Source organism: Daucus carota, chromosome 6 (genome assembly GCF_001625215.2).
Source record: "Daucus carota subsp. sativus chromosome 6, DH1 v3.0, whole genome shotgun sequence".
Classification (NCBI taxonomy): domain Eukaryota; kingdom Viridiplantae; phylum Streptophyta; class Magnoliopsida; order Apiales; family Apiaceae; genus Daucus; species Daucus carota.
In genome coordinates, this window is record NC_030386.2 from 5269781 (window position 1) to 5340753 (window position 70973).

Genomic DNA, 70973 nt, shown 5'->3' on the forward strand with positions numbered 1-70973 from the left:
AAAAAGTTATCACAAGGGATGCATATATATAGGGCTGCATATAATTATAGAAAAATTCATTGCAAATAGTATGTGAGACTTATATAAAATAATTATTTTATATTAAATAAATAGATAAATGTATATATTGAAGCGAATATAAATAGTATATACCAATGTAGCATATGCCGTAAAATTATATTCTTAGTCAAAATTATCACTTTTTTATGATATAAGAGAAATGCATTTTATGTTTATTGTTCTTTAAAATTAATGAAAATTTTGACATAGATATAATATAAGTAAAATCACAAATACGAATTAAAAATTATTTAGATAAGAATACACGGTGTCAAAGATATTTTAACAAGTTAAAATAAGGCCCAAAATTTATTTTATATATTTTGCTTATTGTGGAAGAGGCCACGGACAAAATTTGACAATGGTAATAATCAATAGGACGGGAGGGGGAGGCCCAGTTGAAACAATAAGGCCCAAACGAGGAAAAGAAATTGGGCAAACTCGACATGTGTAAGTTGTTGTACGTATATGTGTAAGTTTGTGGTTCACTGACAGCAGTGGATTGAATCTGCAATCAGTGAGAAGATCGAAATTTAGATGGCGGATAATGGCGGGTGCTGTCCTCCGATGGATCTCTTCCGATCAGAGCCGATGCATCTCGTTCAACTCATTCTTCCTGTCGACTCCGCTCACTTGGCCGTTGCTTATCTCGGCGATCTCGCTCTCATTCAATTCAAAGATGTCTCTCTCCCTCTCTCTCTCTCTCTCTCTCTCTCCCTCTGTTTATATGTTCTGTATTCCAAAGTTTGTTGGACTAGAAAATTGGTTTACTTAGTTTGGAACACTTTTAGCTGAAGCAATTAAGTTAGGGTTTTATATCACGTATCTGTCTATCCGTCCGTGTTTATGTTTTTCTGCCAATTCGTCTAGCGGTGAACAAGTGCTATTGCTTAGAATTTTGTGTATTAGTATTTTTTTGATTTTGTAGTTGTATACTCATGATTTGTTAGTTCGGAGGTTTATACTTTACTACCTGCCTTTTAGTCTTGTATAATTCAATCATTTCTAAGATGCTTTCAAATTGGACTATATCACTAAGCTGCCTTGCTTCATGCTTTTTCTTTTTTATGGACTTGAGATAATATCGTATTGGTCCCATGCAATCCTGTTTTGGTTTACCCTTACAAAATACGATTTTGTAAGGGCTCTTATCGAAGTTTCAGATTGTAGAAGCTACCTAGTAGTTTTAGCTATGAACAGGATTTCCTTTTGTTTTGCACTACGAAGTGAGTATTATCAAGTTGGAGACTTTGATTTTAGCTCAGATTTGACCAGTTGTGTAGTCGCTCTTATAATAGTTAATTGATGATAGCTGTTTAGTGAAATTGGATTCTAGTGCACAATAACTACATGCAAGTGCTAATTATGGTGATCTGCTGTCAAGATCTGGATGCATGCTGTTTTCTATCTCCAACCAAAAGATGCTTAGATTTTAACTTCTTGATTTCTATTTCTACAGCTAAATTCTGATAAGAGCCCGTTCCAGCGGACATATGCTACTCAGGTAAACATCTGGTCCCTGTCAGTCTTTATCTTAATATACGTGAAGATTTCCTTGTGTTTTGTCTGACGATCTATCGATGGTAAATCTTATCCGAAGTATACACTGTAGCAGTTTTCTTTCCTATTATTTTCAGAAATTTGTTCATCGTGTGGTTCTTGTGTAGCATGTGTTATGTGGTACAGAAATAAATTCTGTAATGTCAACTTTAGCAGTTGATTAAACTTAAACTCTTATTTCGAATGCCTGTTTGGCTACAGAGCTTACAAATTATAAACGTGAATCGACTCTAAACTTGCATAAGCTTTTTGGTCTGCTGTATAAAAAGTACGTATGACTTAATATTAACTTACAAGTTAAAGCCTAAAAAGTAGATTTTATGTACTTTTATTCAAAAAGAATATCCCTAAATACTCATCTTTTTCTTCTTCCAAGACAATTTTCTGAAAATTGCATCTATACTATTATATCCAATATTTGACTAATTTACATATACAAACAATTTAACTTAATCTAATATATTTGTTGGGGTAAAACGGTAAAGAAATCTTTCAACTTATTTTTCTTGAGGTGCTTAATTTTTCGAAAATAACATGTAACGGGGGATTGAGTATTAATATAACTATCTAGTATTCAATCAGTTAATAACTTACGTTATATTTACCTTGATTCATATAGTAGAAATTAAATTTGAGTAACACGTGGCCAAGCTATGGCTTGTAAGAAGAAAGCACAGCACTTGTAACCAGTGTTCATTTCATACAATGTTCATATAACTAATCACTGGATTACATTTATATTTTAAAAAGGAATTATCGAAAAAGACACCTCAAGGTCTGTAGTTGTGCTTAAAGCAAGCCAAATTATGTGCAGGTTGTTGTGCCCTTTCCATACTAGGAGCCAGCTCTCAATTTCTTTTTATTTTTATTTTTTATAATTCATAATAGATAGTTACGTACTTGAATTCTATAAACCTAGCCACTATGTGCAAAGCGCGTGAAATTTAAATGCTTAAAAAATAATTGATATCTTTTATTTTAAAGATCAAGAGATGTGGAGAAATGGCACGCAAGTTACGGTTCTTTAGGGATCAAATGTTGAAGGCTGGGATGACACCTATAACAAGGTCTGCATCAGAAGGCGATCTTGATGTTGATTCCCTTGAGGTATTAATGTTCAATTGTATATTCTCAAAAGTAATAAACTTCTGTATCACATGTACTGAACTTGTTATTTTTGGCCCACATGTCAGGCAAAACTAGGTGAACTTGAAGCTGAGCTAATTGAACTTAATGCAAACAGTAATAAATTGCAGCGTGGTTATAGTGAACTTGTAGAATTTAAGCTTGTGTTGCAGAAGGTACACTTCTTTAATCTTCTGTTCATTTTTTTTCCTTGTTCCAGCATTTCTTGATTCTTCCGTGGTGTTACTTAATGCAAACAGTAATAAACGGAAGATTTGTTCTCACCTGACTAGGTTACAATCTTATCTTGATATGATGGACAGCGTCTGTGTGTGGCCTTAGATAATGATGGCCCTGCATTAATTGTATAGATTTTGTTAGTCAAAGAATTTTCTATTTAGCGCTGTCTTCCATTACCTCCAGACAACCTTGTTATATCAGCCTTTGCTTTTGTAATATAATGAACTTCTCTTTTAGGCTGGTGAGTTTTTTCAATCTGCACTAAGCAGTGCTGAAGCTCGGCAGAGGGAGATTGGATCGGCTCAGGCTCGTGAAGAGTCCTTGGAAACCCCTCTCTTAGAGGAACAGGTGTATATTATTATTAATTTTTTTTTTCTTATCTGTTACTTGCTGTCTTTTTCTCCAAGTATTTCAATGCCCTGAATCACTCATGCAGGAGATGGGTACTGATCAGTCAAAGCAAGTTAAGTTGGGGTTTATAAGTGGCCTTGTTCCTAAAGCGAAATCTTTGTCATTTGAAAGGATTTTATTTCGTGCTACCAGGGGTAATGTGTATTTGAAGCAGGCTGTCGTCGAGCACCCCGTCACTGATCCTGTTTCTGGTGAAAAGGTTGATACCTCTTCCAAATTAGGTTGATTATATGATGTAGTGGAAAATGTCTGTTTCATATAACAAACATCATTGTATTCCTAATGTATATGCAGTGCTGTCATTACTTTTCGATTATTCCACATAATTCTTGTTATTGCATGCGTCATGGTTTATATGCGTGCAAGTACTAGTGGAAATTACTGACTTCTGATGTTAAATTTTCTTAAAGGTTGAGAAAAACGTATTTGCTGTCTTCTTCTCTGGGGAAAAAGCAAAGAATAAAATTTTGAAAATATGTGAAGCTTTTGGAGCAAATCGTTATTCTTTTAGCGAGGATATATCGAAGCAAGCTCAAATGATAACGGAGGTATTCATCATGTTCTGTTTCATTCTTATGCATCATTCTTGGTCAATGTATAAACCTTATTTTGGGATTTAGATTTTCATTAATGGGACTATGATGTCAAGTTAAATTGATTTCTTGTTCACTTAGGCAGCTCTTCCCCTATTTCTGACTATCAATGCTAAAATTTTTCATTCTTTTCTTTTCATCGTTTTGCTTTAACACGAGTCTGGCTACAATATTAGGCTATAATATGTTTTGGTTTTGGTAGAAAAGCATGATATAGCTTCCTCTGACACAGTAGTGATATTGATTGTGTTTTGATCCGTCTTCTGTGCATTAAAAAAAGTTTTCTTATGTTGCTCTCCAAAGTATGCCTCAATGCCTATATATACCTTTTGTAGGTCTCTGGAAGAATTACAGAACTAAAGACTACAATTGATATCGGGTCATTACAACGTGATAATCTCTTAAAGACTATTGGTGAAGACTATGAGCGATGGAACATTTTGGTAAGATAATAATCAGTATCACAATTTACAATCTTCACAGATTGCTTAACATGGAAGATTTCTCGAGCAATCTACCATGACTTTGAACATTCAAAAGTACCATATTCTCTAATGTTTATGTTGCTCACTTCTCTAAATTTATCCCAAGGGTCATAGTCCAGGACCCTGACACTGTCCACGTATGAGTCTTACTTTCTGATTTTAGTTGTGTTCAACTTCTTCTCATTTACTGTAATTAATTATTTATATACATAAAGGTAAGGAGGGAAAAGTCCATCTACCACACTCTTAATATGCTCAGCATAGATGTTACGAAGAAATGTCTTGTGGCAGAAGGGTGGAGTCCTATTTTTGCTACAAAACAGGTAATCCCTTATAATACATAATAGTATTTTTTAAAAAAATTGTTTATAAGAAATACCATCTTTAGTATGCCTCCTTTGTTTGTTTTGGTCGCATGTTATGAAACCAATGTTCTAATCAAGTACACTCATATTTGCAGATCCAAGATGCACTACAGCGAGCAACACTCGACTCTAACTCACAAGTTGGTGGAATTTTTCGGGTTTTACATACAAAAGAGTCTCCGCCAACTTATTTTAAGACGAACAAATTTACTTCATCTTTTCAAGAGATTGTTGATGCATATGGGTAAGAATCATGCCTATATTTGATCTTATATTTGATTGTTTATAATAATATGACTAGTGCAATTATTTCTTGCTGACTTGGTGTTTCTCTTCCTTTACCACCCTGATTGATTATTGCATTGAAGAGAACTTTTAATATCACTGTTTTGTTTTGGCTAGTGGACAGATATAATCTGTAGTCAGAATGTGGCTTATTGGCCGTTATTATAGTGTATCGCTTGACCTTCAACTGGTTTTTTAAAAGTATACTTATTCTGTGATCCCAATAATGTGCAGTATTGCCAAGTATCAAGAAGCGAACCCTGGTGTATATACAATTGTTACGTTCCCGTTTCTTTTTGCTGTCATGTTTGGTGATTGGGGACATGGAATATGCCTGCTATTGGCCACATTGTATTTCCTAGTCATGGAAAAGAAATTCTCCAGTAAGGTACTTGATGCTATCTGGTCGAACATGCTATCTTAGACTCATTCCGTTTTGTGTTAATAGTGTTTGGTGCTCCAACCCTATGATCCAAAGTAAGCCAGGTTAATTGTTTATGAATATTTCCTTGACATTGCATGTTATGTATGTTTAGATTGCTGACTTGGTTAATTGTTGAAGACCTTGATCTTCTGTCATCTCCTCCAGTTATCAATGTTTAATTTTAAGCCTGATTGTTTTATTCTGGCTTAACCAGAAACTTGGGGACATTATGGAAATGACATTTGGCGGGCGTTATGTCATTCTGATGATGTCACTTTTCTCAATCTACACGGGGTTGATATATAATGAGTTCTTCTCGGTCCCTTTTGAACTATTCAGCCCTTCAGCATATGGGTGCCGTGATCCATCCTGCGGGTATGTATCGGAAATCCTGGACATTTTATTACTTTTGTGTTTTTATTGCTAATTTTGCCAAGTTAAATTAGTTGCTAAGATAAATCAAATTAAATGGTGAATCACTATTTGAGGTAGTATTTTTGTGAATGTGAGTAGCAAGCAGGCATAAATATCAAGGAGTAAAAATCGAAGTTCTGATGAAGTTGCTCTAGTGCAGAGCATAAAAGTAGGATGATTATTTGTTTAGTATAGTTCAGTATATCTGGCAATTTAGGATCAATAAGTATTGAAATTGTTTGGAAGATTTATGAAAAGATGATAAAGATAGTTTCCTACCACACAGATAGAGAACTTACAAATAGAGAATGGCTCAACTCATTGTCATTGTGTTAATACCTCCACTACTTTTTTTGAACTAATAATTGTCTTTGCATAAAGTTTTCAGTTTTAACTAGGCACCATGTAGTATTATAACATTATGCAGTACTACTAATGGTTAGTCCTACAGCTTTATATATGCTCTGTGTCAAATTACATTTCTGCAGGGATTCTACTACTATGGGATTGATCAAGGTTCGTGACACTTATCCGTTTGGGGTGGATCCTGCATGGCATGGTACCCGCAGTGAGTTGCCATACCTCAATTCATTAAAGATGAAAATGTCCATCCTCCTCGGAGTAGCTCAAATGAATCTTGGAATAATACTGAGCTTTTTCAATGCCAAATTCTTTGGAAGTGCTGTAAATATATGGTGAGTATAATGCCGATTGTATTATTCCACACACACTGACTATTGTCTTTGCCAGCTTTTTAAGGTTGCTGTCAGCGTAATAGACTCACCTTCATATACATCTCACAATATTATTTTCAGTAGCTTTTGTTCGATTTCTCTGTACTAGACTTGAAGAAATTAATCTTGTGTTTCTCAGGTTTCAGTTTATCCCTCAGATAATATTTCTGAACAGTCTGTTTGGCTACCTTTCCGTATTGATCATTATAAAGTGGATTACCGGTTCAAAGGCTGATTTGTACCATGTCATGATATACATGTTCCTTGGTCCCACAGATGATCTTGGTGAAAACCAGCTATTTTCTGGGCAGAAAACAACACAGGTATGTTTTTTTATTTCTGCATTTTTCATACTTTGTTTTAAAAACAGTTCTTTTTGCTTTAGCGTATATTGTGTACCATCTAGCTGACTACTTCTATTATGGATTTTACCAGCTTGTGCTACTATTGTTGGCTTTTGTTTCGGTCCCATGGATGCTGCTTCCCAAGCCTTTTATATTAAAGGCCCAACACAATGTTGTATGTCTTGAAATCATTATCCTCTGGACCCTACTATTTTGGCATATATTTAGGAATATTTTGTTTAACTTCATTCTGAATGGCATCATTTTCTAGAGGCAAAATGGGCAGTCGTACATACCCCTCCAGGACACCGACGAATCTTTGCAAGTGGAGACAGCTCATGATCCCCATGCTCATGCTGAGTTTGAGTTCAGTGAAGTTTTTGTACATCAACTCATACACACAATTGAGTTTGTACTTGGAGCGGTTTCGAACACAGCATCTTACCTTCGTCTGTGGGCTCTCAGGTCTGATACAATAAATCTGATTTAGCCTTCCTATTTATTTTTTTTGACATATTAATGGTTGTTTGCCAAAGATGAACATTTCAAAAAATTTAATATTGATAATGCTGTTCTACTAGATTCATGCTCTAGTATAAATTTGAGATTTGTGTTCTGTCTCAAGTTTCAAGCTTATTGCATTTATTTTTTTTTGACAAAACTTATTGTATATTTGGTTTAACCAACCTTTGTGTCTTCTCAAATGCTATTATGACTTCATTATATTATCTGCGATTGCTAGACTACAAGCCCTGCAGTTGCAAATGTAATATGAAATATGATCAGAAGTGTGTAAATAAATTTGCTAAGGGCAAAGTCCAATGGAGGTGCTAGAAGTGATACTATATGTATAATATAGCACCCATCAGAAAATGCACACTCCAAGGGATGCTAAACTTGGTCTCAAATAGCAAAATGCTATACTTGGTGCTAAGTATAGAACCAGGGATAGATGTTGCTATGATTGCCCCATAGGCATGCAAGTGGAAAAATGGAGAGAAATAGCAAGTTTGATGATTTTTATTTCATTTTATTTACAAGGTGGTTGAAAAGTTAGCTAAATATAGATCATTTAGTGCTATTTTAAATCTACATACTGGAATAGAAGTTCTATTTTAACATCACACATCACTTTTTGGTGTTAAAATATAGCAATAGCTATACGTATTTTAGCACAACCATTGGCCATGCTCTAAGTGTGTATCTTTTGTTTTCCCCTGCAGCCTTGCCCATTCAGAGCTGTCTAGTGTATTTTATGAGAAGGTTCTTCTTCTTGCTTGGGGGTAAGTTGAATGTTTATATCTTTTTTGGTCTGTCTGTCAACATATAATGCACTTGTTTAATTGGATCAGGTCATTATCTAATCTGTAATAAACTACCATTCTATTGTTGAGTTCACTGATTGTACAATAAAAGCCTTGTATCCACACTTAAGACTTCTAAAATGGGAAGCTTTTGTTTTTAAATGCAATTAATTAAACCCTCCAATTTAATACATTAGGTTAGCCTCGTAGTCCTCTGTTTAATATTCCTCTCTTCCTTTTCCACATGAATTAAGTACTTTGATACAGGAAATATAAGGGAATCAAGCCTTGCATAAGCATGTATGATGTACTTGTTCATTTGGGTTTTTGGATTTTATAAGATAGTGGTTTCAGAAAGAGCATATATTAACAAATACTGATGCCTATTATACATCCCCGCAGGTACAATAATATCTTTATCCTTATCATTGGTGCCATTGTGTTCATATGCGCGACTGTCGGTGTGTTGCTAGTAATGGAAACACTAAGTGCCTTTTTGCATGCCTTGCGTCTGCACTGGGTAGAGTTTCAAAACAAGTTCTATGAGGGGGATGGTTACAAGTTTTATCCTTTCTCATTTGCATTAGTAAGCGAGGAGGAGGAATAAAAAATGTTGGAGCAGTTTTGCAGACTCTGCTCAAGTACAAATTTGTATTGATTCTTTCTTTCATTCAGATCACCTTGCTTAGAGAAAGGCATGCGTGCTCTACTTTATAAGATGCAGCTTTCTGAAGTGTGCCTGGTTACCCCTTCATTTTAAACCCATATTTATAAGTCAAATAAGCAGCTACCGCTGTACCTGCAATGGGGTATGTAGACTGTATTTATAAAATTGTATGTTATGGCTGGGGAGTATCAGCTTTCTTAGTGAAAGTAATATGAGTTCACTTGCGTTGTATGTAATAGACTGAATCAACAAGCTCCCCAATAGTTAATTATTAATTAAGGAATTTGCTTCTTGTTAGAATGTCACTTTCAGTTATTAGCTGACTTACTCTGGTTTTGTGACCCAAAATTAAATGGCAACATGGAAGCTCAGTTTAGTTAGATATATTCCTTTTCAAATGAGTTCATTCTTTAGACAATTATAAATTTTGTCTAACGCCCATGTTCATAATCAATATCAATTTTGATTATTTTCTTATTATTTCAATTGCAGACAAGTATTCTGGATTGGAGCGGTGTATTTAGCAAAAATTAGTAAATTTAGGTGGTCGGATGTCGAAGACTCTAAGTATAGCCAAAAGGCCTCTGTATATACCAGGATATCATATACCCGTAACTCTGTGTTTTTATATAGCTTCGCTTTTCAAGTATGCCCTGATGTGTGTTTATATAACTTCGCTTTTTAATTTATATTTGCAATACATATTTGAACTTCTTTGCGATGGAGACATGGGGCACCCTCTTTTCTACTGAGAGGCCTAGCTCTAACTCTGTACAACGATGGCTATAGAACATGGAAGCAGGACCATTCAATGATTCTTCAAATAAACCTTTTAAGAAATGTATCTAGATCAGTTTGAGCTGTTGGTCAGCACTGCACAACAGCTCACAACATCATCTCTCTAATAGAGAGTATCAAGCAATTTTATCATCCTATTAAGATGATTTTGAGCAAATAAGAGAGAATATTTCTGAGGAGAATCCTCAAGACAATGTGGACTCCTGGTTATCTTCTCATTTTTTTTTATAATCATGGATGAAGCATTGGCCAAATTTAGATAGGAGTATCTAACTGTGCTTGGAAGCAATGTCGAATCTCTCACCCCCTCATAAATCTATGAAGCCATCAATGATGTCTATAAAGTTCAATTTAAAGCCTTTAACTACATGGGAAGAGCTACAGATCATGATCTTGGTCAAACACAGAAAGAGTTTGTTCTGGAACAAAAGAACCTTTATGATGCTAGAGAGGTTGAGCTATTTAACTTGAAGTTTCGACTTGATAACATTGCCACTGAAAAGAAATATGTTGCGGCTGCTCTAACAACTCCTCTTCCATCTTCATCAATGCCCACATCTTCTCCTCTCCCAAAAGATCAAGAAGTTCTAGCTCTGGCAATTGATATCTCTGATATCAAGAAATCTAGTCTCTTCTAGAAGATTCTATAAATAAGTTGGAGAACAATGTTGCTATGACTCAACATGATGTCAAGGAGCTGATTGGCTCCCAAAATGCATTCCAAATGAAGACCAATTTGGGAAGTTAAGTGTTAAGTGATATAATGAGCTGATTGGCTCCCAAAATGAAGATCAAATGAGCTTAGCACTGATATAATATTAAGTGTCCATTTTTTTTTAAAGGTGTTGGGAAGAAGAATTTCCCGTTGGATCATACCGTAATCTCTGATTGATTGCTGCAAATAACATCATCAACTCCGGCAAATAATTTTGAAGTATTTATAAGCTATCAACTCTTTAAACTAATCGTAGTCTATGTTATTTTTGTAGAAACGTACGTAGTTGTGCATGCATCATTGTCATCTAAATATATGTGATAAATTCTCTCGCGCTTCCTTAATTCAGTGGCCAACTTGAGCCATTAGGAGTTTTATTTCTGCAAACTTTTGAATAGAGATGTTTTTTCTGCAACTTGAACTCAAAGGGCTGTCATATATGCAAGAGAGCCCATCATCAATATGGTTGAAGCTTAAATTGACTTCATGGCGATGAATGAAACAAACAAAAATAACTGGCCTAGTAAAACAAAGTTTGTATTATGGTCAATATATGAAATTGACTTCACTGAAGCAGATAAGAAATCCTATACGAGTTATGACAATTCCCAGCAGACCAGCAAATTAACTGCGTGTATTCGTATAAGCTACTGCAGATCTGAACTCCTAATGAGCTGCATATGTTGTTTGCAAATATAAAATAATTTTCAATGTGAAAAAGCAGATTGCAACTACAGGAGGATCATATATGGCCATGGTCATTATAAGTACAATCCTTTAGTGCGGCGTAGTATGAGCTGCAACAACAGTCGAAACCATGGAATCCACTCCACAAACATTAGGACCCTTGCAAATCTTGTAGTATCCTTGTTCTCCCCAAGTTTCACCCCAGGAGTTCTTTATGATCCAGTAAGGCTTTTGCTTCATTCGGATGGGAGAAAATCCTGACTCACCATAGCCAACCAATAGTACACCATGGTCCAAATTCTTTGAGCATACAAATGGGCATGAAACTCCCCCAATATACGTCTGCATGTAGACGGCATTTATAGCCACTGCAAACCCAAGCATGTTAATTAATGTATTATACAGAGTACAATCAGTCAAATGAAAGATGCGAAGAAAGGAAAAGGAAAGTATAGATGATCACAAGACAATATCAGGTGACCTAAGAGTTTGTATACCAGCAAGAGGACCATTTTGGACAAGATTTGCAGCAATCTGGTCTTCGTCAAGGGAGACAACACTGAAGTTGTGAACAGATGCCACAATCTTGCTTTTGTCGAGTTTGCAGGCTCCCTTGTCAGTGCCAGTGTAAGGATAGTCCTCTTCTCGCATAAGTCCACCTGTTTTCAGTGTGTACTCAAAAGCGGTATTCATCAGGCCTCCATTGCACCCTGCGTCACATGATGAGGGTTCTTCTGGATCACACTGCATAATACGCAAGCTCAAAATTACATAAATAACATAAATATGAAAAACAAATAGATAGATAATCTAACAACATATATAAACCAGAAGAAGAACACAGAAACAGAAGAAAGGTATTGAAACCTCATGATCACAATCAATAAGCTGCTGCTCACTCAAGGTCTCAAGTTTGCCAGTTGCAAGGAAATTGGCACCTTCCAAGGCTCCTGTTGTACTGAACGACCAGCATGATCCGCATGAACCCTAGAAGAATTACAAACAATTCCCATATATAATTAAGTATGTATATTAATTTGAGTAGTAGTATATTGTCGAAATATAGCATAAGATCCTTTTGAGGTATTTTTCTGACATATTAAGATTTTAGATGGACCGGTTCTCAACATGATATTATAATAGAACACTGGTTTGGCTGAGGTCTCAAGTTCGAGCCCAAGTAGAACGAAATAATTACCTGATTTTTGACAGGGGTAACGGCCCCATGGTCTCTCCAATCAAAACTAGCAGGAAGATCCTGAGTAGGAAGTATAGGAGCCTTGGTAGCATCTTTGGGAAACTGAAGAGGCCTCAACCCTAAATGCTTCTCTGCAAACTCATCCGGAGTCATATCCGAGAACTGTGTCACCCCATGCACAGCAGTGGGATCAGCTTCCTGGTGAAGCTCCGCACGCCTCAAATTCGCCTTAAACACCGAAAATCTATAGCCATGCTCCTCCTTGGATCCATATGACTTGCCGAACTTGTTTTTGAAGTGGGAAAAGTGATGATGCACGTCGTCGTCGCTGTCCACCACAACTTGACGGATCAGAGTGTGGGCTGGAACCAGCGTTGCGATGAGGAGAGAGATGAGAAAGAAGAGAGAGAGTTTGTGAGACATGATTAAGTGATAATGTGGTAAGTGCTTATAGCCAGAGATGCATGGTGGGTATAAATAGGGAGATAGATAAATGGTATGGTGTATATTGGTGTGGTATGATGTGCTGCAGAAGCTAATTACATGTATTATTGTTAGTGTTGAGTATGGGGAAGAAGGAGTGAGCAACAAGGCAGGCAATAAGAGAGATTACCACGTCACTCAACCATTTTTGTTTGTTAATCTCATCATCTTATATAGATTATTAAATTTTTATCATGCAATTTATAGAGTAATGCCACTGTTTCACATGGGTTGTCCCGGATGGTTAGACAGTGACGTTTAAGACTCGTTGACGTTCCACTAATTGCATCCAGAAATATTTGAATTTTAATGCTTGATAAATCTTGGTATTTACAATCCAAGACAAGAATAAATTAGTTGTGATGTACACTGGACTGATGAACGAGTTTAATTGATCTCCATCTCATAGGATGGATCTTCCTTCTGTTCTGTTGGGATTTTCTGTTTCAACGGTAACACTCTCTGTCCCGTTTCCAATTTCAACTTGTCATAGCTGTTGGTTTAATTCAGCGTAAAGTAGATTTGTGATTTGGGAGGGTGAATATAAAACAAAATGTATATTTAAATTAAGCAAGAATCTTTATTTTTAGAATTCTGGTCAAAAATATTAACAGAAACATTTTCAATTATTTAAAAACTTGGCTAAACATGTTTAAGAAAAGGCCATGAGAGTCGCAATTCCAATACATAATATCCCAAATGTCACTGTTTTGGAAAAAAAAAAAAAAAAGCTCCCATTGTTATTTCAAAACACAACTTCAATTTGCATTTTTCTTTTCAATCAAAAATGTAACATCACGTTTTCCTCAAAATGAAAGATGAAAAATGTAATATAGTGTTACGTTTTTCTCAAAACGGAAGACGAAATTACATTTTGAGGGTGAAAGACACCGTTTCAAGTTGAGTTTACAAAAAATTTGAAAAACAAAAAATATTCCGTGAAACAAAACACAAACCGAAGTTACGTTTTGACATATTAAAACACAACTTGAAGTTGCATTTTGATTATATTTATAAAAAAACATAAATGAATGACGAAGTTGCGTTTTGTTTTATATTTTTTTTAAAAAAATATAAACACAAGACGAAATTGTGTTTTATAGTGACCTTCATATTCTTTCTCCGTGTGAAAATAACATATGGGGCCAACATCCCGTTAAAAATTGATGAAAGATATTGCTAATAAATAAAATTTACTGTAAGATTTTTCGACTTTCCGTGACAATTTTTGTCGTCATTAAAAATTGCGTGGTGAAATTATGCCAAACCTATTAAGAATTATTGTTAAATTTCACATAATCCATCAATCTGTTATTATATTGAAATATTGTATTAAACTTATAAAAAAAATTAAAATAATAATATCTCCCACTATCCCAAAATAAATGTCGTTTTGACTTTTTTTCACGTAATTTGAGATGCAAAAAAATCATACTTCTAAATATTATTTTACAAATTTTATTTTTCTGAATAAAAGTTTAACATCTATATTTTTTATTCAGAAAAAAAAGTATTTGAAAAATAATGTGTAGAAATATGTTTTTCTTGCACTTTAAATGACGTGCAGAAAGTCAAAGCGACACTTATTTTGGGACGGAAGGAGTGTATTATATTTCTAAATTTAGTTATATCATATACGTCTATATTTGGGGAATCATATTTTCCCAGACATTTGGGAATTCTATTTTCAATTTGTTATAATATTCGGATTAAAAAACATCAAAATTTATCTAGAGAATGTAAACTCGCATGATAGAAGAATTGAAAAATTGGACAACAGAAAAGCTTGCAGAAAACAGGATGACAAATTGTTCACACTGGCAAACAATAGTTTTTACGTTCCTTCAACTTCACTCCAAAGAGTGGAAACTAGATGGTAATGGCACACACTTTATCTGCAGTATGTGAGTTAGGTTTCCTCCCTTTTTTATCCTCCATACTTGAAAGCAGTTGTATAAAGGGAGGAGGCATTTGGCAACTTGGAACCATGGCCACACATACAATAATGCTTCTATGAATTGTTAGTCTTGAACAGCCAAATTCCATTCATTTCTCGACATTTATAGTGAATCATTAACTTATCAATTATTTATTCAGTCTTTCTAATGTGTGCCTAAGGGCACACAATAAGCAACAACTCTCGTGAAAAAGACTTTTTTTGATTGGTGGGAATACAAGGGGGCCATTAACATTTATTATCCATCCACCAATCAAAAGCTAGTATTTTCATAGGAGTTAGTGACTATTATGTGTTCATGGGCACACCATAGAAAATTCGTTATTCTACATATGAAGGATTTACTGTACAAAAAAACATCAAGATACCAGTCTACCAGACTATGAAAAAGCGTTTTCCAATCTAATATATCTCTATAACTAATGTTTAGGTATGCCATAAACCACATTTGTTGCATCTGTTTGTCGTCCAAATCCACAAAGACCAACAGTGTCGTGGAAGAATGTCATATTAATAGTCCCATATGAACCGGAATGATATTGATAATTTGAAATTAGTGTACAAGACTACTTTTAAAGGAATTGAGCACGACGAAACCTCGTATAAGTTTATCATGTGCTCTAGAGTTTATTTCAGATTACGCTAAGATTAGCTCAGAGCTTACTTACATAAAGATACTTAAACAATTTTTTGCTGACAGAGCTAGAGAGGAGCCAGGAGAGCTTTACACCATGCAAGACTTTACCTATATATACATATTATAATTAACATACTGATTTGGTGCTCTGCCAGAAGAGCTCGAGTGAGAAGGCCTTTACACCACGCCAGAGTTTACCTATACATGTAAATCGAAACAAACTCAATTTGCGCTTTCAGTGATGAGAGCTAGAGTAAGCAGACCTTTACAATTTAAGGCTTACCAATGAGATGTAGTGGTATTAGCTGCCGAGAAGCAGAACATACCGATTAAGAACAATAGTATTAGTATCAGAACAAACACGCAGAAAACATTGCGGCTATAGTATCTCTGGCAACTACACCAATGTCTATTAACTTTTTTCCCGCAGCTGTAACAAAAGTCAGTGCCGCATCTACATTCAAAATAAAATAACCTATTAGTTCTCCCACATAACACACTACGTTAATATTTCTGTTTAATAAATCAAAAAATGGCTGCCATCCATAAACAGAAAAAGACGAGTTATACACCATAGAGCATCTGTTTTGCTTTTGCTACGAGTGAAAAAAGAATACAAGGAAACATCTGAGATGTACCTTTAACTTAATATGTTTATGACCGAAGAAAGTACTATCAGCATCAGGTAATGGTCTTAGATTAGGTCCAACACATTTTAACACAACAGCTATTCCGTTACCTTCCCAAGTTCTCCTCAACTACTACAGAGAGTTGGCCCTGATGAACAAGTGAAAAGGTTCGTAGAGTGAACGATCTCATGGCAATGAAAAGAAGTTTCAGATAGTATACCCGCTTTCGTGGTATAACCCTCACCAAACTAAAGGTCATCCTACTCCAACAGCTAGCAATTCTGATTAGAAGACGCCAAAACCAAAGTAAACATCTTTTTGTAGGCCACGTAGTGAATTTTATGTCACCTCTCCCAAGAAAAAACGAAATGGTTTGTGAAATCTTAGCCTATGAAATATAAGCATAAAACATGTTTACTATGTACAAAACTACAAGAACACCTGTCTATTCGGATAATCAGATCAGTTTCGGATAGGATCCACTGGATCAACTTTCGGTTATCCTATATTTTGACACTGTTCGTTTCAGATCGGATCTAATTTGGTTTGGTTGCAATTTCAGACCTAGCCTGAAGACCTCATGACAAGTGCCATGGATGACTAAGGCCGACAAGAGCTTTTATGATATTTTGAATAGGCCAGGGGCCAGGGCAAGAGAGCTCGCCTCTAGGAGCGGCAAGCATTAGGGTGCTGACCTAGACTGAAGAGCTCATGACAAGGGCCAACAAGAGCTTCTATGATACTTTGAATAGTGAAACATTCTAGAGAGTCTCGAGATCTTTCAAGATGCTCCAGAATACAGGGAACATGGTGGATTTGGACCTTTCCACAGGTGGCTGAATGGTAGAAGATACGACTAGAAGCCTTGAGATCTTTGTGGAACATTGTCGAAGCTTCTACTAGCCTAGTGACTCGAGTAGCTTCCTGAGAACTCTTGAACTCATCTTATGCAACATTTTTACTGACATACACTAGATTACAGAAGTATATATACATTCCAGAATCCTCCCTTACCGAGCTGGGTCACCTTTAAGCAGATTAACACCTCTCAGTTGGATGTATAGTTTGACATCTATTGTGTACTACAAAAATTAATTAATCTAAGATCATGTATACTTTCCCCTAACTTGCGTGTTTTCCTTGGTCTTAGCGTGACTAAGTTCGTGTGGTGCTTAAGTCTAAGTAACGTCTACTGGTTCACAAGCATGACAAAACACTAGACACAGGCATTCCTAACTTAGTAGTTTAAAGGACTTGACATTGAGCTAACAGAAGCTCATCCCAATTAGTCACAACAAACTTAATGATACCAGTTAAAGACAAGATTCACATATCAAAACACACCATACTTATATAGAGAGTTACCTGCATTTAACAATGGAACAACCCGAGATCAGCTCAACAAAATGGTGACAAACTGGACACCTCTTCCACTTCTTTCTCTCCGCAAGCACGCCAAAAGCAACATCATTCCTATCCCTCAACTCCCTACCCTCTTCACACCTATACCCAGCATGCCACGCAATTTTACACGAAAAGCAAAACAACTTCTTGCACTTGGGACACTTACTTTGCTTCACAGACCCACCACACTCATTCACAATCAAAACAGAACAATCCCTATTAGGACAATAACACCTATCAAACCCCAAAACAGCAAATTCACAAAGCAAGTCACACCATTTATCAAACAGGTGATGCCCAATAACTAGTCTACAAGCAAGAGGGTCCAGAAAGTGCTCACAATTCACAGCTGGGCACTTGATTAAACACACCCTATCATCAATTTTCACTTGAATATACTTCACTATACACTCTACACAATATGGGTGAGCACACTTCTCTTGATTCTTGAACTTTTTGTTGGGTAAACAAATGGGTTCAATACAGATTTCACAAGTCATGGCTGACCCATCATCGTCTTGGGGATTTTCCGGGCTTTCGGTGGCTCTCTGCTGTGTATTTCCCATTCTATGTACGCAGTACGCACATACACTTTGCAAATAGACTAATACTAGATTTTATATGCAGTAATCTATACGGTATAATTTTTGGTTTGGTACTCTTCTTCCCCATAACTACAACTACAAGCCTACCACACTTAGAGCTCTATTACTCTTAGATTGTAAACAGTTTGAAATACTAAAATATTCATGATAATTTATTATTTGGTATTCCCCGCAACTACAAATTTACCACGTATTATTACTCTTTTTAAATAGTTTCAAATACTAAAAACACTCATGATAATATATTATCATATAATATTTCATAAAAGAATATAATGTTGTTAAAAATAAAATTACGAACTATATTATCACCCGTGTTTTGTACGGATTAAAAGCTAGTAATATATTAGAGTGGAAATTCACGAAAGCATTTGAATATTATTTTTTATCTACTTGCAGTAAGATAAAGAGATGGTTTAATTCCTCAAGTGTGACGAAAAGAGTGGTTGAGATCACAAGCTCTTTACTCCCGGAATATATTAACCAAAAGTGAACGTAATTACTAATAATTTTTTTACCAAAAGCGGAAAATTTATTAAACGATTGTGAAACAAAAACAATTTAAACATATAATCGTGTTGTTTTCGGATCACTTAACACATTAAATATTTAAATTCGTTAATCATCAATATATATATATAAAGGAGGATGCGGGCGTCTCTAGAATCGTTCGATTCAGCCTTCTAATTTTTCTTAAATTTCAGAGAAAATAGAGTTATAATTAAAAAAAATAGTTTCAAGAATTCTAAAAGTAATACAAGTGTTTTATTTATCCTATTCTAACAATAATACCCTACCATCTAAAAAAATCATAAAAGTAATAGAATTCTTATTTTTAACTACATATTAATATAATATTGTCCAGGTAACGACATTAATTAATGAGACATCCAAGATACAGCCATAGAAAGTCACCGGTATCGCCAAGAAGCTGGAAGAAGTGCGAGCTATTTTAGGCCAAACCATTCCGTTTCACTCTCTCAAGCTCCATCGTAAAATCCTAATTCTTCACACCACTCAATCTCACATATATGTATATGACTTTTGTTTAATCTTCACCTGCACTTCCGGAATTACAGAGAGAACCCCAAGATATTTCCAAGGAAAAGGCTAGATTAGCTGCTGAGCATGTGCTACTCCACTTGCTCTCTCTCATTCTCTATTTGATTTCTTGCGCACATATAAATTTTCTTACAAATCTAAACTATTATTCACCATCATTCTTATTTGTGTGGCTCTTTTGTTATTTTTCCAGTGAAGTAAATAAAGCGTCTCTAGAATTGTTCGATTCATTCTTCTAATTTTTCTTAAATTTCGGATATAAACTATAATTATAATTCAAAAAATCAGGTTTAAGAATTCTAAAAGTAATACAATTCTTTTCTTATTAAATTCTAAAGATGATACAATTCTTTTCTTATTTAACATTTCTTATTGAATTCTAAAAATGATACAATTCTTTTTTTATTTAGTAATTCTAAAAGAAATAGGATTATTCTTTTTTTGAACTAACAATAATAGATAAAATATAATTTATATTTAAGATTTGTAAGATAATATGTACAATTCTTATTTTCGATAAGATATATAGAAGATGTAGTTGAATTTTATATTATGAAATTTCATTTTCGATAAAATATATAGAAAAATAATCTAATACTAGGTCCGTAATCATAACTGTGTTTAAGAGTCTAAATAATACACACAAATAATAAATTAGAGAACACAATATGTTCGAATCATAAAATTTATTAACTGAGCGTGTCTAGAATTATTAAATTTAGTCTTATAATTTTTTGAATTAAATATCAAATTGAAAATAAAATTATAACCTAAAAACCAGAGTAAAAAATACAATTCTTATTTTCAAAAGTTATAAAACTTATATTCTTATTTTATTAAAAATTTTCAAATCATAAATCTAACAGATAATTTTCTTAAATTTTGAATAAAATTAAAATCTAAAAATGGGGTTGAAGGGTTGTGAAGGTAATACAATTCTTTTTCTTATTCAAGAATCGTAAAAGGAGTATGATTTTATTTATTTAATATAACAATTATTGAAAAAATACAATAAAAAAACATAATTCTTATTTTCGAAAGTTATAAAATTATAGTCTTAGTTTATTAATTCTTTTCAAATTATATATATAAAAAATAATTTTCTTAACTTTAGAGTAGAAAATAAAATTAAGAATATGGAAAATAAAATTATAATCTAAAAATCAGGTTCAAGTATTGTGCAGATAAAAGGATTGCAAAGATAGTACAATTCTTTTACTTATTTAGGAATCATAAAAGAGTAGGATTCCATTTATTCAAAATAAAAATTATAGAACAAATATAATTAAAAAATATAATTCTTATTTTTAAAAGTTATAAAAATTATATCTTATTTTATTAGTTTTTCTCAAATTATATGCCTAAAAATTTATATTTAAGATTTGTAAGGTAATACGCACAATTTTTATTTACGATTTAGTCTTATAATTTTCTTAATTGTCGAATACAAAATATAGGATTGTATAGATAATAATCATTTAAAAAACTAATAGCAAAAGAATTAGAACCATAAAAGAATAATAATTTTTAACTGATAAATAGTAATCATAAAATAAAAATAATTAACAAATAAAATAGGATATATAAAATAGGAAATATATATTTATCTTATGATAATGTAAATGATTCTTAATTAGTATTGTGTTTGACGGGCACGGGAGGCGGCCCAAACTAATTTTTATCTAAATAATTATAAATCTTCTATTAGTATTATGTTTGACGGGAAAGTGGCTAAAATAATTTTTTATCTATGTTATAATTTTTTTTTTTGTTAAAACGGTACCACGGTTCAAATTAATTTTTATCCTGTTATAATCCTTAATTTTATCATAATTAGAATAATTTTTATTAGTATTGTGTTTGATAGTAAGGCGACTCAAACTAATATCTAAATTATAATGTTTTGTTATTAGTATTGTGTTTGACTCAAACTAATTATAATATATTTTTTATTAGTGATATGTTTAACGAGAAGATGACTCTGAATAATTTTTATACTATTATAATTTTAATTCGTATCAAAATTTATAACGCCGCCGCGAAGCGCGGCTTTTTTAACTAGTTTTAAGAATATTACAATCATATTCAAACCTACATCAGCTATTATAATCATATATCAAGTAATCCAACCTATATCATTTGTGAACATAATAGTATTGTAATTAAAGTCCACATAAATATCATTCGATGTTTAAAACTATCAGTTATATCAACTAATATTGGAGCAACAACCGCCCAAAATATTAACATTTTTCTATCGTGAAAGGTGAGTGCTTGCGGGATTCACCATTGTACCATATTTGATGTCAGCCATGTGAACCACCTAAAATACAATATAAGTCTTTCTCAAAAAATTAATTAATAAATGAGACGAAGATGGAAGAGCGGAGAAATAGAGCCGGAGATTGAAGAACGGAAAAATAACGGCCGGAACTCTAACATTGAAAGTCGACTCTGCAGATCCTAAGTTTTCGACTGAACATAATTTTTAATTATTTTGGAGGTAATGGTTAGAAATAAATTTTCTTAAAAAGTCAATTAGTTTTTTTTTTCCTTTCAGAAACGTATGCTTTTTGAGGAGCGAGTCAAGGATTTCAGACTAAGATACAAAGCTCTGTTTATGTTCCACTCTTTTCCCCATCTGAAATGGTTCATTTCTCATGCAGAATGAAAGCATGACGGTCAAGAATTTCTCAAAACAAGTATTGGATTGATTTAACAAATAGGAGAGTAGTTTCTGTAATTACAGGCAAAATCAGATGATGCCATTGCCTTTTCCTATTTACTTACATAGCTTAAAACTTGCTATACTAAGATCACTCTCACAAAACGCCTCATATCTATATATAGCTCACAGCTTCTAGTGATCAACAATAAATAATAACTAGATCAATGTTCTTATGATCAGAGCTTACTGATCAACAATATTTCTTTTAACTATGGAAATACTTGATACATCCCCACCAATTTCTTCAAAAATCACCAATAAGTTGTGCGTAGGCTTCAACCAAGACCGAGGAATGTGGTACCTGAATGTAAAAGATTTGTCAAGGTCCAAAGCAAGCATAGCATTTATTTATATATATGGTATATCAGGCAGCATATAAATTTTTTGAAAGATTACCATCGTTGTGTTGGCTGGCCACATCCGAGTTGGCAGAATCTTGGCCGATATGTACCAGCATAACTGCAGCCACTGCAGTCACCACTGGAAAAAACAGTCCAGTATCTTCCCAGATTGTGTCCATTTATCCATATTTGCCCTTTTCCCATACTATGCATGTCCAAAGCCAAGGGATCCATTCCTTTAGGTGATCTAAAATAAGCCTGGAAGCTACCAGAAATTATCACCAAAATCTATACTTGATTTAAGCAAATTTGAGAGTTTTTTTTTTTTTTTTTTGAGAAAGCAAATTTGAGAGTTAAATTGAAGGCCAAGCTAATTATTATAGATCAAAACTGCGGCAAATTTTAAATTTTCAACACCCACTTCACTTGTTAAATTTTCTCCAACAGCCTGGATTTTATCTCTAATTACTAAACCCAATTTACAAGTGAGATATATTAGATATGTTTATTTGCAATACCACCAATCTTTGGTGCTTTTAGTTGTTTATGGATTCGCTTGTTACATTCAGGACTAAAACGCATGAAAGACAAAATCCTAAGCAAAAAGAAGAAAGGAAAAAGAAAGTACTCCATTTTTATGATTCTTCATAAAAACTAGTGTTACCAGCATTTCGAGAAAGAAGAAAGATGTGGTCATGTGGCATCTGCATCTAATAACTATTTATAAAATTCTCCACTGTAGTCTACAAAAATGAGTTAAAGAATCAGAAAACCTGAGATAAGCTGTTGGATACCAACTCTGAAATCTCTAATACAGATATCAAATTATTATACTGAGAATCTTGTCTAGAAACCTATCTTATTTAACCCTAGCCGACGCAAAGTCGAGTTCTTTTTCTTCTTCATCATGAAAATTCAAAAACGAAGATTTAAAGTGGTCTAACATTACCTTATACCATGTAAGTGGCTGCGGTTTGAGTGTGGCCAGAGACCCGGTTAACCAATCAACAGATGAAATTCCACTTGGAGAAACTAGATTCATTGCTTCACCCTTGAGACCGGTCTACACAAAAGTTAAACACACTTTCGGTAAAATTTTGACCCAAAATCTTAGCAGATAACTTGATAGAAACTACATTTATTTACCTGGTAAGACCATTTTTGCCAAGTTAAATCCATTTTTCCTTGGTCTAACCCGTTTAAAACAACTGGTCCTAGGACTCCAGTGTTCCATGTCTCAAAGTGCGGCCCATTGTTCTTCAAGCAAAATGAGAAACAATTTTAGGAGGATATATTTGTTTTCGTATTTTTTTAAGCCTCAACACATGCAACTTTTAACTACATATATCCAGACTCTTCTCTCTGTAATAGTTCTTTGACTCTTGAAAGAATAAAACTACACTAACTGGAATATATATTTTATTTACTAGAACCCTTATGAAGGAGTAAAGAACTAACTGGCAGTCCAACAGCCACACTAAGTAGTGAAATTATGTTACTTCCAGCTTGCAAGTTGACATTTCCATTGTAGGTAAATCTTCGATCTGTACGTGTCCCAAATGCAGAGCCTGCAAATAAGATCCCACAAAAACATTGAAAAAATAGTACATTCTTGCTGTGCTTTTCTTTACCATAATTTGCATATCTTACCTGATAATTGCCCATTGCAGAATACATGCAAGGCATGCCCTGCAGACTGCACACTGAGACTAGGATTTTGGCCATGGTGCAGAAAAGATTCGGAGGGATTTATGTTGACACTGAAAATTCAATGATATAAAAGGGCTCAATATAATTTTTTAACCAAGTAGGACACATATTTTAGATCAGTCTCACTCTCACCTAGTTGTGTACCAAAGATAGTCACTAGTATCTCTGGTGATGTTTAACTGTTCCAGTAGCCCAACAACTGTGATTTCTGAATCAGTATTACTTAATAAAACATCTTCATTAAATGTTCCCCATGAATGCAAATTTACATTTGTGGGAGACATTTGAGCTTCAGATGCCTTAACTCCAACCTGACAGATAAATTTATTTAGCATTAGTGTGATGATGTCTAAACTAATGAAGAACATTGGTAACAAATACATATCTGCTATTAGTGTTTTTAAAGTATTGGATTCACTGGTCATCAGGGAAGAATTCAATGAAAAGGAGATTTTAGGCGTGATTGCTCTGACATGACTTATATTATGAAGATAACATCAAAAAGAAGACAAATGAAGCCTTGTTATTCTGCAAATGAAAATGTAGCTGATGTCATCCGGGTTATTAACTGAACGCACCTTTGCGGTGTTGAAGGCCACATTTTTGCAATCTGGAAGAATGCTAATGGACCAAGGAGGAAGATCATACTGCATATTGTTAAAAGTAATCCTTGCACTTGATTTTATATTGAAATTTGAGAGAAAAGCTGCACAGCCTTCCGAGGAAGAAAATACATGTGCCTGAAATTTTTAGAGTGCTCTATAAATATACATGCGGAGTAGAAAACTAGCAATACATAACTGTCCCATTATCAGAGTTTCGAAGTAAGAGCAGAAGTTAGTTTTAAGAACTTTTAAATACTTTCCTCCCCCCCCCCCCCCCCCCTATAAATAGCCTTTTTAAACCATATGCAAATTACACACATGATCATTACAATTGGTCCAGAACAAGAGGGTTTTGCAAAATGATCCTAAAGCACATTTTGTACTTAAAAGTTACTTGAATATCTTTCAATGTCAAAACATACAAAGACGAACCTGTTTATAGGTCCCCAATGATGTCACAGTGGCATCTGCAGAAACTAAAGTTTTTTCACATAACCTGACAGCCTTGTGAAGCTCCTTCAGGTGATCATACTTCGGTTGCCTAACTAAACCTATATATCTCAAGGTCATTTTCAGTTAAATGGCAGGTCTCTTGCAACAAATAACAAAATTAGGCAAGGTATTAATTAATAATACTGAAAGAAAAAGTGCAAGTACATATCTTACCATATTCATCAATGGGAGCATCATAGTCGTAGCTAGTAGTAATAAAAGGGCCCCCAGCTGTTCTCCCAAAGTTGGTGCCTCCGTGATACTGTGACGAAACAGGATGAACATGATTACAATTGCTGATTACATGCAAAGTTGTAAAATTATTTATATAAATTTATCAGTTGCAGAAGTAGATATATTAAGAACTCTTAAGTTATAACACTAATTATATTGCAATATTTAAGTATGGAAGGAAACCAAAAATCACTGACCATATAATAATTCACAAAAGATCCTCCCTTTTGAATAAATCGAGCAATAGCGAAGGCCAAATCTTCAGCAGGCCTCTGGTGGTTTGGAACACCAAACTCTGAAAACCTTTAAAGTGACAACTATTTAGCCTTAATATGTAGTGATTCCATATTACATATGATTAACAAAATTAGTCAAACTTACCAGCCGGTCCAAGCCTCAGTCCACATTGTAGGTTTATAAGGCTTGTTTGGAGAGAAGTAATCACAATAAAAGCCATTGCACGTATCTATCTGTACCCATAGAAGTATTTCAAAGCTTGGCACAAATTATTTCTGTTACGGGACAATTGTACACTTAAAGTTCCATTTGTAACTTTTGAAAAGCTTGACAATCCAAAATCAAATAGAAAATTACACCCTTTCCGTTACATACGATGCTTCAGAAGATCTTTTACTATTTTTATAGGATGACATTTCACATTTCTCCAGCAGAATTTTTTGCTCATATATCCTACTTTGTATTGATACCCGAACATAACAAGATTTCTAGATGTGTTTTATGTGTTGGACTTGTAAAATGAATATGAAGCAGTACCAATTTTGGAATCCACATCTGTGGACTGATATATTATGAATGTAACTCGAGAAACATATTGTTTTGCAAAAAGTACAAACATATATCATACCACTGGATCCGGAGCATCTTCTTCCTTGCACATAACCCAGGGGACTCCAGTTGCTAGTTCAAGTGCCATGTCAGCTGCCCAGGTCATGTAAGAATGACCAGCAGCGCCAAATTTTTTGCTTTCTGGTCCGTACTCATTCTCTATCTGCTCATATTATATCAACCGCAACATTATATTCCATGATACTATACATATTTTGGTAGTAAGTTGTAAAATTGAAATCACCACAAAATGAATCAGTTTGAATTTTATAATTTTCTGTATGAATCATGAATATATCTTAAACTTGATCAATTCTAGTAAGGAATTTATGGCTTTCAAAGGCAAATAGAGATGTTAACAATAAAAGCCATGCCTGAGACAGGATAATAGGGCCACCTTGAGATTCAAACAACTTTTCATCCTTCATCATTTGAACAATTTTTTCAGTAAAGCCTTGCATTGCTATCTGTAAACACCAAAACATAAGTTAATGAATAAAGAGGTTGGTAAGTTATTGATAGTAAGACTATATTATCAAGACATACTAAGTTTGTGAGTGGAAAATAAAACCTTGAAAGGTTCATTGTCTGTTCGGAAGCTGATACCAGGAATATACTTTAACCAAACAGGAAAACCCCTAGAAAGAAAATCATGTAGTTATATTAACTATAAATGATTAAACTTAATATAAGTTCAACTAGATATAAGTACTATAGAGGAGGATTTAAAAATGTCATTCTTTAATTACCCGAAATTCCATTCTCCACAAATATAAGGTCCAATTCGAAGATGTAAATATAGGCCTGCTTTTTGGACCAGCTTAATGAACCCAACCAAATCATACCTTCCCTCAAAGTTATACTAGAAACCAAAAATTGAAACTCATTAACTCATCAGAAAGAATCACATATATGCTAAACGAAGAAATTCTGAAAATTACTTGTGTTGCCCCCAAATAACAAGTCCTATGGCATAAATTTGAGAGATATAAATACATTAACAAGTCTAATTTCTGTAATTGCTGACAGTCATTGAATATAAGAAAGCACATATTACATTGCCTGGTGAAGGTTCATGCACATTCCAAAAAACATATGTATCAACAACATCCAATCCACCATCTTTAGCCTTTTGTATAAGATCTTCCCACATCTACAAAAACACCCATTTGTTAATATTGATTTCTACAGAGACCCCATTTGTTTTTCAACAATAATATGAACAAAAATATGGAAAGAATCATCAGAGTTGGATACTTGAGGAGTGCTTCTTGGATAATGTATGGAGCCAGAAAAAAGAATCCTTCTTTGTCCATTGATGACCAAAGCCTTGCTATCATATGTAACACTGCATTGTATGAGTTGAATGCATATCATTAACACCAACAACATCAGAATACATTTGGAAGCTGAACCCATTTGCTTATTATTCTCTCTCATTGAGAGAGAGAGAGAGAGAGAGAGAGAGAGAGAGAGAGAGAGAGAGAGAGTTTGGCTTAGTGTGGGAAAACAGGACAAAGAGTAAGTTGATATTTGTGGGCAGCAAGAAAGTGCCACCACCACCACTCTGCAAAAAAGCAAAGCTACCAACTCATATAATTACCCATATGACTTGCAAGATGTGTCTTGCATTTTAGACACCAAAGTAACCTTAGTAATTAGTAATTACTCCTACAAAACCAGATTATTTTCGACTTTATTATTTCCAAATTATAAAAGGTAAATAAATGTACAAGATTGTACCGGTAATTTTTTTCTTTTTTATAGTCACAAAATTTTAATTTCTAATTAAACTTTCTCAATAAATCTCTTCGTTTTCAGATAAATTGATCATAAAGCATCATTTTCGTTTTGTTATTTTGCGGTTGATATTACATTTTTCATCATTTAGATATCTAATTGTCTGTATGAAAATTCCTGTAACTAATATATATCTTTACATCATACATAAAAAATCGATAAATATTAAAGTTGTTATTAATGTTAAGATGATAAAAAAAACTCTACGTACTCCGATAATTTTAAATAAAAGCTTTTAAAATGTCTATCTAGTTTTTTTATCCATATATATATAAATAACCTCAAACAGCCTCTCTCTCTTTCAAAGACATAGTTATAATTATGATTTGGGTGCATTTTATCCTCCTCGCAACCTCCTCAAAGCGGGATATATGATTTGGTTATAAAAATGCCCTGAGAGGGGAGTATATGTTTTACAGCTCAACGGGATATATGATTTGGTTATAAAAATACGCTGAGAGGGAAGTATATGTTTTACAGCTCTGCATGCTACATTGACAATCGTAAGTTGTAAACTCCCGCTTGGGAATGACATTGTTACTTGCATAACGGCTACGTTATAAAATCATAATTCATGATTTTCACGAAACATTGCGAATATTAAAATCACATAACATGCGTGAATCACCTATACCCAACCAAAGTAATAATACCATTGCCTTATATTTCACCATCACAAAAGACATTCCATGCCTCACTTAAATACAGATGGGAACTAATTGCATTTTTTACGATTGGATGTAATTACTTTAACCGTCTAAACATGTAGTAATTGGTTTCTTCTTTTCCTTGTTTATGTGGAATATAAGGACGCATATATATAACACAATATACTACTTTGATTTGCGAATATGAATTTACTCCCTCAACAAGTTAAGCACAAAGTCAATATCATCATATTATGGATAGCTTTTGTTTATTTTTTGCATTCTGTTATTTTCAGTAGCAAAGCTTTCTAAACAAAAATAATACATAGTTAAATGTTTTTGAATTTAGGAATAAAGAAACACTTATAATTGACGAAGAAAGCGAATAGAAATAATATTGTTGTAACTTGAAGTCACCAACATCCAAAAGATGGAGAATAATTAGGGCTGTTTGGGTGAGCTTAAAATAAATTCTTCTTGATTAAAATAAAAAAGTGAATTAGAAGAAATAATTAAAAGTAAATTAAGATTTATAAGTGACAAAAATGTTTAGGAATAAACAGAAAGAAACTGTGAGTGAAAAACTAGCATTTGTAATTTCTAAAAAGGGAAAATAGATTTTTTTGCCACTCAACTTATAGTTTTTTTAGAAATTTACCACCCAACTAATTTTTTTATTCTTTTAGTCACTAATGTTAGGTTTGGTTTTATTTTTAGCCACCAACTTAGGTTTGGATTTGATTACCAGCATTATGATAATTTTTTTGTCGCTAAACTTATTGCGTTTTTAGAAACTAACCACTGAACTATAATTTTTTTATTTTACTCACTAGTGTTAGATTTAGGTCTTTTTTTTGTCACTGAAGTTAGGTTCAGATTTGATTATTAGCATTACATTTTATGTGTATCATTATTAAAATATAGTGGTAGTCGGTAATATTTTGATGATTTGATATATGTTTGTATTTTTATATATAGTACTTTTTATGTCTTCAAGGTCGCTTACCTTGGATGATAAGAATTTTACACGCATTATATGGCCTTTAAAAGATGTAGTTTCATATATAACTTTATTTTTTTTCTTCCGAATGAAAATCCAGCGTTTGAATTTTTACACACAAAAATAAGTTATGAAACTATGTTTTATAAGAATCTTAAATACATGCTAAGCACTAGAGAAAATTTGTAAACTAATGAGAGGGACGGAGGGAGTAATAATAATATAAAATGATGCATTATATATAGAGGACAATCATCGAAAATTAAGTTTTCCTCTCTATTTATTTATCTCGAAAATTGTAATAAGATAAAGTTATTAAAATTTTTGAAGATAAATTTAAGAAAGATCTTAGACTGAGTTAGTCCATTGAAAGTTTAATAGCAAAAGATGATGCGTCATATCACTCAATTACACTTTATCTTATGAGAGAGGGTGAATTGTTTGAAGTCATTGATTTCATATTCATGATTTATTGAATTTTTAGAATCTAATTACTATTATACCTGATTTTAATTTTTCATCGTCTCATTTTATATTACTATTGCTATATATAAGGATATAGACATACGACACATCATCAAAATATCAAATACTATCACTATGTATAAATGATGATACAAAAAATTATCATAATGCTAGTAATCAAATCCAAACCTAAGCTGGTGGCTAAAAACAAAACCAAACCTAACATTAGTGACTAAAAGAATAAAAAAATTAGTTGGGTGGTAAGTTTCTAAAAACAGTATAAGTTGAGTGGCAAAAAAATCTATTTTCCCTTCTAAAAAATACTTCAACTTTTTTACACAAACGGATCAAGAAAATCACATTCTTATGCATCGCCAAACCGGCACAGTATAGTTGAGATAGTAAAGCAATATAGTCTGGTAAGATTATGATTGTATGTAAGGGGCGTTATAATGAGAGGAAATGTGAAAATGAAGCATAGGATCCTTTTTCCCGCGGAAACATGGGCATGCATGTTTTGGCTCATTGGTTGTGACTTGTGAGTTGTGTGACCTGTGACTTGCGACTTGTGAGTCTTATGACCCACAGACACACACACATGACACACTACAAGACACCCCTTGGTTTTGTGTCTTCACCATCGTCCATTCTTTTGTTTCTCAATTTCTTCTCACTTGTGGCCTGTGGGACTGAGCTCATCATAATAACTTATGTTGGGTTTTATTTTTACAATATTCGACTTGATTTTATTTGTTTATAAATTTTTATCTGAGATGGGATGATGTTGATTAAGTTACGGTTCCATTCTACTGGTTTATAAGTTTTTATCTTGCTTGGATAATGTTGATTAAATTATGTCCCCGCCCGAACTCCGCTAATTTTTCTGTTCCATGTTTGGCAGGCAGAGGACGTGGGTGTCCAAAACCTTTGTCCATATTAGAGCATATCCTATCCTTAAATAAAAACAATTATATTATAAATATAGATTACAGATATTATATCAAAAATTCTAATTCGAGACATTATTGTTGTTTATAATTTTAATCATTATCCCGATATTGGCTTTGTTGTAAGTTGTATATAATTTTAATCATTATCTTGATATTTTAATTTATCCCACCATCTTTAATCAACAATCAACGAAGATACTCTTACACACATCAGTTTCAAGAGCAATATCAGGAATGTCAGGAATGCCAAGACAATTCTCAAAATAATTTTCAAAAAATTCTTGTCATGTTTTATTTAGTAAATGAATATTCGTGTAGGACGGACTCATTATGTTTTTAAAAAAATAACCAATAACAACCTAACACATTATTTTTAAAAAAAATTGGAATCTTTTTTCTAAAACTTCTAACAATTACATCCCCGGCTACCAAATATTAGTGTGATCTCACAATATTGTACTACACATTTACGTAGAACTACGCGCTTTAGGTAAAACAAAAGAAATGCATTCACTTATTTTATGAACAGGGGGCGCTCAACAAATAAGCTTTTCATACCGACCCTGAGAATTACTCAATCCGGCCCCGGGTCCGGTTCTTTACATTCAGGACGCATGAAATATAATTTCATAAATTATTTTAATTTCTTTTTAATATAAAAATTTAAATTTATAAAAAAATGATTTCAATTTTTATTGTCAGGATAAAAAAAATGAAATGATTTCCAACATATTATAGAACTCTTAAAATAGATGGACAGATATCGGAGAAAAATTGAAAAGACATGAAATGGAGTAATATATTACTGTCGGGGCCAATATCTTTTGGTTGGTTGATTGCTCATATTAGAACTGTTTAGAAGGAAAGCTGTTAGACATTGGTTAGGTTATCTTTGGCATAATAAAGTCATTGTTATTATTGGAAGTAATCTATAAATAATAGCATATGAAATGAAAAGGGGAAAAAAGGTTTAAAATAAGTACTACATGCATCATCTATTGGTGAAATTATTATTACCAACTAAATTTTCAATACAACGGACAGATCAAAAGGCATGTGACATCAACAAATCAATCAACATATTGGTTTATTAGATTTATGATTTTCTTCTACCTATTCCACCAGCCAATGCTATTTTTAATTTCAACATATTCAAATTGTAGTACAGCGAGATGATTCTTTTTTAGAAAGGTTCAGCTGTGGAAGGAAAATTGTGGACGATTGCATTTGTAAAACAAAGCACCTCAAAACTTAGACCCTCTGCTCATCCACATACATTATGATGAATTCAGTTAAATAATGACAACTAAATATGGGATGTTCCCCAACACAACAGACCGATATTTCAAGGACGAGGCAGACATGACATTCAGAGCAAGACTGATATTTCAAGAACACACGAGACTTGGCATTAAGACCAAGCGGCGGTTTTAGCTGCACAACCTGATGTATATTGATTATGATTGGAACCACCTTTTAAGTTGTCTGGGAGGACCTTGCTTTTCTCCTTCAGCTTTGCCTGAGAATTTGGATGTATATTGTTTAATTAGCATGTCAAGCTCATCCTCCATGTCACGGCCTAATGGGTCGCTCTTCTTACTCTTTTTCCTTTCATTAGAACTAAAATCTTTCTTTAAAACTGTACCATCTTGCAATTTCCTCTTTTTTCTCCCATCATCTCCCGGCCTGGAATTATTTGCACGGACTTCACTAACAGCATGGGGTGTTACTCCATCGTTAGGCTTTCTTCCGTTTGGTCGCCTGACTTCCTCACTGTCGTTATACTTTAAATCGTTCTTCTTTTCCCATTTTATGGGAGAGAGCTTCTGCCTTCTGTTAAATTTACCTTCAGCAGCAGCTCCTTCAAGTGCTTCATGTTCCTTTTTGTTTTCCCTTCTAGGTTCTACGCTTTTGAATGATGTAAAATCACCTCCAGATCTTGACATACTAGAACGGTTATCACGTAGATGGGAATCAAAGCTACGCTGCGTACTCTTAGCATCTTGACCAGAACCTTGCAGCTGAAACTGTTGCTGCTGATACTGGATCTTCTCTTGGCGCTGCTTCAGTGTTTGGATATTATCAAGAGCAAACTCCACAATAGGGCGATGCTCAGGACCAAAAGTTTCTGTACATAATAACCAAAACAAATCAAAACTAGTTAGGGGATCATATATTTGGAGTAAATATTGGCACACACATCACAGCAAGCCCAATTTGATCATCTAAGCACTCATATATCAAAATCATGGAAAAACAAGACCATTCATTGAAAATAATAAGCTAAACACATACCAGGGTTGTTATTAAGAACTCTTAGAGCCACTAGAGCATGTTCATGCTCCGTGAACTCAACAAAAGCAACTCCACGAGAGTGATTCTTCGTCACTACCTTGCCTTTTTTTGAATCTTTCAAAAACTTAATCTGCAAGGAGCAACACGGGGTAAGGAATCCATATCCCTACAGCTAATAAAAAAACATTATATAATACAAGTACAATGACCTGTCGAATAACGGGTTTCTGTTTAGATGCTCTTGATGTAACTGCATCTATGCAATGTCTTTTCAATTCCTTTTCAGTCATGGACTTTGGCAAGTTATAAATAATGAGTCTTGTCCTTGAAATATGAAAGTTTGGCGATTGAAGCTTCATGGCTTTAGTTCTTTCCAACCTGCAACACAATTAGATCTGTAAATCCGTTATCTAATTCAAACTTCAAAAGAAGCCCGGCATAGAACAGTAGCCGTGTTGAATAAAATAATAAAGCCCACAACTTTATATAGAATTTCACATTTAAAAAACAAGCAAAGCTAGAAATGAACATACTTATCACTCTCAGCAATCCACATGGTGACATGTGTAGCGTAAAAAAGTTAGGGCAAGGGCAATGGTGATGTTAAAATAGGTGGAGCTATAGATATACTTCAACACCAATAATCATCATGCCTCCGATTGTTGGTTCTATATTCCACTAACTTGTTTGGGTGTAAAGTTTGTTCCCTTTTTTAACCTTATTTATTTCCTTCACTTTTATTTAACTTTTTAGTGATGTGACAAATATAGAACACTCTATATTTGAGCTATATATATAGCACCAACTCTAACATTGTGCTATTCTATCACAATGTTTAACACACCATTGGAGTATGTGCTTTACATTTGTTTCACAGTATAGCTTTAGCACTACATATAGCACATCAACTGGCCATGCTCTTATAATCTAAAAATTATAATAGTAATATCATCTGAATGAACTCCAAAGAGTATGAGCGTTCCCAGAAATGATAAGAAGCACTAGCATGTTTAGTTTAAGAAATCCACAAGTCCTTAGATTGTAATAAAGATGTCAATTATTTTAGTCATATCTAAAGGTAAGCCTCTCACAGCATACAAAGATGTCGTCCTATATTACAAATGGCAAGCCTGCTAGCATTTGCATAGGTCACCCAGCAGATTTGATGTCCTAAGTAGAAAGAAGGGATCCTCAGTAAAAACCCAAAGCTGGACAAGGAAATATAAGAATCATTTTTACTGTTTACAACACCTAAAGCTGCTTAGCCCACTGGTAAATAGCTCGTCTACTCAACTTTATCCACTGGTGGACTGGTGGTTAGCAAGGAAAAAATAAATATCACTTGTTAAAGATATCAGCCATATTGTTCTCAGATCTAAAACATCCTAAAGCTCCATAACCCACTGCTATATAGCTCGTTGTCTACTCAAATCTATCCACTGGTTGTTAGCATGGAAAAAATAATCTCACTTGTTAAAGATAACAACCATATTGTTCTCACTTCTCAGATCTAAAATATCAAAAATGTTATGAGAGGTATATTTTCTTATCCTGCCTGACCGGACAATGTGGTTCATAATTTTCTGACCCGGATACTGGGAATTGAAACCATAATCCACAGTTTGGATTAAGGAATTGGTATAAATGGAAACTCGTTCCCCACATGCCCCATGGAATTTCAAATTGTTCCTATTACCATTTACCCCCAACAATCCAATTGACCCCATGATATATTCTGACCACAGCATACCAATTAACTGGCACTTACATTTGCCGTTTCGACATATCAGCAACTGAAACACCATGAGCAGCTGGGGTTCCCTCAACAATAAGCCCTTCCTATCAGATAAAAGATTTAAAAAAAATTACTAATCAGAAAACTCGATAACCACTTTAAGCTGCAAAAACAAAGCTCCCACACTGAAACTCTCAGAGAAGAACAACAAAGGCTATTTGAAGACCAACCTTTGCTAAGTATAGGTTCCGGTGGTCATGATCCTCCTTCTTGGTCTTTTCCAACTCTTTACTATGTGCTGAATTCTTGTCCAAGGCCTTCATGACTTTTAGTTGTCTGCCCTTAAGTATAATACCCAAACCTGCTACAGCACTTGCTGCCGAAATTGCAGCATCAGCCGCATCTACTGTTTTAAACTTGAGAAATCCAGTTCCTTTTGGCCGCCTGCACGAATGACAAAAAAATATTAAATTTTAATGGAACATACAAGCTCTAAAATAATGCATACAAGTAAATCCATACTTTGTGACGTGATGAAGTACTGGGGAAAAGTACTGCACTTCACCAAATCCAGAGAAACGTTGTTTTACTTCTTCAGTATTAACATCAAATGGAAGATTGCAGATAAAGAGTGTTTTCTGCAGCTCTTGTGCTTCAGATTCACTTTTTCCATCATTGCCAAATTTAGAATCATGTGCTAATTCAGTCGTCCCAGCAACCGACTTCCTGGGAACAGTTGTGGTACCAGTATTCTTGTCACTCTTAGGCGCAACTGAAAGATCTTTGGCTGATATATGTGCCTCCACAGAAGATGATGTCATTATGGTGTTGAGAACTTTTCTTGCAACATCTGCCTCCTCGTCAAAATCAACTTCTGCCCTATCTTTCTCTGCTATGTCGGATTCAACTGGAATATCACCAACATCAGACGCTTCAAGTATCTCATCACTATTATTATCATCCTCCTCCATATCATTATCATCCTCCTCCGTTTCAGTATCCATATCATCATCATCCTCACCGCTTCCGCTCTGCCCTGTAAATGGTACAAATACAGTCTACTATATGTTACTCTGACTCAGGTATGGAGCGTCGGACACGACACATCCGAGCGTTGGACTCGGAAAGTTACGAAAGTTGGGACATTGGACACTATAAATATTTGGACACAGGTAAACAAGTATGGCAAGTATGACAATTGACACCTAAACAAAAAGCAATAACTCAAATTAATATTACTTTGTGGCTTTGCAAATTAGGCATCTTCTCTACTTTCATCTCATTTTTGCTTGCTTCTTTCTTTTCATATACAGTTAAACATCTTTAAAGTAATAATGTTGGGACCAATGAAAAATATTACTGTATCGAGAGTAAAATACACTATCAACATTACGTTGGGGCCAGAAAAAAATATTACTTTAGTGAGGATATTACTTCAACGATTATTACTTAAGCGAGGTTCAACTGCAAATTTATTTTGAACCGTTAGTTTAACTCTTTTGTGGTCTTTTAAGTTGGTCAAAGTGTCCACATTTCACTCAAAGGATCAAAAGCGAAATAATTGCCGTGTCCCGGTGTCCAAGTGTCTGACAAGGGCATGCCGACCGAAAAAGATGTCGGAGTAACATATCATTGTTCAGTACACAATTTCGGAGAAAGACGGACTAAAGGAAGAAAACCATTACAGAAATGTAGAATCTTAGTAGAAACACATTCCTCTTGACTACACTCCTAAATTTACGTGAAAATATGTGTAGTAGCCAAGATCACAATCAAATTATCTAGTACCAAGCTACCAACTACAGATGAGTACTTGGTGCAATTTTAGCAAATAGGATCATGATGAGTTAGTAGCTCTGGTCTAGGGAATCAGTCATAAGCTTTTTTTCTTTTTGCTAATTAATCAGTCATTAGTTTGTGTCAAATTCAAACTAATCTTTTCTCCTATTTTGTAGGAACTTGAAAAAATTACATCGCTAGCTGCTCATTGATTGACAGGACTGAAGTATTAATCGTGATAGATAAGGAGCACAAAAACATAGAGGAAGTTTTCTAACCATTTGAAAATTAAAATACTATTAGGGCCAAGATTACCTTCTTCTGATGGCTGAGTCACTTTAGCGGCATAAAGCTTTTTGGGAATAGCCCAATCAACAGCAATGGGTCTTCCACGAAACTTAGTACCATTGAACATCTTGATGGCCTGAAATGGGATATAAACAACAAATAGAATCAAAATATTGCCCAACTGGGAGAAATATAGCTACAAATTCACATTCAGTTTACATAATTCATACCTTTTCAGCATCCTGCTTGCATGTGTATTTAACAAAAGCAAATCGCCTAACAAACACAGAACCATTATTTAGAACAATAAAAATGACAAGAAGTCAATAACAGTTACAATAACAAATAAGTCAATAGCAATCACAATAACAATTTTGACAGGAACAAAATGTCACATGAACATCAAAAAACAAAATAAATGTTATATAATAATTAACCATTATAGAGACATACTGAAACTCCTTTTGTGGAATTACTTCCCAAACAAAGCCTGCTCTGGAAAACACTTCTTTGATCTCTATTCTTTGTTTTGGATAACGCCACACTTCTTTGTTCCCTTTCATTTTTGTTTTATGCGAATCTTCTTTAGTCTCAATTTTCTGCATTATGATTTGTAAGGTTACTGAATGATTAAAATTTGTGTGTGCACACATACATACAGTCATACAGACACATTAATAATGTAAATGTATCGCACAAGAACATACAGGCACATGTATTCATATAAATACATTAACTGTTAAATTTTAGTGAAATGTGAAATAAACATGGATAAAAACCTCATAGGGAAGATTTCGAACAATCAGCTTCCATTTTTGAGTGTTGGCACCCTGGTCCATTCAAAGAAAGAAATATAGCACTCAGAAAATAGACAAGTAGTAACTAACTAAATATAATCAACCACCAATGTTATTATAAGAAAGAAAGACTCATATACAGACAGATGTTGTAGCTAACTAGCTATTGTAAACAACAAAACTATTCATTGACAACCAACCAATGCTTAACCCTTTGAAACAGCAAATACTAGTTAACAACAAATCCATATATCAGAGCTAGGAAATAAGCCAATCAGCTTAACATGTCAAGGACAAGGCATCATCGACCTGTTTTGCTCATTGATAGAGGAATATTCAATCGAACTACTGAAGACCATATATATGCTTCCTAAATTGTGAAACAACAGCAACATTACCTCTCCCCCTAGCTGGCGAGCCCAAACAATTCCTCCACATATCTCTTTTTGGTGCAGCGATGCAACACAACCACGGGCAGACCTTACACTTGTAAAAAGCACAGAAGATGCGTCCAGTTTGCATCCATCTTCCCTGAGCCCTAAGAACAATTTTAACACATGATCTAATATTTGAGTAGTATAGTAGAAACTCAAGTGGGAAGAGAAGTACATCTTTAGAAACTAAGAAGTCCTTTACATTATTAATATAAAGGACACAAGTGTTTAGTTAAATAAATACCAACAGAACAGCCAAAAGGTAAGCAAGGCTAAAAATACATAAGCTCTATAGAAAACCAGTGAACTTTAGCAAGATATGCTCATAGAAATACACTATTTTTGAGGAAGCAAACTTAGAACACATTTAAGAAATGCTAATACCATGATGGTTAAGCTCATCTCTGGAAAGAGGATAAATTATAGACGAAACAGTGCCCAACTCTTTGGCTTTGTGATGAACACTTTCTGCCATATCAGCACCAAGAAGTCCACCGAATATAACTGTCCGAGCAAGCCTTTAAAAATAGACAGAGACAAAAAAGTATCATTTCAGTCAACTGAAAGCACAGACCTGTAACACAAAAGGTGTTAATGACCATAGTTGCACGGATCGTGGATCGATCCAGTACGCAGTACGAGTTCGGATACGTGGAACGCTAGTTTAAGCGAATGGGGTACGCTGAGGTGTGAATCGGGTACGCGGGTCGATATAAGGATATCGTTAATATATATATTTATATATATATATATAATAAAGATAGAAAAATATAAATATGGTACAAAGTACAAGAAAAGATATTAAGAAATATGCACACATGTGATTTTGCAAGGTTCCGCAAAACTATCAAAACAAAAATTTTGATTTAAATTATAATTTTAAATTAACATAAATTGAATAAGAATCAATTGAAAAAGAATTCCTACCACTAATTGATGGTGAATCATTTATTGGTGACATTAAGAATTTTTTTAACATTAACTAATTTTGTTTACATTTTTATATTGATTAGTATAATAGTTTTTTTTGGATTTTTAATATTATATTATATTAAAATTGAAATATAATTACAAGATCTGTTTTTGAAACTAGATAAAAATTAAATGTGAGTTGTTAAGCTTTGCACGTCTGTTGACAATTAAGTAAAAAAATAGTAGTAGTAGGATACAGCTGTATGTCTGATCACTTGCACAGTTACAGATACAAGCCTCATTCACACCGTACACACTTCATCTTCTTCACGGTTCATCTTCTTCCTCAATTAAAGCAAAGAAATATACATACAAACATATATATGTATATCACAGATCATCAAAACAATACAACACAAATAGATTTTCTTCCTTTCTTCCTCGTTTTACTATCGTCGGAGCAAGCATCCGCGGTTCGCCGGAAAGACGAACTGGCACGCGATCCCGGCCGATCCGGGTCGACCTCGACCCGTGTTCCGGTACGAGCGAACCAGTTCGCGGATCCATAGGCTGTACCGCCAACCGGGTAACTATGTTAATGACTTTGAAACATTCCTAAAACACCTACTTTTGCGAAAAATAGTCAAGTAGACTTTTAATTTCAAAGAAAGAACACACTGCATAAACAATTATGAGTACCAGTCACTTTTCTTACCAAAATCTATATTTGCATGATTTAAAGTGCAATAAATCGAAAACTATTCTGGATGAAAAACATAAGGAACTGTATGAAGAATGCAATACCTCTGCTTTTCTGAATAGCTCTTTTCGTCAGATCCACCTTCAGCAATTTTCTTGACCTTAGGTTTACGAGGCTTGTGCACATTTTCCTCTGTAAATGTAACATCTTTTACTTCTAATTTGTCAGGCTCGCATACATTTTTCTTGGCAACTTTAACAGCTTTCTTTACTACTGGTATATCAGCTTTCTTTTCTTCTGGTTTATCACGCTTGCAGAAATTTTTCTCTGTAACTTTCTCAACTTTCTTTTCTTCCAGATTATCAAGCCCGCCTACACTATTTTCTGTAACAATGATCATGTGAAGAAAGTTAAGCAAACAAGAGTCATATTTATACAAATAATTTTACAATTGTTGTTAAATACCTAATTCTTTAGGCACTGTAGCTTGATCTTGTTTATGGTTGATAACTTCAGATGGAATGTTATTTGACTTAAGATCCCCATCTTCATGCACCACTACATGTGTAAACATACATGCTTAGTAAAAGATATTACATGATTGAATATTCTACTTTATGTATAAATTTCATCAAAGAAGATTAATGGGTAATAACATTATAATATGAATCATTTTAGGACCAAAAATTAGCAGAAACCTTGATCTCCTTTTGATCGACGTTGTTGGAGAGGAGGTCGGTGCATAGCATGCTTGACTCCAATTTTTCGGCCTCCAATAGAAGAACCATTTTTTAGCTCGATAGCGCGGTTAACATCTTCGGTAGTTGCACTACACTTTCATTCACATATTACGAAGTGTTGCAAATAACCAAAAGGAGAATATGAACTAGTTTGAGGTGTTTGTGAAAGTAGGAGGTAGATTCAAGGCATTATAGGACAAACAGTAGGATACATGCATTGTGGAAGCAATAATATGAAAATCAATATAGCTATGTATATACATATAGTCATATATATATATGTGTGTGTGTGTGTGTGTGTGTTTGTATAATATATATAAGTCATTGTTTAAATACAAACCACTAAAATACAAACCAAGCGAAGCCACCCCTACATAACATTATCCACCCTTATATAACATCACCCACCCACTATATGGCATTATCCAACTGCTATACAGTGAAGTCAGATTTCAAAAAACGCTCACTATGAGAGGGTGTATAATGTATATTAATTGTGCGTGGTGCCTTCTAGGGGGCCATTAGATAAGATTGATCTAAGAGCTTCAATTAGTTTCTAGTTTTTTATTTTAATTTTAGTTTCTATTTAACTCATTTATATATAAAGAATTAGAGCGAAAACAAAATCTAGCAACTAACCTATTCTACCTTGGTCTTTATTTTCCAAACTGATTGTCAACCATTTTCATCTAAAGTCCAAACCAAAGTGTAGCCAACTCCAGTACATTAATGAGAAATATGTAATCATGTTTGGTGACTTACACGTATATGCTTCATCCCAAGCATAACCTTAAACTAATACTCCCTCCGTCTCTTATTACTTTTCCTGTTTACCTTTATCACGTTTGCCAACACACACTTTTAATCATTAATATCTTTAATTTCATATTAGTATTATATATAAAAACTTCACTGTATAAAAGTACTCGTGCATACGAATCCAACAAGGTCTCTCACGACTATATTTAGTTTTATAGATTAGACGTAAATTAGTAATTTATCCAATGTTATGAACAGTCCCAACATATCAAACGGGAATAGAAAAAAGAAAGAAACGGAGGGAGTAGATAACTTAATATATACTTTGACAAAATCTGGAATATAAAACCCGAACAATATGAAAACAATCTAGAAAACGCTGAAGTTGAGTAATCAACAGTAAGAAGCCCCAAATCGAACACCAACTGAAAATTCCAAATGAATAAGGTATCAAACACGGAAGCTGAAAATCGAAAACTAGACTTACAATTGAACAAAACCAACGCCTCGGTGTTCAGCCTCCCCTAAAAGCATTCAGCAAAAATAACATCAAGTAAAAAAATTGCAAATGCTGCAACACTAGCGAGTAGTAGAAAGCAAGGATTAGCTAAAACACCTTTCTTAGTAACCATAAAACACCTCCGAATGGGTCCAACATCACTGAAAGTCTCTTCGAGCTAACACACATCAAAATCAAAATGCTTCTAATGAATACAAACATACATACATATATACATACAGAGTCAAAATCATTGAAGACAAAGATATAGGTACCTGTGAATTAGTGAAAGTAAAAGGCAAATTAGCAACAAAAACAGTAGCAGGGCTGAATTCAGATTCGCCACCTTTAAAAGCCTTCGTCTTATTCTTCTTCCCCATCTTCTATATTAACCTAATTTAAACATTCAATCTCTTTTTTTCTGTCACTAAATTTTCCCTATTTTATACGGCTTGCTTAGGGCTGCAGCACACTTTGGGCTGGGCCGCGTATGTTAACCCACATCTATCTATACTATCCTATTAAAGCCGAAAGATTAAAAGTTGGTCCGTCGGTATTTGGGCTGAAGTACGGGCTTATTAGTATAATTGATTATTTCTTTTTAACTCTGGGCCGAAATCTATACTATACTATTTTTTTTAAGGCTATACTATACTATTAAAACTGAAACATTGAAAGTTTTATCAGTCGATATTTGGGTAATTAATTATTCTTTTTAATTTTGGACCGAAATAAGGCCTATTTATATAACTAATTATTCTTTTAAACTAGAATATGTTATCTTTTTTATATTTCCTAACTAAAAAAATTCAATTTTCTAAAATAACATCGAGTAATATAGTAGTTATCTTTTTAACTAAAACACAGTATCTTTTTCTAATATATATATCTATATATATATATAGATATATATATATATAGATATATATATATATATATAAATATAATAATATAATTATTAAATAAATGGTGATATTTGTCGATCAAAATATATTAACGTTATTTTTAAATACTCCACTGATCTAAATTTAAGAGTAATATTACAAATCTATACTATGATATATTATTGTACTATTAAAACAGAAACATGAAAAGTTGGTCGATCGAGTTTGATAAACCGATTCATATTCGGTCCACGAACCTCCTTAATTTATAACATATTGTAATATATTTTTTATTGTCTATTAAACCACAAAACTAAAAATTAGGTTAGTGTTTTATACTTCTATGTTTCTATCGTAAGAATTGGTTCTATCTATACTATACTATTAAGGGAAAATAGATTTTTTTGTCACCCAACTTATTATTTGTTTAGAAACCTACCACTGAATTATAATTTTTTTCTTTTTTGCCACTAATGTTAGGTTCAGATTTTTTTTTTGTCACTGACGCTAGGTTCGGATTTGATTATTACCACTGAACTATAATTTTTTCTTTTTTGCCACCAATGTTAGGTTCGGATTTTTATTTTGTCACTAACGCTAGGTTCGGATTTGATTATTAACACTGTGTTATTCTATTTTTCGGACCATCTAAACGATATTTTTCGGAAATCTATTTTTCGGTAGTCTGCAATATAATGGTGATCTGTGTCTATATCTTTATATGTAAGTACTCCATGTGTGTCCTAGGTAGTTTATCTTGGAGGACGAGAGTATAGATTTTTTTACTCAGAAAGGAAATCTCAAAATTAACTTATGGAACTATATTTATAAAAAGTGGGAACCTTAAAATACGTGACAAGTAGTAGTAAAGAACTGTAAAATCAAGTGATACTATATTTTTGTGGAGTCCTAAAATAATTTATAAAACTAAATTTTTTACGTTCTTAAAATGCTTGTTAAACTCTCGTACTTCAAGGTAAACTAGCTAGGGGACATATAGATGACTGTACATAATGTTATAGACACACATCATATCACCATAATATTGAAGACTACCACTATGTTTTTATAATGCTAAAAAATAACATATTGTTAATAATGAAATTAAAACATAGCGTTAGTGACAAAAAAATCTAACGTTTTTTTAAGGAAAAAAAAATCAACATTAAATTTTATTCAGAAAAAAAAAAAAAAATTTTGAAATTTTTCGGAGTCTCAAAATGTGTGTCCAACTCTCGTCCTCCAAGGTAAACTACCTACGACATTACATATAAAAATATAGACACATATCAGATCGTCATTATATTACAGACTAACACTATATTTTAATAATGCTAAAAAAATAACATGGTGTTAATAATCAAATCCGAACCTAACGTTAGTGACAAAAAAAATTCCAAACCTAACATTAGTGACAAAAAAGAAAAAAATTATAGTTCAGTGGTAGATTTCTAAACAAATAATAAGTTGAGTGACAAAAAAATCTATTTTCCCTACTATTAAAGCCGAAATATTAAAAATTTGGTCGGTCGGTACTTGGGCCGAAGTATGGGCCAATCTGTATAACTAATTATTCTTTTTAAATTTGGGCCAAAATCTATATTATACTATTAAAACTGAAACTTTTTAAGCTGAAACATTAAAAGTTTAGTTGGTCGATACTTGGGCCGAAGTACGGACCAATCTGTATAACTAATTATTCTTTTTAACTTTGGGCCAAAATCTATATTACACTATTAAAACTGAAACATTAAAAGTTTGATCGGTCAATATTTGGGCCGAAATACAGGCCTATCTATATAACTAATCATTCTTTTTTTATTTTAGGCTGAAATAAGGCCTATTTATATAACTAATTATTCTTTTTAACTAAAATATGTTATCTCTTTTATATTTTCTAACTAAAAACTAAATTTTCTAAAATAACATCGAACAATATAGTTATTATCTTTTTTAACTAAAATACGTTGTCTTTTTTAAGATTCACATACTATTAAAATCGAAACATTGAAAGTTTGGTAGGTCGGTAATGGGACCGAATACAAGCCTATCGACATAACTAATTATTATTTTTAGCTTTGGGCCGAAGTACGGGCCTATCTATATAACTAATTATTCTTTTAAACTAGAATATGTTATCTTTTTTATATTTTCTAAATAAAAAAACTCAATTTTTCTAAAATAACATCGAGCAATATAGTAATTATCTTTTTAACTAAAACACATTATATTTTTTAAGATTTACTGACTGAAAAAACCGAACTTCTACAATTAACACGGGAGACATATATATATATGACATATTGTAACATATTTTTTATTGTCTATTAAACCACAAAACTAAAAATTAGGTTAGTGTTATGGATTAGTACGCTTCCCTTTAATATTTTATTCTTCTATGGTTCTGTTTTAAGGATTGGTTCTATATTGGTAATAACCAAATATTAAAAGGTTGGATTGAGTCATTTATATCTAAGTTTATGTGTCTTCTTAAATTATAACCATATAAAAAAATATAATATATTTTAACATTCTTATTAAAATATATATTTGACTTAATTTTAAATTAGTTGTTTGACAGATTTAACTATTAAGAATTTATTCAGTTGTTAAATAAAAGTTCTATTTAATCACATTATTCTATCATAATTTTAATTTCAATAAAATTACTTAAAATCTGAAATATATAAGATAAAATAATATCTCACTCAATTTTGCTCAGTTAACACGATTCAAAGGTCTATTTCATGCATTTTTTAATACAGATTTCAAACATCCAATCTATTTTACAATCTGAAATCAATTCTATTAAATTTTAAATGACATGAGGGTATTATGTGTGGAAAACCATAAGTATAGGATTACTAGAGATAGAAGTCAAAAATGTGATGGTACGAACGGAAAAAACCAATTCCACGATTCATGGCTTATTGCTACACATATCATCTTCATGTTATATTTGTCTTATTAAAAACTCTTGGATTCCTTTTTAGATTTGAGAACACTAATAAACATGGTAACCTATTTTCTCCTCTTATTATAATTATACAGCAACATCAATTGAAAATTACAGCATGCCCTCCTCTTCCTATTAGTACGATTCTCTTTAACTTATAATATGTTTTATACCTCTATGGTTCTATTTTAAGGATCGGTTCTATATTATTAATAACCAAATATTAAAAGGTTGGATTGAGTCATTTATATATAGGTTTATGTGTCTTCTTAAATTATAACCATATAAAAAATATAATATATTTTAACATTCTTATTAAAATATATATTTGACTTAATTTTAAATTAGTTGTTTGAAGGATTTAACTATTAAGAATTTATTCAGTTGTTAAATAAAAGTTTTATTTAATCACATTATTCTATCATAATTTTAATTTCAATAAAATTACTTAAATCTGAAATATATACGATAAAATAATAAATATTATAACCGCCCGTGCATTGCACGGGTTTTAAGCTAGTATATATATATATATATATATATATATATATATATATATATATATATATATATATATATATATATATATATATATATATACCGTTAATACTCACTCCGTGAAAAAATCACATCTAAACATAATAATTTTTCATAAAATTTATATCAAATAAAAGAAATGTACGTGTCAAAAAGTCAAACATCAGTTAAAATGGAACAGAGAGGGAGTAGTTTTATGAAGTCACAAATTAATCAACGCACCTCCGCCCCCTAAAACCCTTGTCGCCGTGTAATTGGACTCCGAAAGACTGAAAGTAAAAGAAAAGGTAATATGTTTAGGAAATAAATAAAATTAAATTATATTATATTATTCGTTTCATTTTATCTGGAAATGGAAATGAAAAATTACATAATGAATAATTTTAAATAGTTCATAAATATTATATAATATCAAAAAAAAATTACTTTTATAAGAGATTATTGCAGTTTGTCATCCCAAACTCTGGCTAACTGGCAGATGAGTTAAAAAACAACGTTAAAGTTAATTAGCAGAGGGGTAAAGTTGGTATACAGTTTCGTAACATTTTTTTTAATTTTTTTCCTGAATAAAAGTTTGATATTTAAACTTTTATTAAAAAAGTTATGAAACTATATTTGATAGGAGTCTTAAAATGCGTGCAAACAGTGAACGTAAACAACTTGCTGGGACGGCAAAAGAATCTGAAAAAAGGGTTCAATACGATTAATTTGAAATTGAACTTAATATTTAAAATAATATTTTTTTAAAATATAGCCAACCATATCATTGATAATTTATATAAGGAATTAATTTGTTTACACCTAAACGGTTGAATAACAAAAAATGAAAGAGAAATGTATTTAAGTACCAATTAGTATTTATTGAAATATATATATATACACACACGTACACACACGAAAGATTTGTGGAGTTGGAAGCCAAATGGATATAAAAAATAAATAATCAAAAATCATACAAGTACTAAATACGAAAAACATCGCCATTAGAGAGAAAAATATACCATGCAGTGGAGCTCCCGTATATATCAACTTTACAGCTCGGTTAAGGTTAATGTTGTATTGGAGAGAGAAAAAAAAAACATGTAGTGGAGCTCTCGTATACCAACTTTACCCCTCTCTGCTTGTTAAGGTTAATGTTGTTTTAACGGAATGGGAAATAAAGATTACAAACCGAAACATATTACAAATTTTGGGGTGTGAACCATCACGTTTCAAAGTATGGGTACTCATCTGCTAATAAACCAAAACGAGGGATTACAAACTACAATAATCTCTTATTATAATGATATAATTTATTTATTTAAAAAATGTCAATAATTATTTAGATAACGTGACTTATAAATTATAACATAATTTACTTTCAATTCATAAAAACTAAAGAGAAATTTATTTTTAAGTTTCAAATATTTACATATTATTTTTATTTTTAATATTTTTAAAATAAATTATAAATAAAAACATATGAAAGGGGAAAACACATACCTAGCACGGTGGGGAAAAAGAGCGAAAAAAATGATATTTTTTTATAAAACAAACACCAACAAAGAAATTGTGCTAATTATTGCACTTTTCTTTCGTCGATTACTCCAACCAAACATTCCTTTAGTTATGTTAAAACAATTAATACATCTTATAAATAAAAATTGTAGATATTATGTAATAAAAATTCAATTCCAACAGGACATTATTGTTGTCTATAATTCTAGTCAATCACCTGATATTTGGATCCTATTTTCGATTCTATAATAGTTATATTAATAATTTGGATGAGCTTAAAATTATATTTCATATATTAAATTTAATTCGTGGTTAATTATATAATTATAATCTTAACAAATTATTTTATATGAAAAATGAAGTAGTAGGATAATATTTTTCGTTCTTCTTTTCTTAAAATGTTTTTTCTAAATTGCAACTACACACATATATAACGGGGGTTCAGTACAAACTTACAAATTTAAAAAATTTTATTTTTTTATTTTTTTATTTTTCCATATGTGTTGTTTATTAGTTATATACTTATATAAGGTATCCATATCGAGAACTTTCCTCCAATTTAAACTATTTTCATATATTTTTAGTCATTTTATTATATTTCATTCTAACCACCAAACACAATTGTACCCCATTCGATAACAAAAATAAAGATTTATGAATCATGCAGCAATATCATTTTTCTTATATAATTAATGGGTATATACCGTAAATTTACCGTCACTTTATTGGGGGTTTTTTTTTATCTCTATTTGTGATTTTTTATATATACAAATAGATTATAAAGATCTTGTAAAATAAAGGAAAAATAGATTTTTTTGTCACTCAACTTATAGTGTTTTTAGAAACATACCACCCAACTAATTTATTTTTTCTTTTAGTCACTAATGTTAAATTTGGTTTTATTTTTAGTCACCAACTTAGGTTCGGATTTGATTACTAGCATTATAATAATTTTTTGTGGCATCAGTTATACATAGTGATAGTATGTAATAATTTGATGATGTGTCGTATATTTATATCTTTATAAATAGCAATAATAGTATAAAATGAGCCGATCAAAATAAAAATCAGGATAAATCGTAATTAGATTCTAAAAATTCAATAAATCATGAATATGAAATTAATGACTTCAAACAATTCACCTTCTCTCATAAGATAAAGTGTAATCGAGTGATATGACGCATCATCTTTCGCTATTAAAGTTTCAATCGACTAGCTCAGTCTAAGATCTCTTTTAAATTTATCTTCAAAAATTTTAATAACTTTATCTTATTACAATTTTCAAGATAAATAAATAGAGAGGAAAACTTAATTTTCGATGATTGTCCTCTATATATAATGCATCATTTTATATTATTATTACACCCTCCGAACCTTTCATTAGTTTACGATTTTTTCTCTGCTTAGCACATATTTAAGACTCTTATAAAATATAGTTCCATAACTTATTTTTGTGTGTGTAAAAATTCAAACGCTGAATTTTCATTCGGAAGAAAAAAATAAAGTTATATTTGAAATTACATCTTTTAAAAGCCATAAAATGTGTGTAAAATTCTTATCATCCAAGGTAAACGACCTTGGAGACATAAAAAGTACTATATATAAAGATACAAACATATATTAAATTATAAAAATATTACAGACTGCCACTATATTTTAATAACGCCACACATAATATGTAATGCTAATAATTAAATCCGAACCTAACTTCAGTGACAAAAAAAGGCTGAATCTAACACTAGTGAGTAAAATAAAAAAATTATAGTTGAGCTAAAGACGCAATAAGTTTAGTGACAAAAAAATTATTATAATACGAGTAATCAAATCCGAACCTAGGTTGGTGGCTAAAAAAAAAACCAAACGTAACATTAGTGACTAAAAAAAAAATAAAAATAGTTGGGTGGTAAGTTTCTAAAAACGCTATAAGTTGAGTGGCAAAGAAATCTATTTTCCCTAAAATAAATTGAACTCAAGACTTTCCATTCACTAAAGTTACCGTAACCGCGCCTGGTTATATATGGTGAAATAAACTGTGTCTAAACAACAAGCTGTTTGAATGCCTTAAACGTTAATGGTTTCCCTAATTCAACTAGAAAAATGGTTTTACTGGTAGACTTTGCTGAAGTGGGAGATTAAACAAGAATCTCAATTTCGGGTGGGGAGTAGTGCTACATGCACAAAATTGGGTACAAAATTTTGCACAAAATGATATGGCAACTGAGGTGGGAAGTTTTGATTGATACTATTAATGCATTATGCATATACAGGGGGCCCATTTCAATCAAAAGTTGACACATACTCATTATGTGAATGTTTTTGTACCCAATTCTGTGCATCTAGCATTTTCCTTTCGGGTGAGACCTCCATAATCAGACATCAGGATATCAATCGTATATATTTCTTTTTAATGATGCACATTATTGGCCTTGCTGCTCTCAAAAATTTCAGATTGGTACGTGTGAGAGATTAACATCTTGCAGGTAAAAAAGATGAATCAGCAATTTTTGCAAGTGATATATAGGCATAATAAATTTCCAGAACATAGTAAACCTCCATTACACTCTTTGTATAATAAACAGTAATCAGTATGTTTGCTTAGTATCAAAAAACATGACTTCCTCTAAAAAAACAAAACATGAAAACTTGGACGTAAATCTATTTTTTTAAAACTGTAGTTTCTATCTTTCTGGATTTAGAAGAAGCTGAAGTTGTTGAATCTCAAGCTGCCATAGCTAGCACTTGTATATACAGTAAGGAGCTCATTTTGAGGCGACCAGAAATCAGCCTTTAAGCCGCCTCGCCTTACAGCTTTGAGTATCCTGTTCCGGTGTGCATATCCTGTCACCACAACTTTCTGGCTATTTGCATCCACTTCTACTTTCTGTATTCCTGAATTATAAGCATAGATGTAACCAAAATATATGATTAGGATAATTCGCAGAGATTGACATAAGCATGTATCCATATAGCTTATTCTTTTCGACTCGAATTAGGTATCAATACAGAAGTTTGCATGATCGGACAATCCCTCCATTACCATTAGAATAATAGCAGTAGCAAAATTTCATAACAAGTACTAAATTATCAAGTTGTTTGTAATTAGAAAGGTGGTGCAAAAGACTCATGCATCAGACTTCCGCGAAGGTCCTTGTTTACCGTCTTACCAAAAGTCGTGACCGAATTTACTGAGATAAAACCCGAAAGTGACCCGAAAATCATCCGAAATGGACCCGAAATTAGAATTTCATTTATAAAAACTTCAATTTTCAGTTTTATTTAATTGTAAGTGATTTTAGCTTGATCTGATTGCTGACATGAACACGACCTGTTACCCGAAATTGCCAACTTGGTGGAAGGCAACAGAAGTCTGCAATACACAGAAGTTTGTCCAAATGTGGGTCAATTACATAATACATACCTCTCAATTTGGACAAGCATTTGCGCAGCCTCTTTTCGTGAATGCCAACCATCTCTACCTTCATTTCAATGCTCTGCAAAACAGTAATCTACCATAAGCTCAGGAAAGTTATTAAAAAAGCCAACATAATATAATTTGCTAATGAACATCATATAAGTTGTATCTGTTTTTCTTTGAAAGTAATGATGAGAACCCTTATCAAAGCCTCATTTAACTGCAATTCTATTAATGCTTAATATAAGTATAGGTTTTCTCAAGAAAGATTTAACAGAGAAATCAAGGTACCTCCATATAATCAGTAACAATGAATGTGATGATTCTGTGGTGAAGGTTTATAAAGGAAAGACAGAATAAGCTGATAATAATATTGTGAATGAGGGAAGGAATAATGTATGAGCAGAATAGATAACAGTTTATTTAGCAGCAAGTATCTAACAAAAGGAGTAAACAACAAATTGCAAGATCTAGAATATGGTTGGGTAGTGTGCCAGCTGTTGAAGGCAAGCCCCTACAGATATCAGATGTTCTCACTTTGCTTTTCCTAAAGGAAACAAATCTGAAAAACAGTTAAAACTAGGTAGCTCATACTTCAAGAAGCCGTTTAAGCAAAGCAATGTCATTCTCAAGTTTTGGAAATGATTGGCTTTGACTGGTCCAACCTACCCTTTTGTTTTTTTATCTGATCTGTCTCTCTTTTTCTTTTTCTTGATTGAATACGTAAACTGAATATTCTCATTATTTGTAGACCAAACAAGGTGAAAAAAGTTTCATGCACAAACAAATGATAGAACTTAAGTTCCGGCAGTTTGTTGTGCATGCATGTTGGAGATTTGGCGTGCTTGCTTTGAGTTAACATGATCTATTAGTGAATCGTGCCTTGTTGCAAAGGGCCTACGCACTTGTGGAGAATGTGAACGGAGGAATCTGGTGATAATAAAATGGGGGAGACTCGCTACGATTAGTGATAATTTATGACGGTTCGTGAATTAGATTTTGACTAAGATTGTCTAGGAATTAAGGTTTGCTCACAAGATCGAAAGAGAATTTGTTCTTGCAGCGTTTGGGACTTATCCCCGAACATGTACCCACGTATCCTGTATTCCTATGTATTAAAATCAAGTCATACGTAGTTTTTGGGGAACAAGCAATCTAATTCGAATAGGTTTATTATTCCTAAATTCCACATAGTGGGTTGCCGCTTAAGATTATACTCATATATATGGGCCGTTGCCGTACTTGCATCAGGAAAGACTCTCTTCAATAGAGGGCGATGTTTACAGCTAAAACAGATGTCATGTGCTTCAATACTTGCATCAGGCGAGACTCTCTTCAACAGAGGGCGATGTTTACACCTAAAGCAGATGTCATGTGCTGCAATATGAGTACGACGGTTGTTTCCCACTCTTTCTCTTATCCCCAATATGAAGCCGGTTTTTCTTCTCTCATTTATCATTCTTGCCGAAACAAAGTGTTGCTGAATTTTTCTCTAACTCTCCTTTGCTTAAGCGGCACTCTACTCAAAGCATCTTATCTTTTCATCTTTTCAAAACTAATAAGTGCACGTCTTCGTCTTCTATTTCTTTTTAATTGCGTTATCGTATATTTAGCTTAAATAATTGCGACTGCATAGTATATATGTTCGTCAAAGTTAATCTTAGACACGTCGTTCATTATCGAAGGCAAGGATGTCTACTTATGGACCTAGAAGCATGTCTGTCGACCCAAGACTTTTCAAATCTTACTTGAACTCGGATTCTCTCAAACTCTTCATAACTGTCATTCAATGACTTATCCCAAATAAAAGGGCAAGTTCATGCTCCTTGATGAGGACAACCACCAGACTCCAGACTCCAGACCAGGTACGGAGCAAGTCCATCCAGAAGATGTTCTTCAGAAGATCCTGCAAACCCCCAAATGAGAACAACCCACCAAAGTACATAGTAAGACTTCTTTGCAAATCTCAATACTTCTCGATGAGGATGACGTACTGAGAACACAGAATTGGGTCTTTAATTGACAATGAAAACCACCTATACTTGAGGGCGTCCTCCTAAATACAAGATGACATCTCCCAATCATTCGCATCTTGGTGCAGATCATTTTCATGTTAAACTGATATAATGCCGTTTGGATGGGCTTAAAAGAATTGACTTTTTATTTTAGGTAAAGAATTGGATTAGAAGTGAAAAGTTGGTTTGGACTTATAAGCTATTATAAGTCTTTGGATACCGTGATTTATAAAAATGTTTGGATAACTTAACTTATAAGTTAGTATAGTTATGTAATTTTGTAATATAATTTGTTTTATTTAAAAATAATCATCAATCATCAATATACCTATATAAAGGAGAAGCGAGTGGTGTGTAGGTGGCGTCTTTCAGATAGCTCCCTTCTATTTTTCTAATTTTCTGGAATCATCAATATATATATATATAAAGGAGGATGCGGGCGTATCCAGAATTGTTCGATTCAGTCTTCTGATTTTTCTTAAATTTCGGATAGAATATATAATTATAATTCAAAAAATCAGGCTCAAGAATTCTAATGATAATACAATTCTTCTTATTGGATTCTAAAGGCACTCCTAATACTCTAGAATTTAGAAAAAGGATTCTAAAAGTAATAGAATTCTTTTTCTAAATATCATAAAAGTAATACAATTCTTCTTATTTTTAATATTTTTCTTATACATTAATATACAAATTATTAAAGAAGCACAATTCTTATTTTCAAAAGTTATCAAATTTATAGTTTTATCTTATTAAATTTGAAAATAGAATTTACAGTTTTATTTTATTAAAATTTTCCAAATACATAATACAAATTTGTATCAAGCATGTATGAAAAATCAATTTTTTTCAAGGCCGCATGAATTGATCGGGAGACGTAAGTTTAAAGCGTGTAATTTCACCATTGATCATTCTATAGCTTAACCTATCAAGGGTAAGCCCTCCGATTTTCTTCCTCCGGCGCACCACCCGGGGGCTTCTTCCGTTTTCTTTTCTTCGTCAAACCCCCGTCCCTAATTATCTTTCTTTACTCAATTGATACACTACACCATAGATGCACATCAGCAACACCAAAAAAATGTTGTTGTAAGTCAAAAAAATGATGCCGTAACCCTGAAAACGGAAACAACAACACTTTTTCGGTGTTGCCTTCAGCACCGCTGCCGTAGTACCCTGTAGCAACACTTTTGCAACACTGCATTTGAGGTTGCAATATTCACACAAGGCATCATTTCGTTTTACCTGTACCAACATTCAATATGTGTTGCAAAAGTCTGAATTTCTGTGAAATATGACCCCGCCAATAGGACCCACCAATGGGATTTTCACAAAACCATTTATTTATATACATTTCTCAAATGTAAAAACATATTTTATTTATTTCACTACAAAATATTCATCCATTAATACACATGAAACAAATACATATGTAACCCAACTGAAAGCACAACAAAAACAAGCACACCGCAAAGTGTTGTACTACTTTAAAACATTTAAATAATTTATTACAAAAATAACACATCAAACAGCTCTTGTAGTTCGTAATTGCATTATACATGAAAGCTGCATCTACTATGTCTATGGTTTCACTTGACAAAGTTGCACCATGAATATCATCACCCAGCCAAGCAACATCATATATTTCACCAATTCATGTATTGTGTAGCCAAACCTAGAAAGATATATTGAAGAGAGAAAGTATGAAGTTAGAAATATAAAAAAATATCATAAAAATGCATATTACAGAAAAAACTAATGTGTATACAAACGTTATTTTCTAAAAAGGTGAGAATACTAAAATCTTATTTTCTATAAATAGACAGAGTTCAATCTCAATGAAATGATACTTTGAATTATGCTTTCTAAAGATGAATTTATAACAAGATTTATATATTATACAACCTTTTTAAATGAGATATCTAGCCTTAAAATAGGTAACCTACTTATCACGAACAATGACAATTGACACATATGAGCAACAATATTTAATATAAAATAAATTAATGGCTTACATGAGTTCTAGAACAATATAAGCTCCTTCTCTATTAAAAATGCCAAATGCCAGCGTCGACAATTTTGTATTTGTTTTATCTCAGTACCTGCATTTCGAAATAAGAGATCATAGGAACATATATATATATATATATATTTTAAAACATGTTTTAGTAATAAGGATATCTTTGCTTATCTACGTTTATTAGCTTGTTGAAGGCTGAGTTGAAGCAGAAGTTGGTTGAGTTGTACTCTGTCAAGGACACCCAAGCTATCTCTGTTTTCATGTTCCGTACTCACTCTGGTGGGGGGGGGGGGGGGGAAGTCAACTAGTTTTGGGTTGATGACTTTGTTGAGACTGCTAAGAAATATGAACCTAAATACATACTCATCAGGGTAAGCTCTTTACCATATACAAGTTATAGTCATCTCAATTGCATCTCTTATATCTCAAAATCTAACACCAAAAAACTGGAATTAGAATGTGCAGCTTAACAAAGTACATAAGATGCGATTTGGTCATATGAACTTCAACTATTCTCATTTAATTGGAAATCTGGTGCCAAAGTACCACATATTGTTTACCTACTATAGGACGATTATAATTATACATAGAATGGAGACAAAGCAAAGTGCTTAAAGTCCCCTAAACAATTATATCTGACACAGCTTGTATTATGGGAGAAAAAAAATATACCTTACATGTTGCTAGTTGCTACAATTGCTAAAATCTCCAAATATTGTCTTCACCAGACTCTGCAGGAAAAGAAATCATCAAGAGATAATTCTGCATGTGGAGCTTGTAGTCATGTGTGTTTTCCTGCACAAAACTTCAATATATTTCAGCACAAAATTATAATTTTATTATTAAATTTATTATCTTCTAGCTTGGTCACATGAGGACCAACAAGAATTGCCCTGAATATGGGGAGATCTGAAAAGCTAGCCTAAAACTAGAGATACATAAAAGGCATCAGGAAAACTTAATTCTCTAGATAAGACAGTTGTTTTGCAGCAAAGACCTCTACTGAAAAAGAAACACCCAAAATCGTGGTAAAATTCTTTTGGCAGAAACTCCTGAAGAAGACAAGTCTAGTTCGAAGGCAAAATGTTCCAAAACAAAAGCATCAGTTACATAGTAAAGCTATATACATACCAGCATCAATGTAGCAATATATGTTCAATACTAGAGTTTCTGTCTCTCTCAGACTCTCTCTTTCTCTCCCATTTTTTTCTCCTTTTCTCAAAAACATTCATGCATTATATTCACAAAAACACAAGAATATAAATTGAAACTTCAAACATAGAATACATTCGACCAATTTATATCATATATACGGGATTTACCTTGATTGAAAATCCCAATTGAAATCTCGTGTGAAATCCCCAATTTCAAGCCGCTAGAAACAATCCTAATCACCTGTGAAAAGAAGATTGCGAGACCTAGTCAGTACAAAATCCATGAAATTGGAAATATAGTACCAATTAAAAGAAATCCTTGAAAACCCGTTAAACCCTTTAATCCCCTCTTTTGATTTAGCTATTTCAATTAGTTGTTCCCGACATACGGAGAGAGATGCACCTTCAATTAGACAGACAACTGAGCTGAGGATATGAGTCGAGAGTTGAGATGAGGGTGAGAGTCAAGAGGGAGCGGTGAGAGTTAATATTTGAACTGAGGGTGAGAGTTGAGAGAGTGGGTTTAGAGTCGAAGAGGTTTGGAGGAGTATACTCCGTGTACGGTTTGAAAAGCCCTAATTCAATTTGTTTCATGGATCCCTAATTGAAACAGACCCAATCAAAATCTTAATTGAAGAGCCTACCTGATCTACAAGCCCCAATCATTAAAAGATAAAATCCTGATAACTTTTGAGCAACCTTGAAGACGAAGATGAGAGTCGGTGAAACAGGGTAGGCTATGATTTGTATAATACACAGAGAATTTGTAAAAGCTTGGGTACATGACTGTTAATGTTTGTTTATTGGGTCTCTGTTAATTTTTGTCCAAATACAGGGCGGTAAAATCCTTGCTTCAAACATTCACATCCTGCCATTAATTTTTTCACAAGTGGCTCATTTTTTATTTTTTATTATTTTATAATATTAATTTTTTATTTAAAAAATCATTAAATATAAAGTTAATATAAAAAATATTAATTTTATAAAAATGTCATAATTTCTAGATTTTTGCTTTAATAATAAACTTTTTAACTTTTGAAAATTAAAATCGAATATTTTTGAAAAATTGATTCATTTTGTAAAATAAATAGTTTTTTCAATTAGTTACTTTTTAAGAGTTTAGTTTGATTCAAATAACTAAAAAAATTATGCCGTGATTCTGTTAACCAATCTGTTACCTTCGAAAATTATATTATATTTTTTTGCAAATGAATGCTTTTTAAAACATACAATTATTTATTTTATTATTATTATCATCAATAATATAATGTTAACGGCAATACTTCACAGGTGTTGCGATGTGCAACATTTTTAAAGCCTAACGCATCATCCTATTACGTATACAGCAACATTAGAAACGCAATGTTGCCGTAAGCAAAATTTTTTGACCTACTACAACGTTTTTCAATGCAACACGTGTTTTTGATGTTGCGTAGGTGCATCTATGGCGTAGTGATAGTACTGATTACTACTGGTACTATACCAGAGAGTGAATAAGAATGCATGTGAATGGCCATTGGTTTAAGAACGATATTACTGGGACAGCAAGATCACCTAAGACTACCATACTGAGTAATCTGCCCATCTCGAACCTAAAGCAGCACTAACATGAAAAGATGGTCAGGCTTTAAAATCCAAATATTCCGAAAAACTTTTACTCAGACGGATGATACTGATACACTCTGATGCTGAAAAAAACTGCTAAAATTGATTCCTTAATTTTATAAATGATTTTTTAGAGGATACGCAGCAGGTTACATAAAGTCTCCAAAACTTTCCGTTTAATTTTTCTAATTTTTTTAGAGAGAATAGGTAAAGTAGCTAAAAAAAATAATAATCATAAAAGAGATATAATTCTAAGTAGTTAGGAAATAGGAATTTTAACAAAAGTATAATAGCTAGAATCTATAAAATTCTAAGTAGTTAAGAAATAGAAATCTTAAAAGAAAAGAGAGATAATTCTAAACAATTAAAAAATATGAATCTTAAAGAAAAATATAATAGCTAAAATCTATGAAATTAAATATATTTATCCAATTGTAATTGTAAAATTATCATAATGTAAATAATTAATTCTTGATTAGTATTGTGTTTTAGGGGAGGGGGCCCAAATTAATTTTTATCTAAATAATAATAAATTTTCTATTAATATTATGTTTGACGGGAAAACGCCTAAAATAATTTTTAATCTAAGTTATAATATATTTTTTATTAACAATTTTTTTATAATTTTTCTCTATCGTGAAAACATCTATGAGATCTTCACAACCTTATTCAAATAGTATGCATGGACTTACAACCAATCTCGATAATAGTTGGATTCAATTTTATAATTTTCTTGAATTTTGAATAGAAAATAAAATTATAATTCAAAAAATCAAATTTAGTAATCTTAAAGATAATACAATTCTTTTTTTTTATTGGATTCTAAAAATAATAAAATTCTTTTCTTATAATTTTCTTAAATTTCGGATAGAAATATAATTATAATTTAAAAAATCAGGTTCAAAAATTCCAAAAGTTAATACAATTCTTTTATTTTTGGATTCTAAAAGTAATACAATTCTTTCTTATTTAGGAATCTTAAAAGCAATAGGATTATATTTATTTAAATTAACAATCATAGATAAAATACAATTTATATTTAAGATTTGGAAGGTAGTACGTGCAATTTTTATTTTCGATTTACTCTTATAATTTTCTTAAATTTCGAATAGAAAATAAAGGATCGTAAAGATAATAATCATTAAAAAATCTTATTATTAATGATATGTTTAATGGGAACACGACTCAAAATAACTTTTATGCAATTATAATATTAATTCGTATCAAAATTTATAAAAAATTTATAATGCCGCCGCGAAGCGCGGCTTTATTCACTAGTTTTTGGTATAAAGGAGAAGCGAAGGGTGTGTAGGTGGCGTCTTTCAGACAGCTCCATTCTATTTTTCTAATTTTCTGGAATTTTTGGATGAAAAATATTTCCTTTTTTAGTTTCGGATATATTGGAAGTAAGTTTCAAAACTACCTTTTTTTCACAATATCAAAAATAAAATTTTTTTTAAGTATCAAAATTATCGGAAGAAAGTTTCAAATTATGGTTTTAATTTTAAAAATATCAAATTTAAAAATTACCTTTTTTAGTTTCGGATATATGCAAGAAAGTTTCAAAGCTACCTTTTTCAATATATCAAAAATAAAAACTACCTACCTTAATAAATATCAAATCAGAATTTGAAACTTATTTTCAATTATTTTGATATCGAAAAAAACTACTTTTCTTCCAAGACTATGACCATAATTTAGGAAATTTTTTACATAAACCAGTCTTTTATCAAATCAACCTCTATAAATTGAGGTAAGACATCATAAAATTTAACATAAACAATTTTTATGTACCATTTTATCTTTTCCATCTAATACAATAATGAGTTATACTATGCTAGATACTTTGAATGACGATAGAGATGATTGGCTGATAAGTAAGAGTTTGTCGGATCTGGGAGTTGACAAATCCAAATATGCGAGAAGAATATATATTCTTAACAATATATTGATGGATGAAAATGTCAATAAATTAACTGTTAGTGATATATGTTTGTTAGTTATTCTTTTATAATTCTTTTTTGGGTCAGGATACTTATATAAAATTTGTTTTGTTCATTGGACATGTTTGTTGTTGTTAATTTTTATATGGTATACTTTGTATACAGCAAAATATGATTCATGCAACACTTCCACAATATCTGTTTGCGATGCTAGATGCTTTGAATGACGATAGATGCTTTGAATGACGATAGAGATGATTGGCTGACAAGAAAAGTAAGAGTTTGTCGGATGTGGGAATCAAAAAATCCAAACATGGGAGAAGAATATAGTGTTGACATGACATTGATGGATGAAAAGGTTAATAAATTAACTATCAGTAATATATGTTTGTTGTTATTTTTTTATAATATTTGTTTTGTTCATTGGACATGTTTGTTGTTGCTAATTTTTACGAAAAAGGCTTACTTTTCTTCTAAGACTATGACCATATTTTTGAAGAAGATGTTCATCAAAAACACTAATATACCCTTACATGGATTTAATTTCATACGTGTCAACATGATTAATCCTCGTATTAATGACAAGAATATACTCTCAGGTATTTTTTTACATATTCGAGATGTTTATAATATAAAATTTATTTAATTCTACAAATACTAATTTTGAATCATTAATATAATTTTTATAAGACGCTACAATTTTATTTTATAAATATTAATTTTGAATCATTAATATAATTTTTGTAGGCCGCCGCAACCCGCGGCTTCTCAACTAGTTTATAATAATACAAGATCTTTTATTATTAACACGTTTCAGAATCTGATTTTATTTCAAATTATTTATGGAATATAGTAGCTTAAAAGTTTTAATCTGGTTTTGTTTCTATATAAAGAAGAAGCGATAGAGCTACCTTTTTTTAGTCTCGAATATATTAGAAGCAAGTTTCTTGAAAATTTTAATCTGATTTCATTTCTACGTAAAAGAGTAGCGAGGGGCGTGTAGGTGGCGCCTCTCACATCGCTCTGTTATATTTTTCTAATTTTTTGGAATTTTCGGATGAAAAATATCAAAAATTAGAACTACCTTTTTTAGTTTCGGATATATTAGAAGTAAGTTTCAGAATCTGATTTTGTTTCAGATTATTTATGGAATATAGCAGTTTGAAAGTTTTAATCTGATTTTGTTTCAGATTATTTAATTATGGGAAAGAGTAGCACACAAGTCTCTCTACACCTATAAATACCCCTATAGGTTGTAGGATTTTGGATCATCTAAACACAACCTACTCTCTCATACCACAATCCTACCTCTCTCTCTGGTGATAATTCTCTTACTCGATTTTTAACTCAGTGGTGCCGTTCTTCTGCAACGATAAGTGAAGGCTGTTTATACGGTATTAAAAAATATAAAGGTTGTTGCAAGTAAAAAACCGCTAGGTGGGAGTCGACAAATCCAAACACGGAAGAAGAATATAGTCTTGACATGATATTGATGGATGATATCAATAAATTAACCATTAGTGATGTATGTTTATTGATTATTCTTTTATAATATATGTTTTGTTCATCGGACATGTTTGTTGTTGTTTATTTTTATATGATTTGCTTTGTATACAAGAAAATATTATTCATGCATTATCTGTTTGCTCCGTTCAAGTAACTTTTAAGTGAAGGTTGTTTGTACAGTATTAAAAAATAAAGGCTGTTACACGCAAGGGTAGTTATATAGACTGCTATCTCACAGATTTAAGTTAGATGTTTTTGTGCACGATCAATCCAAAAAAATTGGAGGAAGGTGACAATGTAAGGAACATGATAACTTTTCAAAAAAAAAAACACGTATAAAATTAAGATTTGTTGTGCTTTAAATTGTTAAATACGTGTAGAATGATATTTTCATCTTTTCACCATGAATTATAGTCCAAATTTTGCAATTTTATATATTAGTATTGGTATTACATCAAGATTTTTATAATATAAAATTTATTTTATCCTACAAATATTAATTTTTAAGTATTAATATACTTTTTTATAGACAGCCACAAATTATTGTATTCTGCAAATATTAATATTGAATAATTAATATAATTTTTATAGGCCGCCGCAACGCGCGGCTTCTCAACTAGTATTGTACAAATTTAAAACTTTTAAAAACTTTGCATTAAAGGAAAAAATTAACAAAAAATAGATAATACAAGTAAAAAGGTATCATTTATTTAATAATAAATTAATAAAATTGCAGGAAATATAGTCATGAATAAAAAGATATGCAACTTGCAGCTGAGTGTGATGATTATACAAAGTAGAACTACAGCAACTGACTTTGTTTATTGTTTGCAATAAGTTGGAGTCCAAAAAAAAATTAGCTTTGATAACTTTTTTTTTTTTGGCTTCTGAAGGTCCAATTAAGCACTTTCGAAATCTAGCCAAACGGACAGCATAAAGCAGAAGTTGGCTTCCACAACTTTTAAGCTCATAAGTAGATCCGCCAAACACCCACTTCATTTTTTTTTCAAGGCGCGTTCATGTTGTGGGCTCACTAGGAGGCACCCAAAGGTACGGGTGAGCAAAACCAAAGTGAAACCGTAAAATCAAACCGAACCATAAAATTTCAGTTCGGTTTGGTTTCATTTTTTTTTTCAGAATTTCGATTAATTCGGTTTTCCAGTTTGAACCGAAAATAATATCAGTTTGGTTTGGTTTTTGACATAATTTTTTTCGTTTAAAATGAAATAACCAAACTTTTTATTACATATAAAATAAATATATATTATGTATATTATTCCTATCTTTCCTGTATATTTCCAAATTGGCATTTCCTTACTTTCTCCCCACATTCCATCCCTTCAAATTTTCCAAAACCCGATCAAATATTATATCTAGTCTCACCCCCAACCCATATTCACCCCATCACTCCAAATAACCTCAAAAAATCACACTTCCCATAATCAAATCCATTCAACACCCAACAACTGTAGTGCGTCTCAAGAAGCGGCAAAAAAGTAATGGTTTTTGTAAAGACCTGGGTGAAGAGCAGGGCCGTCTCCAGGATTTCAGAGGCCCTAGTATTTTTGAACCAAAATCTAAAATTTGATGAACTAAAATCACATGAAAAATTTGCAGTAGTAAAAATAATTCTTAACTAAGAAATAAAGCATATAGGTTTTTTACCTTTTTGGATATATTAAAGACTTAAAGTGATTTAAAATATTGAAAAATATTATAATTTATTGGATTTTTATCTATTTTTTATTCTATTACATGGGCCTAAAGTTAAAGGACGGTCCATATTCCTAAATTGGTGTATAGGGGAGAAGAATAGATATTATTTTAATAATTTTATTGAATATAATTAATAACTAATAATTATAAATATTAATACTACATGACTACATGTATGTATATATATTTATTGGAGGCCCCTGTATCGATGGTGGCCCTAGGCAAATAACTGGGGAGACTCCTCCTGAAGACGCCTCAGGTGAAGAGATTGAGTGCCTACTTTGAGTAAAATAGTAAGTACTACTCGGGTTGTGTTGGGAGTATTTCTGAGTCTAGTGTTAGTTTTGTTGGTTGTTAATGCTTTTCTGTGCCCTCTGATGATGTCTTTGCTTGCAGAGGGTTTTAAGATTTTTTGGATAAAGTCGGTGAATGTGTTTAAAATTTCTGTTTTTCAAACTAAAATCGAAACCGAACCGAAAAAATTCGGTTGGTTCGGTTCGGTTCAGAATAATAATTCGGTCCGGTTTTGCAAAAAAGTTTAATTCGATTTTCGATTTTTTGGTTCGGTCTGTTTTGAACTGAACTGGCTGAATGTTCAGCCCTACCTAAAGATGAGGCATGTCCCGTCAAATACCACAATTCCGGTCAGATTGTAACCCATCAATGTCTTCTTCGTCTTGAAGTGGGCTTAACCCATCAATCAAACTTCAATTAAATGACCATCTCTTCAATTCTCAAAACTTGGATTGCTTTGGCATAAAAATATTTATAAGATATAATAAAATTAGCATGTTCCAGTTTCCTTCCATCCATCCTATTTATTTATAAATGGATTGATTACGATGATTAAAAAAAATGTAGAAACTAGTGTAAAAGAGAAGAAAACTGAGTATTGGAACCGATTTATATTTATTATGTAAAATTAGTATAACATAAGAAAGTAGTGAATGCAATTAATTTTGTATCATGTTTGTTTTACCAATTTTTCTTAAGTTTTAGAATGAAAGGAATTGAAATTTAATGTATAAAATGAGGATAGTTGAGTAAAGTAGTGGATACAATGAATATATAAACGATAAAAAAATGACTTTAAATAAAGTGTAAAGAAAAAGTTGAGAGTATTTTACATAATAAAAGTTTTTTTATTGAATTACATTAAAATTTAAAGTACGCTATATAAATTTAATATAATTATTAATGTATGTATATATATATATATATATATATATATATATATATATATATATTTATATACTCGTGTCATTTGTATATGTATGATGAGGGAAATCTGAGCACTGAATTAAAATAGTGTAAATTAGTGTTTATAGTTTAATATCATCAAAATTTAAATTAAATAAATTTATTTTATGTCTTGTGTCCTGTGTGTCAGGAATCATGGTTAAGGTACTATTTACATATATCTTACACCATACTTTGTCTCACTAAGCCGGGGTTCATGTAAACAGCCTCCCTACACTTCAGCGCAGGGTCGTACATAATACATACTTCAGCGCAGGGTCGTACATAATACATTTGGTTTGATTTATGTTATGTCCTGTCTTATAAAACATTTTCATGTCTACTAGTTTTGAAAAATAAAATGTATTCTATATATAAGCTCATTCAATTTGTAATTAAATAATAAAATGAATCCTATGGGCTTATTTGTTTACGAGAATCAACTTCTGCTTCCGGCTTCTGCTTTTTTGACCCGTTTGTGTAAATAAGTAGAAGCATTTTTAAGAAGCTGAGAATGCTGGTTTTTCTCTCACAGCTTTTACTTATTTTCCAAACATTTTATTAACTTATTGCTTTTCACTTTTAATCCACTTCTATACTTAAAACAAAGAACTATTTTTTTTAAAGTTTGCTCAAACGGCCCTGTAGAAGCTCATTGAAATTGTAATCGAAACATAACTTGGTTAAAACATAAGCAGGGATGGAGAACATTATATACTTATATATAATAAACGTAAAGGAGATAATTTGGTCGCATGGTTACATGGTCTAAAAGCTTATTATCCGTTGGATCGTATATTGAACAAATAAATACCGTTAGATTAGAACAAAATTAACTTCTAATTCCATAAGGCAACTAATATCTACTTGCATGTTTATAATTCATTTTCAGAATCCAAAACAAATTTTGTCTTTCACATGTTTATGATTTTTTTAATCCAAAATAAATATTTCTTACCGGTTTTAATTGTAGAATCATATAAATCGCACCGTCACAAATTTATTTTTATCTAATATATTTTAGAATTAATAAGCCGGATATTTTAATCCAAAATAAATATTTCCCATCAGTTTTAATTGTAGAATCATATAAATCCCACTGTCACAACATTATTTTTATCTAATATATTTTAAAATTAGTAAGTCAAATTTAAATCATATTATAATAATTCTAATATGAAATATATTTATAAATATAATCTAATGGAAGTTGACGTCACATATTCTACTCAATATATATTAAAATTTGATAGAAAAAATTTAATACTTTGTCATAATACATAAGAGAAAATGAATGGTTTGATTACAATAGTTTATTTGAAGCCATTAATGACTGTGATGGTGTATTTTATACTGCATCGTCACTGTCGGATGATCCAACATGTGTAAACAGTGTTTCTTTTAAAAAACAAGTCTGAAAAGTAGAACCTATATATTTTTACAATATTCTGAATTACAAACAAATCATAATTTCAAATTTTATTTAATTAAAAATTTTAATTTATTATATATAAATTAAATTCTTCCACACCACTTACAATATATTTAAAAAATTTATAAATAATTAAAAAGCTCCCGTGCCTTGCACGGGCTATAAGCTAGTATATTTTAAGATTTGGAATTCGATTAAACTAAAGTTTAAAAAAATTATAAATATAAAAAATGATTATATACGAAAGAGTAACATTTTAGACAACGAAAAAAGAGTCTGTGAAAAGTCTGTGTGACCCAAGATGCTGCTAACCCAACGCGGGGTATAGGAGAGAGAGGGCTGGAGTAAACGACAGTAACGAGAGAAGGGTAGTAGTTGAAAATTGAAATGTTGAATAAGCATTGATCACAACTTGAATTAGGATATCTGTGTATAGAAAAAGAATCGAATCAAAGAAAAGATGCATCTGAGCGAGAATGAGGGGATAGAAGGGAAGAGCTTTGTGGTGACCGGAGGTGTTGGTTTCGTGGGATCAGCGCTGTGTATTGAGCTTATAAGGAGAGGTGCTGCTCGTGTTACGGCTTTTGACCTGGTTTCCGACTCTTCTTCTTCTCGCCGCCTTATCCAAAATGGCGTCAAATGTATTCAAGGTTGTTATCTTCTTTTTCATTACACTTCCTATGTTTTGATGATTGCTACAACAATCTCAATTGCCTAAATTATTCTTAGTTTGATGCACTTGTTTAGTTGTTTATTCGCGATACATGTATTAAGTAAACTTTAATAGATATGAGCCATTAATATGTAGTGATAAATATGATAGGGCTAAACGACCAAAACATCCTCTCAAAATTATAATTTATAAACAGATGGTAGGGGTAGGACTTTTTGTATGAATAAATTTGCTCAATGTACCTCTTGTTGTGGTATTAGATTTAGAGATTAATGATATTAGATATATAAAAGAGGATAATAGCTTTGTTTTGGGATGTGCTAATTTTATTTATAACTATTATTGTTATGCACATGATTTTACTAAAACTCCAGGCTTTTCATCCCCTCATTCCTTGAAATTTAGAGCATTTCCAATAGGCTCTTGAATCATCTTTTGAAAATATAATATAATATGTTGCTCCTAGCAAGTTATTACTTTTGCTCTCTATTTATATCTTATTATTATTTGAGGGAAAAGTTGGAGAAGTGAATAGAAATATGCATGGAAGTGAATATTATATTTAAGAATAATAAGTTAAGAGTATCAAAGAGAGAAGACAGAGGAGACTCTTAAACTTATAAAGAGTCATTAGGAGCCTATTAGAGCACTAATTTTCACATCTTCTTTAATTTAAACTTAAAAACTTGTTTGAAGAGCCTATTGGATATGCTCTTATAATATCAAACACAACTTCTATTTTTCTAGCCTCCTCCCTCTTCTATTGCTGAACTAGAGGATCAGGATTATATTAATTTATGTAGTTTACCATTTTCAAAGTTAGAGTAATCTATTTGTAATCTGTTGTATCTTTTGAATATATTGTAGGGGATATCACCCAAAAAAAGGATGTTGACAGAGCATTGCGTGGGGCAGACTGTGTGTTCCACCTTGCTTCATTTGGCATGTCTGGGAAAGAAATGCTGCAATATGGTCGCGTTGATGAGGTCAATATTAATGGTACTTGTCATGTTCTCGATGCTTGCATCCAACATGGGATTAATAGACTTTTATATGTGAGCACATATAATGTAGTGTTTGGGGGAAAGGAGATTGTTAATGGTAATGAAACTTTACCATATTTCCCTATGGAAGATCATGTTGATCCATATGGCCGTAGCAAAGCTATTGCAGAGCAGTTAATTCTGAAAAGTAATGGGCGTCCATTTAAGTAAGCACAAATCCTCCACATTTCTTGTTTAGGGAAATGTTTGTTTGCAAGAACCATTATCCACTCACTGATTTTTATCGCTGCTCATTGCCATGATCTAATCCCTTAAAATAATCTCATGAAAATGTCTTGACCACTTTCAAGGATTATTATATGCTTTATAATTTGTTGACAAAAGTTGTGATTATATATATGTTATGTAGAGAAAAAAAGGGGAAATGCCTGTACACCTGTGCAATTCGTCCAGCTGCTATATATGGTCCAGGTGAACAGAGACATTTGCCTAGGATTGTAAATCTCGCCAAGCTAGGCCTACTACCATTTAAAATTGGTGAAGCGAACGTGAAATCAGATTGGGTGTATGTGGATAACCTGGTACTGGCTCTAATAATGGCGAGCATGGGACTTTTAGATGATATTCCAGGGAGAGGAAGTCAGCCAGTTGCTGCTGGTCAACCATATTTTATATCAGATGGTGAACTTTATTGTTCTGCTCATACTTGTTTATATGATGAATAATGAGCTAGTTTTGTTCCTCGTGATTGTCCAATGGCTTACACTTGACATTGTCTTTCTCTTATTATCTGACATCCATACAGGAGCACCTGTAAATACTTTTGTATTTCTTCGCCCATTGCTCCAGAGCTTGGAATATGACATGCCAACTGCATCGCTAGCGGTTCCTCACGCACTTCTGTTGGGAAAGTTTTTTTGGGCTTTGTACACTATCATGTATCCATGGTTAAATAAATGGTGGCTTCCTGAACCATTGATGCTACCCACTGAAGTCCACAAGGTTTGTTTCGCTAAAAGCCTTGCTAGTCCATTTACAAACAACATTTAGTCAGTAAATTCACTCAATTAATATTTTTTTAATTGATTACATAGTGACTAATCCAAAAAAAAAAAAAATCATCATTACCGACAAACATTAGATGCTATAAGAATTGCTACAGACTATAGGATTTTAAAAATTAAAAGTAAGTGTAATGGGGAGGTCCAAACTCCCTGCCTGATCTAAAAGACTGTTGTAAGGTACCATTGTCACCTTGATTTGCCACTTGCCATTGATATTATTCTGAGATAAGAAATTATATTCTCAAAGGTCGTGCTTGCACCATAGTCTAGAGCATGGATTTAAACGTTCAAAACAGCCTCCCTTTATGAAAGTAAGGATATGGTTTTGTACATCAGCGCCTTCATGTGTAGACTATGTTAACGTGGGTGTTGTTTGTACTTCATACGACATTTAAGGAATCCAATTCACAACAGGGTGAAATGAAGGCAACTGAGGAAATGACCCAAAATTTGTAGTTCTGCGTTGTGATGCCATTTAATAAACATAATCACATAACTAGCTTACAAAATCTGGCATGGTTTTCTGGACACGAATTATTGATTATCTTAAAGCCAAGGTATGGGCATCTTTGTACTTATATCTATATCTATATTCCCCAAACTATGACAGGTTGGTGTTACCCATTACTTCTCTTTGTTAAAAGCGAGACAGGAATTGGGTTATATCCCCCTCGTGAATCCTCAGGAGGGTATGGCTGAGACCATCTCATACTGGCAGGACAAGAAACTAAAAAGTCTGGATGGGCCTACTTTAATCACTTGGATTTTAGTACTGGGTGGCATGCTGGCCGTGTTTGCTGCAGCTTACTTGCCAGATATAGGTCCTGTGCCGCTAATCAGGGCTATAGCTCTTTTTGTTTTCCGTTCTCTGTGGGGTATAAGGGTGGTTTTCTTTCTGGCCTCAGCAGCTCATATTGGTGAAGGTGTTTATGCTTATCAATTAGCAAAAAGAGTAGATCCAGCAAATTCACGGGGTTGGTTCTTGCAGACTACAGCTCTTGGAATGTTTTCTCTGCGTTTTCTGCTGAAGAGAGCTAAGAAGTAGGATATCTTGCGAATGTGTATTTTACACTTCTGTGTTTTCTTAGACGCTAGCCATGTCATATATCAGGAACCAGAGTGTGGTCTTATCTTTCTGCCTGAGCGTGCATGTACTGCAGTCTTATTTTGTATTAGGTCCCGGTTTCCATGTTTAAGTTGAGATGTCTTACTAATGGAGATGGCTCTCTCAAGACCAATGGAACATAAGGTAAAAACCCGGTATGTGAGTGTATTAAAAAAATGTTAAAAGATGCTTTGTTGTTGGGAAAAGTGGGGGTGAAAAAGGATGTTGTTGTGGAAATTATATAATTATTTGATAATTTTTATTTTGATGTTTGCATATGAGTTATATTATAAAAAAAAATATTTTTGCAAAAGAATGGGAAATTTGTTTTTTCTATAAGCAGTTTTCTGGTTAAAATCTACTGTTTGGAAAAAAAATTACTAGATAATTTTTGATCAGATTTTCAGTCCTGCCGTGGGAAATTTATGTTGGGTGAAGAATCTACGTGGGTGCAGCAAACTGACATAACCCAACTTTTATTTGAATGATGATTATGAAACTCCAAGTGCTTTATTTAAATGATTATGAAACTCCATGTGCTTACTTGGGATAACAAGTCATAAACAGACAAAGATTCATGTTCGCGAAACCCACAAACAGACATTTTTCAACTTAGTGTTGAAATTGATTTAAAATTCGAACATAGAAGTTTAAACAAACACGGTCCTAATTGTTATAGATATAGCATATATGAAGGTAACAATTAAAATAAAGATAATAAAGTGTACAACTCCTAATTACATTAAATATATATATATAATTGTAAAAAGATATTACACAAATATTAAAAATAACTTAAAACTAGTTAATTAAGTTATATCATAATTTAAAATTAAAATGTCCTAAATATTATGACCTAAAAAATCGTCATATATATCACACATGACGTCACGTAAAATTTACCCCCGCAATCTCAAGTTTTGTTTTATCTTTTCTTTAATCTTTTTCTTTTTCTTTCTTAAAAATAATTTTGATAATTCAGTCGCATTCTGCACCAAAACACGACTTCAAATAACGTATGGAACACAAAGCACCATTTTAAGTAGCATTTTGAACTTTAAAAAAATAAGAAAGAACAAGTAACCAAGATAAAACTAAAAAACATAACTTAAAATAGCGTTTTGAACCCAAAACACCAGTTTAAGCATCGTTCTTAGTTTTAAAAATAAATAAATTAATAGGTCACTCAAGATAAAATAGCGTTTTATAGTAAGAACACAACTTAAAATAGTGATTTGAACCCAAAACACCGGTTTAAGCATTGTTTTTAGC

At 32.4% G+C, this 70973-nt stretch overlaps 7 protein-coding genes and 1 long non-coding RNA gene across 11 annotated transcripts; 2 read left to right on the plus strand and 6 right to left on the minus strand.

Annotated features, from left to right (window-relative positions):
- Positions 1 to 502: 502 nt before the first annotated feature.
- Positions 503 to 9311, plus strand: LOC108227522 (V-type proton ATPase subunit a3). Its single transcript, XM_017402710.2, has 18 exons — positions 503 to 741; positions 1520 to 1564; positions 2605 to 2727; positions 2814 to 2921; positions 3223 to 3333; positions 3422 to 3595; positions 3807 to 3944; positions 4325 to 4432; positions 4690 to 4797; positions 4935 to 5083; positions 5359 to 5512; positions 5763 to 5923; positions 6451 to 6657; positions 6836 to 7019; positions 7132 to 7215; positions 7312 to 7505; positions 8264 to 8323; positions 8747 to 9311. Exons 1-18 carry the CDS (start codon positions 598 to 600, stop codon positions 8949 to 8951), a joined length of 2457 nt encoding a protein of 818 aa, XP_017258199.2. The 5' UTR covers positions 503 to 597; the 3' UTR covers positions 8952 to 9311.
- Positions 9312 to 11040: 1729 nt separating this feature from the next.
- On the minus strand, positions 11041 to 12899 carry LOC108225089 (cysteine protease RD19A). Its single transcript, XM_017399904.2, has 4 exons — positions 12410 to 12899; positions 12079 to 12198; positions 11709 to 11955; positions 11041 to 11579 (listed from the first exon to the last, which is right to left on the minus strand). Exons 1-4 carry the CDS (start codon positions 12830 to 12832, stop codon positions 11302 to 11304), a joined length of 1068 nt encoding a protein of 355 aa, XP_017255393.1. The 5' UTR covers positions 12833 to 12899; the 3' UTR covers positions 11041 to 11301.
- A 2474-nt stretch (positions 12900 to 15373) lies between these two features.
- On the minus strand, positions 15374 to 18235 carry LOC108225348 (E3 ubiquitin-protein ligase RSL1). The gene is made up of 3 exons (XM_017400192.2): positions 17481 to 18235; positions 15770 to 15940; positions 15374 to 15684 (listed from the first exon to the last, which is right to left on the minus strand). Exons 1-3 carry the CDS (start codon positions 18083 to 18085, stop codon positions 15681 to 15683), a joined length of 780 nt encoding a protein of 259 aa, XP_017255681.1. The 5' UTR covers positions 18086 to 18235; the 3' UTR covers positions 15374 to 15680.
- Positions 18236 to 21875: 3640 nt separating this feature from the next.
- On the minus strand, positions 21876 to 27707 carry LOC108227998 (beta-galactosidase 3). Its single transcript, XM_017403445.2, has 18 exons — positions 27400 to 27707; positions 27200 to 27295; positions 26892 to 27004; positions 26714 to 26780; positions 26517 to 26609; positions 26162 to 26305; positions 25678 to 25766; positions 25494 to 25599; positions 25237 to 25324; positions 25003 to 25121; positions 24544 to 24705; positions 24098 to 24276; positions 23906 to 24015; positions 23714 to 23823; positions 23402 to 23512; positions 23205 to 23318; positions 22311 to 22513; positions 21876 to 22215 (listed from the first exon to the last, which is right to left on the minus strand). The coding sequence occupies exons 1-18, from the start codon at positions 27580 to 27582 to the stop codon at positions 22098 to 22100; spliced, it is 2205 nt and encodes a 734-aa protein (XP_017258934.1). The 5' UTR covers positions 27583 to 27707; the 3' UTR covers positions 21876 to 22097.
- Positions 27708 to 32120: 4413 nt separating this feature from the next.
- Positions 32121 to 42379, minus strand: LOC108227670 (uncharacterized). The gene is made up of 18 exons (XM_017402948.2): positions 42218 to 42379; positions 42060 to 42120; positions 41931 to 41967; positions 40643 to 40773; positions 40410 to 40502; positions 40049 to 40328; positions 38717 to 38850; positions 38297 to 38436; positions 37881 to 37931; positions 37555 to 37700; positions 37332 to 37377; positions 37129 to 37237; positions 35557 to 36070; positions 35265 to 35478; positions 35068 to 35138; positions 33509 to 33677; positions 33300 to 33429; positions 32121 to 33132 (listed from the first exon to the last, which is right to left on the minus strand). The coding sequence occupies exons 1-18, from the start codon at positions 42320 to 42322 to the stop codon at positions 32462 to 32464; spliced, it is 3102 nt and encodes a 1033-aa protein (XP_017258437.1). The 5' UTR covers positions 42323 to 42379; the 3' UTR covers positions 32121 to 32461.
- Positions 42380 to 50358: 7979 nt separating this feature from the next.
- LOC108226746 (heavy metal-associated isoprenylated plant protein 28) lies at positions 50359 to 51817 on the minus strand. 2 transcript variants are annotated; one of them, XM_064079206.1, is made up of 3 exons: positions 51520 to 51817; positions 51235 to 51322; positions 50359 to 50705 (listed from the first exon to the last, which is right to left on the minus strand). In XM_064079206.1, exons 1-3 carry the CDS (start codon positions 51523 to 51525, stop codon positions 50509 to 50511), a joined length of 291 nt encoding a protein of 96 aa, XP_063935276.1. In that variant the 5' UTR covers positions 51526 to 51817; the 3' UTR covers positions 50359 to 50508. The 2 variants fall into 2 exon arrangements, with proteins under 2 accessions (XP_063935276.1, XP_017257228.1); XM_017401739.2 differs by having other exon boundaries at positions 51235 to 51307; positions 51520 to 51808.
- A 2785-nt stretch (positions 51818 to 54602) lies between these two features.
- On the minus strand, positions 54603 to 57197 carry LOC108226713 (uncharacterized). 3 transcript variants are annotated; one of them, XR_010284695.1, is made up of 6 exons: positions 56818 to 57197; positions 56583 to 56655; positions 55933 to 56055; positions 55436 to 55611; positions 55256 to 55342; positions 54603 to 54915 (listed from the first exon to the last, which is right to left on the minus strand). It is a non-coding gene; the product is annotated as an uncharacterized LOC108226713 (long non-coding RNA). The 3 variants fall into 3 exon arrangements; XR_010284694.1 differs by lacking the exon at positions 55436 to 55611 and having other exon boundaries at positions 57059 to 57197; XR_001807697.2 differs by lacking the exon at positions 55436 to 55611.
- An 8916-nt stretch (positions 57198 to 66113) lies between these two features.
- LOC108224400 (uncharacterized) lies at positions 66114 to 69973 on the plus strand. The gene is made up of 5 exons (XM_017399002.2): positions 66114 to 66505; positions 67396 to 67738; positions 67942 to 68213; positions 68338 to 68534; positions 69207 to 69973. Exons 1-5 carry the CDS (start codon positions 66316 to 66318, stop codon positions 69639 to 69641), a joined length of 1437 nt encoding a protein of 478 aa, XP_017254491.1. The 5' UTR covers positions 66114 to 66315; the 3' UTR covers positions 69642 to 69973.
- The last annotated feature ends 1000 nt before the right edge of the window (positions 69974 to 70973 follow it).

Coding starts and splice junctions, on each gene's coding strand:
- LOC108227998 (XM_017403445.2), bottom strand. CDS start 27,582: ATGAGAGAGAATAATAAGCAAATGGGTTCAGCTTCCAAATGTATTCTG. Junction 23,319..23,401: donor GGCAAAAATGGTCTTACCAG/GTAAATAAATGT, acceptor ACTTTTGTGTAG/ACCGGTCTCAAGGGTGAAGC. Junction 22,514..23,204: donor AGCCACTTACATGGTATAAG/GTAATGTTAGAC, acceptor GGTAGCTTCCAG/GCTTATTTTAGATCACCTAA.
- LOC108227522 (XM_017402710.2), top strand. CDS start 598: ATGGCGGATAATGGCGGGTGCTGTCCTCCGATGGATCTCTTCCGATCA. Junction 2,728..2,813: donor TTGATGTTGATTCCCTTGAG/GTATTAATGTTC, acceptor CCCACATGTCAG/GCAAAACTAGGTGAACTTGA. Junction 8,324..8,746: donor GTTCTTCTTCTTGCTTGGGG/GTAAGTTGAATG, acceptor ACATCCCCGCAG/GTACAATAATATCTTTATCC.
- LOC108225089 (XM_017399904.2), bottom strand. CDS start 12,832: ATGTCTCACAAACTCTCTCTCTTCTTTCTCATCTCTCTCCTCATCGCA. Junction 11,956..12,078: donor TTATTGATTGTGATCATGAG/GTTTCAATACCT, acceptor CGTATTATGCAG/TGTGATCCAGAAGAACCCTC. Junction 11,580..11,708: donor CCAAAATGGTCCTCTTGCTG/GTATACAAACTC, acceptor TTGGGTTTGCAG/TGGCTATAAATGCCGTCTAC.
- LOC108224400 (XM_017399002.2), top strand. CDS start 66,316: ATGCATCTGAGCGAGAATGAGGGGATAGAAGGGAAGAGCTTTGTGGTG. Junction 66,506..67,395: donor TGGCGTCAAATGTATTCAAG/GTTGTTATCTTC, acceptor AATATATTGTAG/GGGATATCACCCAAAAAAAG. Junction 67,739..67,941: donor AGTAATGGGCGTCCATTTAA/GTAAGCACAAAT, acceptor TATGTTATGTAG/AGAAAAAAAGGGGAAATGCC.
- LOC108226746 (XM_064079206.1), bottom strand. Junction 50,706..51,234: donor ATGCTTGTCCAAATTGAGAG/GTATGTATTATG, acceptor CTTATAATTCAG/GAATACAGAAAGTAGAAGTG.
- LOC108225348 (XM_017400192.2), bottom strand. CDS start 18,085: ATGGGAAATACACAGCAGAGAGCCACCGAAAGCCCGGAAAATCCCCAA. Junction 15,941..17,480: donor TGTTCCATTGTTAAATGCAG/GTAACTCTCTAT, acceptor TTTTGAATGTAG/ATGCGGCACTGACTTTTGTT.
- LOC108227670 (XM_017402948.2), bottom strand. CDS start 42,322: ATGGGGAAGAAGAATAAGACGAAGGCTTTTAAAGGTGGCGAATCTGAA. Junction 40,503..40,642: donor TCGATCAAAAGGAGATCAAG/GTTTCTGCTAAT, acceptor TTACACATGTAG/TGGTGCATGAAGATGGGGAT. Junction 35,479..35,556: donor GTACTTCATCACGTCACAAA/GTATGGATTTAC, acceptor TCATTCGTGCAG/GCGGCCAAAAGGAACTGGAT.